Raw genomic sequence first — 72,089 nt, forward strand, 5'->3', positions numbered from 1 at the left:
AAATAGAAAGAATGACGTCTAGAGAAACATGCGGTAACTTATGACGCTTAACAGATCGTCCTGGTCACCCCAACGACCTACACTTCCCTGACTACTCTCATCACCAAAATGGTCAGCCATTGCTACAACAATAGAATGGGGAAACTAGTAAATTGGTCAACGGAAATCCCAAAACAAAAATCTATATCCCAAAATCGTACGCATGCTCTGATACCATAAATGTAGTGACCCGTTCCAGAATCACCTACTAATCAAAAACTAAGCATGCAATTAACCTAATAAACAATAATCAGAGATAACAGCGGAAAAAGTCAACAACTATACCGATAAACTAAACCAACCAGCTACTCAACGTCCTCCTCCTGCTCCTCCTGAGCTGTCCAACCTGAGGCCTGCCCCGTGGGAATGGGGTGTCCAAGAATAAACAAAACCGAGGACGTGAGCGATAAGAACGCCCAGTACAAAAGTATGAGTATACAGACCTATATGAAATGCACATGCTATGATCATGATACCGGGGTAGTCAAGAAACAGGAATCACAAAAGGATCTCAACAATGCTCAGTCTAGAGGCGCCAAGTGGATAGTGCCGCGCGGTCCAACCTCTGGGTCACTGCATCCACTACAAGACAGACGTGGACCTAAAATGTCCCGGACCACCGAAGCCCTCCCGACCCGTCGGCCACTGTGTACTCTCGGTGTCCATGCGTCCACAAGACAGGGCTGAGCGGCCCCAAGATATAGCTTATCTCGAAAGAGATACAGCTCAACAGTAAAGGCTATCTCAAAGGAGAATACGGCTCAACATGAAATGCAACGTGCAGTAATAAACGTGACATAATAGCATGCATCATATGACATATATCAATGCACCACATAATCATGCAACACATATATGAATGTATACTCAACCAGGATATCTCGGATAGTACTTTCGTACCTCTATCACTGCAATCCTAATCCACTGGAACCATCAGACAACAGGTCTAATCCAAGCCTTCGTCCGTCGCTAGCCCGCTGATGCCGCTAGCTCCCAACTAGAGCACAGCTCTGCTACAAGACCAGCAGCTCCCCGCTAGTGCCCAAATCTCGGAACAAGACTAGAACCTGTCAGAAACGACTGAAATGCTATGGAATTCTCTGAATTGGCGAGTCAAAATGAGGAAATCCGACCACTATTTATAGGCCATGTTCGGATCCTCCGAACACCACTTCGGAACGTCCGAACGCTACGTGTCCATTGGCTCTTGACAGCTCATGATCGGATCCTCCGATCATACACTTCGGACCGTCCGAACATGCACGTGTCCAGCTGCTCTTGACACCTCATGATCGGATCCACCGAACCCACTTCGGACCTTCCGAACTCCCACGTGTCGATCAACTCTTGACACCTCGCTTGCAGCCACTGTGCCACAAACTACCATGAAATTCTAACCCTTATTTTTCATATCTTAGACGTAGGCACTCGTGCTCACCAATGAAGTAAATAAATAGCTTATGACATTCTAGATCACTTGGGACTTGACCTCGTTTAATCATCGTACAAAACCGTAAAATAAAACCCCAAACCAAATCCTATTTATATCATAACCACAAAACAAATCCTATATTTGATATTAATATTTAAAAAATATTATAAAAGGGGTACACGTACCCCGTGTACGGGTGCGGGTAGGGGTCTGGGTAAACTCTCAAATTTCGTATTTTGAAGGAAAAAGGCACGAACCCCGTGTACAGGTCCGGGTTCGAGTCCGTGTAGGTTCTGGAAAACAGAATTCTCTACACTTGTGACTTAATCCTGTCCAAGACCAATTCCTAGGATGCTAAGGCACTGATTCAACTCAAACAAACACCCCAAAACACATACGCAACACAAACAACGCAACTCAATCATTGAACACGATATTTGACGCCAAATCAATTCCTAAGACTTCTAATTCAACCAAGTGCCTAATGGAAAGAAACGAAACACCAACAATCATCTCAACATCATTCTCAATGTACTTAAATGCAACAGCGACACCCGTTGACCCCCAACGAAGCCTGCAACAATAAAACTTCAAGAACACATCAAGAACGCATATTCAAAAAACACAGTTTGAGCAGTCCTACGAAAACGATCATAACTCACTCATTTCTTATCCAAATATTTCGAATTTACTGTCAAATCGAAGGTATCAAAAAGTTATACGTTTTATATGTTGAAAGTTGTTCCAGAAAATTCACCAAAAAGTCGAAGTATTTAAAATGACAGAAAATTTTGAGTTTTCAGATCTAAAATCGTTTCAAAATCGTTCCAACAAATCTTTGCGCAAACTTTGTACAACATACCTGAATTTTTACACATAATAAACATAAAAACAAATACTATGACGAGATTGATGCATAAACGAAAGAAGATACATGCCTTTTGATATTTAAAAATACCGAAACGATGATACTGATGCGGGGATGGTACGAGAGACGATCCAGAACGACCATGGCACGATTTTCTTGAAGAAAAGTGGCGAGACTTTCTGAAATCTTTGAAGGGAGGGGCGGCTGCTGAGTTTTCTTAAAACCTTAGGCTTTCTTGCTCTCAAAAAAATTAAATTCTGAAATGTGATTGTGTGTGTGTATTGTCGATCGGTTTTGGTGTGTGAAATGTGTGTGTGCGTGAGTTTAGGTAATAATTAGGGGATAAAAAAATTTCTTAATTAATAATTAACATGCTAATAAAAATATAATTCCCACATTAATTTTACAAAGCTCCCCTAATGAAAATAAATGCACAAGTGACACATCTTTAAAAGCCTAAAATCACTACATAAAGAAATTAGGCTTTTAAAAATGCTAAAATCTTAATAAATCATTTAAAATGCCCCAATCCTAATTAAAATAAAATACCACATTTTAAAATTGTCAAAATCGTCTTCGGTCTCTTTTCCTCGATCCCGCATAGAATAATCGCCTGAAACATGAAACTCGAGAAACATTTTAACGTGCATTAAAAAACATAAATAATGTAAATTAATGTAATTTCATAAATCATGTATCTCAAAAATCATTTAAATTTGATTAAATAATTTAACAATTAAATAAATGCATAGGTTTTAGGTGTATTGAATTTGAGCTCTACATTTCTGGTACAGGTTTGTTGAGTCTTTAGACTCACTAAGAGTGTGTGATGCAGGTGAGTTCGATATCGAGGGGACTCGAAGTGCTGAACTCTGAGTAGAAAGATGCAACGTACCATACTTTTTACTACTTAAAATTTGCGGAAGAATTAAAAATTTTCTTAAATAAATCATGAACATCCAAAGTTTTATAATATAAACTGTACGTCTCGACATTTGTTGCAACAAAAGATATAAAAATTTAAGTTTGAAAAAAGTATTTGAATGTTTTCACAAAACTAAAAATTTGGGCGCTCCTCGGGTCTAGCCTCCTGCTCAGTCCAAGCCTGCCTCTTGGTCCCCACCTTCAGTCTCCTCATATACATCCTCACCTGCATCGATCAAGTCTAGTTTGTCTAAAGACTCAACACGTATAAACTGGAAGTAATAAGTAATACGTAATAAAGCCACATGCAACTTTACAATATAACATACATACTTAAAACCTGAACTTGCATATCAAAACCTGAACATACGTACATACATACTTAGACGTGCCATCAACATAAACTTTTCTTAAACATGCTTGCATACTTGAACATACATAACTTTATCATTTTGCGTAGAGGCATGTTTCAAAGCAGGTGACCCATACATAAATACGCCTGATCAGACTAAACCACAATATTGGGCTGGCACAGAAAAATTCACTGCCACATACATGAGATCCCCATTCATAACTTAACGGGTTGATTGGTCCCCATTCATATTTTAACGCTTTCCAATCTCGATCTAAACCCGTTAATAATTTAACGGGCGGATTGGTCCCCGTTCATAATTTAACGCTTTCCAATCCTAAACATAATTCGGTCACAAGACATTTAGCATACTTCAAAAACTTAAAATATTTTCTTGCACGTCAAAAATACTTACTTGGTGTTGAGAGATTCGTTTGACTTCGATTGGGGCCGTTGCTGCAAATACTAACATGAATTCAAATTCTTAACTTGCATAACTTAGACATAAATATCATGCTTACTTACGAGCTCAATCAATTCCTTAGGAAGTTCTAAAATTCCCTGACTCGACCTTGTAAATCATTGTAATAAACCATGACGTCAAACCTCAAAGCATACTATAAAAGTTTTCCCAAAATTTGAAGGACACGGACCCGTGCCTGGGTCCGTAGGCGCAAAGGGAGTACTCGGGAAGGAGAAAGGACACGGACCTCGTGCCTAGGTCCGGCTCCGGGTCCGTGTACGTGCGTGAACTTTATCGTAAAGAAAAGGGAAGGCATGGACCCCGTGCCCTGGTTCTTGTGGGGGTCCGTGTCAGCTCGCATAAAGGACAATCAAGAAGAAACGAAGACACGGACCCCATGTCAGGATACGTGTCAGGGTCCGTGTACACGGGAACACGACTTTTGACAACAACACGATTTATACGACCATTCAATCTCCCAAGTGCCTAACGACGCGAAATGAAAAGTACCATAACAATCCCAACATCATGCTAAACATACCTAGACACAGCAACTATCACCCGTCGATCCTCAACGAAGTCTGGAACAGATAAACTTCAAGAACACATCAATATCCTAGTTTTCTGAAAATGCAGTTTGAGTAGTCCCACGAAAAACCTAATAACTCACTCAATCTTATATCAAATCGAAGGTATCGAAAATTTCTACGTTTTTCGTGTTAGAAATTTTCTCAGAATCCCGACCGAAAAATCGCAGTATTTAAAAAGACAGTAAAAACGTGATTTTAGATCTACTTATTTCGAAACTGAACCAAACCATTTCCTGCTCAAACGACAAACGTCATACATAAATTTTTACGCATAAAAATAACCCAACACATAATATGACGAGATCTATGCAGAAATAACAGAATATACGAGCCTTTTAATATTTAAAAATACAGAAACGACGATACTGATGCGGGAACAAAGCGAGGCTTGATCCGGGACTGAACATGGCTCGATTTTTCTTGCACTAAAGCACACAAAAATTTCTGGAAAAGAGAAGGGAGGGGCGACTGCCTTTTCTTTCAAGAACCCTAGGTTTGCTCTCTCTCAAAAATGAATAAAATCTGAATTGAAAATATGTGTGTGTGTGTGTGTGTTTTGAACGGTTTCAGTATGTGCAAAATTGTGTAAAACGTGTGATTAGTTAATTAGGGAATTAAATGGCTTAATTCCCAAATTAAAAATACTAATAAAAAATGCTAATAAAAAGGCTTATCCACACTAATTTTAAACAAGCTCCTTAATTAAAATAAAACACACAAAATGCTAATTTTAAAAGTTTGAAACTCTTAAATCACTAAATACATAAATTAGGCTTTTAAAAATATTAAATCTTAGTAAATCATTTAAAATTCCCCATCTTCAACAAAAAATAAAATACCACATTTAAAAATTACCAAACTCGTTACCGGTCTATATTCCTCGATCCCGCCTCGAATAATCGCCTGAAACATGAAACTCGAAACACATTTTAACGTGCATCACATGAACGTAAATAATTTAAAATAATACATTAAATAAATCGTGCACCACTAAAACTCATTTTAAAATTAAATAAATGCTTTAATAATTAAATAAATGCATGGGATATACGTGTACTGACTTTAGACACTACAATTGCTCCCCCACTTATAAAAATTTTGCCGTCAAAATTAGATCTTACCAAACAACTCCGAGTAGCGAATCCTCATGTCCGCTTCTGACTCCCAAGTGGCTTCCTCCACGGATTGATTTAGCCATCGGACTTTGAACAACTTGGTCACTTTGTTCCGAAGTCTCCGCTCCTGTCTATCTAGGATTTGGACAAGTCTTTCCTCATATGACCGGTCTGGAGTCAGCTGCAACGGCTCATAGCTCAACACATGAGAAGGATTAGCTATATACTTCCTTAGCAACGAGACGTGGAACACATTGTATACCCCGGTCAGATTCGGCAGAAGGGCAACAGGATAGGCTAGTGTCCCAACTCTGTCAAGTATCTCAAACGGTCCAATAAACCTCGGACTGAGATTGCCTGATAAACATAAAAATTGTACATTAATTAAATGTTTTATAATATAAATATATAGTTTTTGTTTTATTAAATGTTTAAATATTATATGTTTTATAATAAATTGTATAAAATATAAGTTGTTGTGTAATTATAAGTTTCTTACTATTTTTTACAGGTTCGATAAAACAAGAATAACCTTGGCGTTGCAAATGGGATTAAGATGATTCTTTGACCTGTAGAAAGTTGATTATAATATCTACAATATTGTTGACAAGCATGAGAAAAAAATCCTCTCACAAGTGGGATCAAATTAAGCAACAATTAAAGTTACCAAAGGAGTGGCAGTTTTACCATGCTCTAGTATTTTGACCATATCTCTCAAATTACTTGGTCAAATATTCTGAAAAAAATACCACAACTAGACAACTCAATTATCCACATGTTTCATTTTATGTGAAGAAGCAAATTCGGAGAAGAAGATTTTCAAAAGTGATGTGCAATATAATATTAATTTCTTGGAACACCAATGAAGACTTATGTGTAAAAAATAATATTTTATTTGTGGTTGTCTCCTCAAATTTGGCTATAAATAGGGGTGCATTGTAATGTATTGGGATATCCCTCATTCTATGAGCAAACCTTTGAGTTCATAATATTTCTCTCTATATTTTTCTTTTATTTCTTCATTTAAATATAATTAGCATGTTAATTTCATATTCAAAGTTTTACACTTTGAATGATGAATAGCTAACTTCCTAAAGTTGAGATGATAAGGTGAAGCTCTTGGTATGATAATAAGGTTATTAAAAGGTAAGAATCTATGTTTTATATTATTTAATCATTATTTATTGTTTATGTTATATTTATTTCTTTAAGTATTTTTATACCCTACTTATAAGTGGGAGTTTTGATTTATTGTTCCTATATGTTACACTAAATTCTTGGAACCATTTAAATGTTAGTTTGATATTACCAACCATTTAAAGTGGATGCCTTGATTTATTATATATAAATATATCATAATAATATTTTCTTGGTACCATTTAAATGTTAGTTTGGTTTTATCAACCATTTAAAGTGGGAACCTTGATTTAGTGCTTACAAATATATATATATATAGCACAATAAATACTTGATCACATTTATAAGTTTTGGTGTATATTATATATTTATGAGATAATAATTTATAACATAATATAAATATGATTATTTAATATATTATAACCATTTTATTAAGTGGATTTCAATATTGTTCGTTAATGTTAACTTTATTAAAATACCAAGAGTGGATCCTTTAATCTCAACTACTTAAATTAAAATTTGAACAATTAAAATTTACCCATTAAATATTCATACAATTAAAATTAAAAAGAAACAAAAACAAAAACAAAACAAAAAGACATTGTAGTGGACTTATAATTACCTTAGCTTCCCTTTGGATACGATATTCGGACTCACCGAATTATATTACTTGTGGACAACCTGCTCTTGGGAGTGCAACAATCAAAGTCGCAACAAGTTTTTGGCGCCGTTGCCGGGGAAGTATAATTTAATTTTAAGTCTATTTAATTTTGTTTATAGTTTATTTTTCTTTATTTGAATTTTTATTGCTTTTGTGTGTTTTTATTCTTTTGCATTTGCATCTGCACTTAATGTTCATGAAAAAGGTAAATTTCCTTCACAACCTCTGCCTAATCCCAAGGATCATCATTCACAAACTGGAACTTCTGGAACTCAACCGATGGATCAGGTAAAATCTGTTATTACCCTTCGAAGTGGTAAGGTTGTGGAAAAATCCATTCTTGAACCTTGTGAAGATGATGATAAATCAACTTCAAAGGGTAAGGAAGTGGAACCCATAACTTCCGAAGAGGAGGTTCAACAGACAGTGTCACCACCATTCCCTCATGCATTGAAAAATACAAAAAAATCAAATTTGAATTCTGATATATATGATATTTTTAAACAAGTAAAAGTTAATATTCCTTTATTAGATGCAATAAAACAGGTACCATCATATGCCAAATTTTTGAAAGACTTGTGCACTGTGAAAAGAAAATTGAATGTGAAAAAGAAAGCATTTTTAGCAGAACAAGTAAGTGCAATCATTCAAAATAATAATGCTTTGAAATACAAAGACCATGGTTGTCCTACTATTTCTTGTATTATTGGAGAACGAAAGATTAAAAAAGCCTTGCTTGATCTTGGAGCTAGTGTGAATTTACTTCCATATTCAGTTTATCAAGAAATCAATCTAGGCGAGTTAAAACCTACTTCTGTAACACTTTTACTTGCCGATAGATCTGTTAAAGTGCCAAGAGGTATGGTAGAAGACGTGTAGGTCCAAGTTGATAACTTTGTATATCCTCTCGATTTCATAGTTTTAGATACACAACCTATCGAAACTTGTAATGCAATTCCTGTAATTTTGGGTCGTCCATTTTTAGCAACTTCTAATGCTCTTATAAATTGCAGGAATGGAATAATGAAGTTGTCATTTGGTAACATGACCTTGGAGCTCAATATTTTCAATCTTTGTAAGCAACCACATGACAAAGGAGATGAAAGTGAAGATGAAAATCTTATTGAAACTCTTGTGGAAGAAAACATTCAAGAAGGGAGTACTCGTGATCAATTAGATATTTGTTCAATTGAAACTGTTAAAGAAATATTGAAATTGATCTTGATGATTTTATCAGGTATCACTCGTTAACAGGATCAGAGAAACAATTTGATACAAAATATGAGAACAAAGACGAACCACCAATATTGGAGTTAAAACCCTTGCCAGAAGAATTGAAGTATGCATTTCTTGGAGAAGATGAAACATATCCAGTGGTAATTTCTTCCAAACTAGAAAGTGATCAAGAAGGTAAATTAGTTGATATGCTTAAAAGACATAAAAATGCAATTGGTTGGACACTAAAAGATCTTAAGGGCATTAATCCACTAATTTTCACACACAAAATTCACTTAGAAGAAAATGCAAAAACATCTCAACAACCACAAAGGAGATTAAATCCACACATGAAAGATGTTGTGAAAACTGAAGTTCTCAAACTACTTGATGTTGGGATTATCTACCCTATTTCTGATAGTAAGTGGGTAAGCCCAACAAAAGTAGTTCCGAAAAAATCTGGCATCACAGTGATAAAAAATGAAAAAGGTGAATTGTTAACAAGTCGAGTCCCATCTAGTTGGCGGATGTGTATTGATTATAGAAAATTAAATGACGCCACTAGAAAAGATCATTTTCCATTATCATTTTTGGATCAAATTTTAGAAAGAGTAGCAGGTCATCCATACTACTGTTTTCTTGATGGATATTCAGGTTATTATCAAATTCCCATTGCACTCGAAGATCAAGATAAAACTACATTCACATGTCCTTTTGGAACATTTGCATTTAGAAGGATGCCATTTGGATTATGCAATGCCCCAGCAACATTTCAAAGATGTATGCTAAGCATTTTTTGCGACATGGTTGAAAATTGTTTGGAAATTTTCATGGATGATTTAACTGTCTTTGGAATACATTTGATAATTGTCTTGAAAATTTGGTAAATGTTTTAAAAAGATGCGAGGAAAAAGGTCTTATTTTAAATTGGGAAAAATGTCATTACATGATTACTTCTGGGATTGTTCTGGGACATGTCGTGTCATCTCATGGAATTGAAGTTGATAAAGCCAAAGTGGATGTCATTGCAAATTTACCCCCTCCAAAAACCATTAAAGAAATTCGATCATTTTTTGGACATGCTGGATTTTATAGGAGGTTTATAAAGGACTTTAGTTTAATCTCTAAACCCATTTGTAACCTCTTAACAAAAGACAGTGCATTTGAGTGGACTCAAGAATGTCAAAATGCTTTTGATAAAATCATTCAACATTTAACATCAGCTCCTATCATGCAACCTCCTGATTGGTCTTTACCATTTGAAATCATGTGTGATGCGAGTGATTATGCAGTCGGTGCAGTACTGGGTCAGAGAAGAAACGGTAAGCCTTATGTGATATATTATGCAAGTAGAACTTTAAACAATGCTCAATGAATTACTCCACAACTGAAAAAGAACTACTTGCTGTAATATTTGCATTAGATAAATTTCGTTCTTATTTGATTGGATCAACGACTATTGTGTTTACTGATCATTCTACTATTAGATATTTGTTGACGAAACAGGATGCAAAGCCACGACTGATACGATGGATTTTGTTGCTCCAAGAATTTGACATTGTGATCAAAGATAAAAAAGGAACCGAGAATGTTGTAGCCGATCATTTATCGAGACTAGTAACAGGATCATCTTGTGAAATGACACCAATTAAAGATAATTTTCTGATGAACATCTATTTTCAGTTACTACTACACCTTGGTTTGCTAACATAGTAAATTTTCTTGTGACAGGAAAAATGCCACCGCAATGGAGTTCCCAAGATAAGAGAAAATTTTTGAATGAGGTAAAAAACTTTTATTGGGATGATCCGTATCTGTTCAAGTACTGTCCAGATCAAATTTTTCGACGTTGCATACCCGACAATGAGGTAAGTAGTGTCATTAAATTTTGTCATTCAGAAGCATGCGGAGGACATTTTTCTGCAAAGAAAACGGCTGCAAAAATCTTGCAGTGTGGATTTTATTGGCCCACTTTGTTTAAAGACACCCACGAAATCTGCAAGATCTGTGAAAATTGTCAAAAATTGGGTGTGATTTCAAAAAGAAACATGATGCCTTTGAATCCTATCATTGAAATCGAAATTTTTGACTGTTGGGGAATTGATTTTATGGGACCTTTTCCACCGTCGTTTGGATACTTGTATATTTTAGTTGCAGTTGATTACGTTTCCAAATGGATAGAGGCAATTCCATGTCGAACAAATGATCATAAAATCGTCATCAAATTTTTGAAAGAAAATATTTTTATTAGATTCGGAATTCCTCGAGCTATGATAAGTGATGGGGGAACTCACTTTGTTAATAAACCATTTGCTTCATTAATGAAAAAATATGGTATTACTCACAAAGTAACAACTCCTTATCATCCTCAAACAAATGGACAAGTTGAATTAGCTAATAGGGAGATAAAGCAAATTTTGGAAAAAACTGTTAACTCAAATAGAAAAGATTGGTCTCTGCGACTTAATGATGCACTTTGGGCATATCGAACAGCTTTTAAAACATCATTGAATATGTCTCCCTATAGGTTGGTTTATGGAAAACATTGTCATTTGCCTGTGGAATTGGAACATAAAGCTTATTGGGCGATCAAAACTTTAAATTCAAGCATGGATGATGCCAACAAATTGCGTAAATTGCAACTTAATGAACTTGATGAACTCAGAAATGATGCGTATGAGAATTCAAGGATTTATAAAGCAAAAATCAAATCATTTCATGATAAAACAATTCTTAGAAAATCTTTTGATATTGGTAAAAAAGTTTTGCTTTATAATTCTCGACTTCACATATTCCCAGGAAAATTACGATCAAGATGGACAGGCCCATATGTTGTAAAGCATGTGTATCCTTATGGAGCTGTGGATATTGAAAATCCTAAAAATGGTGATGTTTTTAAAGTGAATGGACAAAGGCTTAAACCATTTTTGTAAAATGAAATCTTTGAAGAAGAGTTTATTTCCCTTTCTGATCCTTAAATTTTTATGTTGCATTTAATTTTGTTTGTTTTTATTTCAGGTTTCCTTAATCTTTTTATTTTCCCGGTTAAATGGCGGATAACGGTACTCCGTGACTCTCATAGTCGGTTAAATCAGTTTCCCACAATTGCTGATACAAAAATAAAAAAAAATCATTTCTTTTCTTTTCAAAATGGATGAAATTCTCTCAAAAATTTGTAAATATTTTCCCTCTGTTTCTGAAAATGTTCTAAGAAAAATTTATGCAGGAAGGTGTGAAAGATTGAGATTGCTAATGCAAAAAGGAATTCCAGAAGATATTCGTCTTGTAATAGAAGCTAAGGTCCGATTAGGAGGAGAAGTTCCACAATCATTGCTCATTCGGTATTTGCCTGGATTAGGAAAAAGCACTTATGCGAAAAAACGAAGGGCCAAAAGTTTAGGGGTTTGTCATAAGTGTGCGAGATAGACTTGTGACAAACGATGCAGATCTTTGGGATGTGTTTCCAATAACAGAGAAGATAAAATTTGTTTCATTAAGAATGGGCTGAATAAGGAGTCTTTAGATAACATCTTATTGACTCTTGAGACGCATTCTAGTGGACATGTGCATATTGAACTTCTCCGTTTATGGAAACAATTCCAAGATGAGCGTCATAGTCTTGGGAATCCGACTAAAAAAGACCCTGTTTGCCAATTTATAAGAAAATTGGATGGGAAGCATATCCTCGACTCATAGAAGGCGTTGAAGCCGTTTCTGGACGTAAAACCAGAGGAAAATTGTGTGCCACAATCACACTACTGTTTATATGCATGTGTGTCATTATTGTTTTTACTATTTATTCTGTTTACAGCTGTGACCCATAGTTTTGTCATGATAACATATTACCCCTATAAAATCTCTCATCTTTCTCTCTATTTTCGCAGAAAAAAAAAAGAGAGTAAAAACATGGCTGGATCCTCTGCACAAACATTGAAAAATATTTGTGTATTTTGTGGGTCGAGTCCTGGAAAAAATGAAGTGTTTGTAGAAGCAGCGAATAATCTTGGAAAGATATTGGCTGAGAAAAAAATTTACTTGGTATATGGGGGAGGTAATATTGGGTTAATGGGATCTGTTTCAACATCTTCTCATCTTGGAGGTAGTCAGGTTTTGGGTATTATTCCTACAGCTTTAGCTGAAGGAAATATTACAGGTGTTACGATTGGGGAAGAATTAAAAGTTTCTTCTATGTATGAAAGAATCACCAAAATGATTGAAAATTCTGATGCTTTTATCGCACTACCAGGTGGTTTTGGTACATTAGAAGAAATTTTTCACACTGTTTCTTGGTCACAACTTAATATCCATAATAAACCTGTGGGCTTGTTAAATATCAATAATTATTATGACAGTTTGTTGACATTTCTTGATAAAGCTGTGGAACAGAATTTCATTTCAGAAAATTCATGACGGATACTCATCTGTGCTTCGACTGCCGATCAATTAATTGATGATTTGGAAGCTTTTGTTCATAAGCCTGATCCGATGATAACAAAGATCAATTGGTCGCAATCAAGCAGTAAGAAAAGGAAGTTGGATCATTGATTCAAAAGTCGTGGATTGGTTTGCGTTTGTTTCAGTTTGTTATCTTCAATAAAATTTCAGGTGATATCTCTTTCATTATGTACTCTTTATTAATAGCTATTTTGACATTAGGGACAATGTCATATTCTGATTGGGGGGAGAACACATTTTAAAAAAAAAACAAATTTTTTTAAAAAAATTAAATATTATTTTAAAATAAAACCATGTTTATTGTTTGTACCTTAGTAATTTTTGCAAAAATGTCATACATTACATATTTGAAAGATTTAAATTAGAACATGCATTAATCTATTTAAGAATGTTTAAATTTTTATTTGAAAAAAGGTCATTTTTAATATTCTGATCAATATAAAAATATGATTTATGAAATCTTTTTGAGTGATTAACCATTGTGATAAAATTAGGTATTAAAGTATATGGCCCAAGATATACCTTATAAGAGTGCCTAAAATTTTTGAACTCACACATATTTTGTGAGTGAGTGGAGAGGATTGAGAAAACAGCTTGCGAGCCTTTATTGATCATTGGAGAGACTATCAATTGTTTAGATCTTGAGTTCTTATTTTGAAAAAAAAAATTGATATTTCCTGAAATAAAAAAAAAAGCGAAGAGAAAAAAAGAAAGAAAGATGTTGAACATTTATGTAATTTAAGTTATATGCTGCGACCCATTTTTCTCTCATAAAAATACAAATAAAAAAAAAGAAAGAGAGAGAGAAATACATTGTACAAATTAAATAAATATGTGGTCAAGAAGCATAAACTTAGTTTGATTCCATGATGTAAAAAAAAAAAATCAGGAAAAAAATATATATATATTATAAGAAAAACTGGATTTTAAATCAATGTATTTCCTATCTTTTGATTAGTTTGGCTCGTTTGTCTGTCTGCATTCTGTAAACCATTTTTCTGAGCATTTATCTGTATTCCAACTCCATGAGAGAAATCGTTGCCATAAATTGAAACATTTATTAACCTGTGAGGATATGGAGTTGAGACTCTTACTAGGAATTTCTGAAGGCCGTGTACATTTAACTACCTGAAATAAGGTTTGAATTAATCATCTCAAATTATTTCATAAATTAAAATTATGATGATCTTGATATAACTTTGACAGTTTTCAAATTTAATTTAAACACTTAGATAGTTCTGATTACATTTCTATTTAAATTAATCAATATGTTTTGTATTGCTATTAAGGCTTAAATTGCCAGGGACTAGCAATAAGCTGGTTGGGAGGTGTGATAAACATAAAAATTGTACATTAATTAAATGTTTTATAATATAAATATATAGTTTTTGTTTTATTAAATGTTTAAATATTATATGTTTTATAATAAATTGTATAAAATATAAGTTGTTGTGTAATTATAAGTTTTTTACTATTTTTTACAGGTTCGATAAAACAAGAATAACCTTGGCGTTGCAAATGGGATTAAGATGATTCTTTGACCTGTAGAAAGTTGATTATAATATCTACAATATTGTTGACAAGCATGAGAAAAAAATCCTCTCACAAGTGGGATCAAATTAAGCAACAATTAAAGTTACCAAAGGAGTGGCAGTTTTACCATGCTCTAGTATTTTGACCATATCTCTCAAATTACTTGGTCAAATATTCTGAAAAAAATACCACAACTAGACAACTCAATTATCCACATGTTTCATTTTATGTGAAGAAGCAAATTCGGAGAAGAAGATTTTCAAAAGTGATGTGTAATATAATATTAATTTCTTGGAACACCAATGAAGACTTATGTGTAAAAAATAATATTTTATTTGTGGTTGTCTCCCCAAATTTGGCTATAAATAGGGGTGCATTGTAATGTATTGAGATATCCCTCATTCTATGAACAAACCTTTGAGTTCATAATATTTCTCTCTATATTTTTCTTTTATTTCTTCATTTAAATATAATTAGCATGTTAATTTCATATTCAAAGTTTTACACTTTGAATGATGAATAGCTAACTTCCTAAAGTTGAGATGATAAGGTGAAGCTCTTGGCATGATAATAAGGTTATTAAAAGGTAAGAATCTATGTTTTATATTATTTAATCATTATTTATGTTTATGTTATATTTATTTCTTTAAGTATTTTTATACCCTACTTATAAGTGGGAGTTTTGATTTATTGTTCCTATATGTTACACTAAATTCTTGGAACCATTTAAATGTTAGTTTGGTATTACCAACCATTTAAAGTGGATGCCTTGATTTATTATATATAAATATATCATAATAATATTTTCTTGGTACCATTTAAATGTTAGTTTGGTTTTACCAACCATTTAAAGTGGGAACCTTTATTTAGTGTTTACAAATATATATATATAGCACAATAAATACTTGATCACATTTATAAGTTTTGGTGTATATTATATATTTATGAGGTAATAATTTATAACATAATATAAATATGATTATTTAATATATTGGAACCATTTTATTAAGTGGATTTCAATATTGTTCGTTAATGTTAACTTTATTAAAATACCAAAAGTGGATCCTTTAATCTCAACTACTTAAATTAAAATTTGAACAATTAAAATTTACCCATTAAATATTCAAACAATTAAAATTAAAAAGAAACAAAAACAAAAACAAAACAAAAAGACATTGTAGTGGACTTGTAATTACCTTAGCTTCCCTTTGGATACGATATTCGGACTCACCGAATTATATTACTTGTGGACAACCTGCTCTTGGGAGTGCAACAATCAAAGTCGCAACATTGCCTCTCTTCCAAAATCCCATAACACCCTTCATAGGTGCTATCTTGACAAAAACGTGATCACTAACGGCAAACTCTAGATCTCTTCTTCTCTTATCAGCATAGTTCTTTTAACGGCTCTGGGCGGTCTTCATTCTTTCTTGAATCTTGACCACCACATCTGCGGTTTGCTGAATTATCTCTGAACCAAGTTCTGCTCTTTCACCGACTTCATCCCAATGAATCGGCGATCTGCACTTCCTTCCATACAAACGCCTCATAGGGAGCCATACCAATGGATGATTGAAAGCTGTTGTTGTAGGTAAACTCTACTACAGGTATATTTGATTCCCAAGTCCCTTGGAAATCGATCATACAGGCTCGCAATAAATCCTCCAAAATTTGAATCCCTCGCTCAGACTGGTCATTTGTCTGCGGGTGAAAAGCTGTACTTAAAAGCAGCTTCGGCCCCATGGCTGCATGTAAGCTCTTCCAAAAGGACGATGTAAACCTTGGGTCCATGTCGGACACAATAGAAACCTTGATCGCATGCATTCGAACTATCTCCTTGATATAGAGCTCCACATACTGTGTCACAGAGAAGGTCGTCTTCACTGGCAAGAAGTGTGCCGACTTAGTTAGTCGATCCACTATAACCCAAATAGAATTAAATCCTCTGACTGACCTCGGTAACCCAACTACAAAGTCCATGACGATATTCTCCCATTTCCACTCTAGGATGGGGAGTGGCTTAAGTGTTCCTGCTGGCCTCTGATGCTCTGCCTTCACCTGCTGGCAAGTGAGGCATTTAGACACAAATCTGCAGATATCTCGCTTCATGCCTGGCCACCAGTACAAAATCTGCAAGTCTTTGTACATTTTGGTCCCTCATGGGTGAATGGAATACGGAGATGCATGTGCCTCTGTCAGAATATCCTCTCTGACTGAATCAACACTAGGCACCCACATTCTACCTCTGTATCTCACCAAACCATCTGAAACTGTGTAGAGTATACTGTCCTTGGCTTCATCCTTCAGCCTCCATTTCTGCAACTGCTCGTCTGAAGGCTTGCCCGCACGAATACGGTCTAGCAAAAAAGATTGGACTGTCAGATTAGACAGCCATGGAGATCTGCCCTTGAGATAAACTTCTAAATCAAACCTCTGAATCTCAGACTGAAGAGGTCTCTGTACTGAAAAATGTGCTACAACTGCCACTTTCCTGCTCAAGACGTCTGCGACAACATTAGCCTTTCTCGGATGGTATCTAATCTCGTAGTCGTAGTCTTGTACCAACTCTAACCATCGTCTCTGTCTCTTGTTCAGTTCCTTCTGCGTGAAGAAATACTTGAGACTTTTGTGATCGGTAAATATCTGACACTTCTCGCCATACAAGTAGTGTCTCCAAATTTTCAACGCAAAGACAACAGCGACTAGTTCAAGTTCATGAGTCGGGTAGTTCTTCTCATGCACTTTCAACTGTCTGGAAGCATAAGCTATAACCCGACCGTGCTGCATCAACACTGTGCCTAACCCGAGCTTATATGCATCGGTGTATAGCTCAAAATCACCTTTCCCTGTTGGCATGGCTAACACTGGTGCTGAAATAAGGGCTTGCTTCAAAGTATCGAAGCTCTTTTGGCACTTGCCACTCCACATGAACTTAGCATTCTTCTTGGTCAGTGAAGTGAGTGGCACTGCTATGGACGAAAACCCTTGAATAAACTTACGGTAGTAACCGGCTAAACCCAGAAAACTTGAGATTTCTGATGCATTCTTCGGCTCAACCCATTCCTTAACAGCTGCTACCTTGGCTGGATCCACCTCAATTCCACTGCTAGATAATATATGCCCCAAAAAGATACTTTCTCCAACCAAAATTCACACTTACTGAACTTCGCAAATAACTTGCGACTCTGCAAGACCTGTAAAACGTTCCTCAAGTGCTGGTTGTGCTCCTCATGATTCTTCGAGTAAATGAGAATATCGTCAATGAACACTATGACAAGTTGGTCTAAGTAAGGCTGGAATACTCGGTTCATGAGATCCATGAAAATCACTGGAGCTTTCGTCAGACCAAACGGCATCACCAAGAACTCGTAATGCCCATATCTGGTTCTGAAGGCTGTCTTGTGAACATCTGAATCTTTCACATTCAACCGGTGATACCCTGATCGAAGATCTATCTTAGAGAACACTAAAGCTCCCTACAACTGATCGAACAAGTCTTCGATCCTAGGAAGTGGGTACTTGTTCTTTATCGTTACCTTGCTCAACTCCCGGTAATCGATGCACAGCCTCATACTCCCATCCTTATTGTTTACAAAAAGTACTGGTGCGCCCCACGGTGAGAAACTGGGGCGGAAGAATTCCTTGCCGAGAAGCTCCTGAATCTGCTGCTTGAGTTCTAACATTTCAGCTGAAGCTATTCGGTACGGTGCCTTAGAGATTGGCGATGTGCCTGACATGAGCTCAATTTCAAACTCCAGCTCTCTCTCTAGTGGAAGACCAGTGAAGTCGTCAGGAAAGACGTATGGGAAGTCTCTGACTACTGGCACATCTGATACCGACAGAGTGGGCACGTCAGGTGCAGAAATAACGCTGGCCAAGAAGGCCTGACACCCCTTAGAAATAAGTCTCCGAGCATGCATGCAATAGATCATGCGAGGGAAACTTCTCCATCTGGTTGGTTCAAACAGAAACTGCTCCATGTCCACCGGCCTAACCAAAATGGGTCTCTTCTGAAAATCAATCAAGACTCTGTTACTCGTCAGCCAGTCCATTCCCAGAATGATATCAAACTTTGTCATTGGTAAGACGATCAAGTCTGCTTACACTAGGTGGCCGTGTAATTCCAGATCGATGTCTCTGACCACACTAGTAGCTGATAATTCTTCCCCTGATGGGACTGTCACTGAATAGCTCGCGTCGAGTCCAATAGACTTGACGTCTAGATGACTAGCGAATGTTTCTGAGATAAAGGAGTGAGTGGCTCCTGAGTCTATCAGGGCCTTCGTGGATAATCTCTTTATGAAAATATTTCCTGAGAGATGTTAGCACCACACAAAACTTAGATCTCCAAGATTCTAACATTAACCTCAAGCATAGTAGAAGTTATTATCCCAAGTTATTCAAAAAATATATCGCTAGCACACTACTAATACCAAATAAAATTCCAGCATGCAAGGCAAAAATTTAGTACTGTACTGAATTAAATATGTTACCGGTCAACAGCGTCGTGTTTGGGTTCGCCTCCTGTGCATGCCTAGCGAAAACTCTGCCCTGAGTTGGCTGTTTCCACTGTGGGCACTCTTTCAGCATGTGGTAAGTAGCTCCACATTTAAAACACTTTCCTGACCCATATATGCACTGTCCCGGATGCTGGCGGTTACACTTAGGGAACACTGGGAAATTTCCGGGCTTCTGAGGTGCCCCATGCTACTGAATCGGACCTTTGCCTCTTGGCGGTCCCCAATAAGGCTTCTTCCCCAGGCGGCCCCTGATACGGTTTCTTAAACTGGGGTCTCTGATGCTGCTGATGCTGGTGTTGCAGTGGTGCCTGATAGGGCCTCTTGCCCTGCCTGTCCAACTCGATATCCCTCTGATCCTGCTCTGCCGCCAATGCTCTAGATACGGCGATCGCATAAGTAGTAGGACCAGCAACTCGGACATCACGGCGCAAGATTGGCCGCAATCCATCCATGAAATGCCTCAGCTTACGCTGGGCATCATTAGCTATCAGAGGTACGAACTGACACCCCTTCTCAAACTTCCTGACAAAGTCTGCCACGCTGCTGTCTTCCTGTCATAGCGACATGAACTCCATGGTCACACGGGAACGTACTTATTCAGTGAAGTACTTAGAGTAGAAAACCTCCTTGAAACCATTCCAAGGCAACACTTGCAAGTTGACTGCCACTGACGCACTCTCCCACCATAGTCTGGCGTCCCATGTCAGAAGGAACATGTCACACCTGACCCTATCTGCATCGGTCAGTTCCGTAAAATCAAAGATTGCCTCGATGGACTTAATCCATCCCTCAGCTATTATCGGGTCAGTGGTACCCGAAAACTCCTTCGGATTCATCGTCCTGAATCTTTCATACACCGCCTCAGGTCGGGGCCTCGCCCCTGCATCTACTGTGGCTTGGTTCCCCACAAATTGTGCGAAGAACTGAGTCATCCCAGAAAGCATCTGATCTTGCATGTCCGGCGGTGGAGGAGGAGGAGGAGCGTCTCTCCTCTCCTCTCCTGTCTATCCTCATCCCTTGCTTCACAGTCGATCACATGTCTAGGAGGCATACTGTTCCAATAATTTACCCAACACGTAAACCACACATGCATGAACATGATATAGACAACATAAGATGCACATACTTGAACTTAAAAATATGCACATGCTGAAATCAAAACTTCGTGCTTACTACATAACATAAATTTAAAACTTTAAAACTTGCAGACTTTAGGTTTGACTTCGTGAGCTTCTTGCGACTAGAAGTAGGCATAACCCTTTAGAAGAACACGGGTCTGATACCAATTGTAACGTACCATACTTTTTACTACTTAAAATTTGCGGAAGAATTAAAAATTTTCTTAAATAAATCATGAACATCCAAAGTTTGATAAAATAAACTGTACGTCTCGACATTTGTTGCAACAAAAGATCTAAAAATTTAAGTTTGACAAAAGGATTTGAATGTTTTCACAAAACTAAAAACTTGGGCGCTCCTCGGGTCTAGCCTCCATCTAAGTCCAAGCCTGCCCCTTGGTCCCCACCTTCAGTCTCCTCATAAACATCCTCACCTGCATCGATCAAGTCTAGTGAGTCTAAAGACTCAACACGTATAAACTGGAAATAACAAGTAATACGTAATAAAACCACATGCAACTTTAAAATAGAACATACATACTTAAAACATGAACTTGCATATCAAAAACTGAACATACGTACATACATACTTAGACGTGCCATCAACATAAACTTTTCTTAAACATGTTTGCATACTTGAACATACATAACTTCATCATTTTGCATAGAGGCATGTTTCAAAGCAGGTGACCCATACATAAATATGCCTGATCAGACTAAACCACAATATTGTTCTGGCAGGGAAGAATCTACTGCCTTATACATGAGATCCCCGTTCATAATTTAACGGGCTGATTGGTCCCCGTTCATAATTTAACGCTATTCAATCTCGATCTAAACCCATTCATAATTTAACGAGCGGATTGGTCCCCGTTTATAATTTAACGCTTTCCAATCCTAAACATAATTCGGTCACAAGACATTTAGCATACCTCAAAAACTTAAAATATTTTCTTGCACGTCAAACGTACTTACTTGGCGTTGAGGGATTCGTCGGACTTCGATTGGGGCCGTTGCTGCACATACTAACATGAATTCAAATTCTTAACTTTCATAACTTAGGCGTAAATATAATGCTTACTTACGAGCTCAATCAATTCCTTAGGAAGTTCTAAAATTCACATGACTCGACCTTGTAAATCATTGTACTAAACCATGACGTCAAACCTCAAAGCATACTATAAAATTTTTTCCAAAATATAAAGGACACAGACCCCGTGCCTAGGTCCGTATAGGTGCGCAAAGGTAATACTCGGGAAGGAGAAAGGACACGTACCCCATGCCTAGGTCCGGCTCTGGGTCCGTGTACGTGCGAGAACTTTATCGTCAAGAAAAGGGAAGGCACGGACCCCGTGCCCTGCTCCGTGTTGGGGTCTGTGTCAGCTCGCAAAAAGGACAATCAAGAAGAAATGAATACACGGACCCCGTGTCAGGATCCGTGTCCGGGTCTATGTACTCTCGTTGGACGCGAACTCACGAAAATTCTGTACATGCCATGCTTATCGTCCTAGATTCGATTGTACGGACCATGAACCGACACCACAAGCCCATCCTAAGATGCATATCCTTGACTCAAGCCTATACGATTGTCCCTAAAACAGCCAGATATCACAAATAACCCAATAAACCTGGGAACACGACTTTTGACAACAACACGATTTATACGACCATTCAATCTCCCAAGTGCCATACGACACGGAACGAAAAATACCATAAGCATCCCAACATCATGCTAAACATACCTAGACGCAGCAACGATCACCCATTGATCCTTAACGAAGCCTGCAACAGATAAACTTCAAGAACGCATCAATATCCTAGTTTTCTGAAAATGCAGTTTGAGCAGTCCCACGAAAAACCTCATAACTCACTCAATTTTCATCCAAAAATTTCGAATCTTATATCAAATCGAAGGTATCGAAACGTTCTACGTTTTGTGTGTTGGAATTTTTCTCAGAATCCCGACCGAAAAACCGCAGTATTTAAAAAGGCAGTAAAAATGTGATTTTAGATCTAAAAATTATTTCAAAACTGAACCAAACCATTTCCTGCTCAAAAGACGAACGTCATACATAAATTTTTACTTTAAAAATAACACAACACATAATATGACGAGATCGATGCAGAAATAACAGAACATACGTGTCTTTTGATATTTAAAAATACCGAAACGATGATACTGATGCGGGAACGGAGCGAGGCTTGATCAAGGACGAGCGTGGCTCGATTTTTCTTGCACTAAAGCACATGAAAATTGCTGGAAAAGAGAATGGAGGGGCGGCCGTCTTTTCTTTCAAGAACCCTAGGTTAGCTCTCTCTCAGAAATGGATAAAATCTGAATTTAAAATATGTGTGTGTGTTGAACGGTTTCGGTGTGTGTAAAACGTCTGATTAGTTAATTAGGGAATTAAATGGCTTAATTGCCCATTTAAAAATATTAATTAAAAATTCTAATAAAAGGCTAATCACTATTTTTAAAGAAGCTCCTTAATTAAAATAAAACACACAAAATGCTAATTTAAAAAGTGTTAAGCTCTTAAATCACTAAATACATAAATTAGGCTTTTAAAAATATTAAATCTTAGTAAATGATTTAAAATGCCCCTTCTTCAACAAAAAAATAAAATAACACATTTAAAAATTACCAAACTCGTGACCAGTCTCTATTCCTTGATCCCGCCTCGAATAATCGTCTGAAACATGAAACTCGAAACACATTTTAACGTACATCACATGAACGTAAATAATTTAAAATAATGCATTAAATAAATTGTGCACCACTAAGACTCATTTTAAAATTAAATAAATGCTTTAATAATTAAATAAATGCATGGGTTATACATGTACTGACTTTGGGCACTACAACAGACCTGGTGGACGACACGACCCGAGGACCTCGTGTTTTTCCGCACATTTATGATTTTATGATATTTAGAGGATATGAGTATTTTTATACGTTGTTTTCAATGTTGGATGTTAGGATTTTTACTCACTTATTTCTCGTTATATTTTATTGGTAATTACTTACGGCTATTTTTAAATGATATTTTTAGTAGGACTGTATGCATGCAATTTATTCAAATGATTATTTTCAAAATGTGAGATTTATAAAAAAATATAGATATTTCCGTATTTCTAAAATAGTGGACGTTACGTATCGAATCTAATATGCAACCCTAGATGAACCAATGTTTTAGATTCGGTCAGGATATATGATATTTAGGGACCATACTATATTTTAATAATATATTGTTGGTTCCTGCAGGCACTATAAATGATACCTAGGGAATCATGGAGTGATGCTACTAGACGCTCTTACCATGATTAGATGGGTTTAAATAGAAATTATTTTTGACAAATGATCAAATGTTGGTGCATGGAATGGGGCAAATTAGGGTAAACCGAATAAAAAAATGTCCCGAATCACAAGGAGTTGAGAACCCACGACTAACTGTATCCCTGAACCATTGAAGGTTACACAAGCACTGGATCGTTTGTTCCCATTGAGACAATAAATTCAAGGAGTTTAATTTATATAAAATTATGGGATAGCAAATTCAAGGATTTGAATTTTTGATAATTAAAATTTGGAGAGAATAAATTCAATGAATTGAATTTATGAAATTCAGAGTTTAAAATATTAAACTCAAATATTGAGTTTATCAAAGATTAAATTAAATCTAGTAGAAAGTAAGTATAATGGGCTTCTAGGAGTACAAATATAACATACTAGATAATAAAAGTTCTTAATGAAATTTAATATATTAATTAATTAAACTAGTTGGGCTAGTCAAATTAATTAACTAAGTTATATTTTATGTCAAATCAACTTCAAAGGAAGTTCGATGAGGCAGTGAATACTGCTGACATTCACCTTCATTTGAAAGAATTTGAATTGTGTACAAACTCGCTTAGAGAGACATGTTACTGCTAAAGAACTCGTGGCTACACGCCTGCTAGATGGAACTTGAGTCCATGACCATGATGTCAGGATGATTGTGTTCAATGAGAAGTTGGTGGGACTCGACGTAGTTGTTATTAGTGAGCTCTTGACTAATATTCTTTTATTGTCACTGCCTCCCTCGTTCGATGGATTCATGATCAATTTTAATATGAATAATCTTGAGGTCACCCTTAAAGAGTTGGTCAACATATTTAGTACTTATGAGGCCATAATCAAGAATGAAAAGCATATTCTTCTAGTGGGCTCGTCGTCCGGTACGAAAAAAAGAGCCTAAAATAGACGGAAGAAGCGTTCTACCCCACCGAAAAAGAACAATCCTAACAAGAAACATACAAAAAACCCACTTCAGGGCCCACAAAGCTCGACAATTCGGAACATATATGTTTCCATTGCAAAAACATGGACATTGGAGGTAACTGTACGAAGAATCTTGCCCAGAAACATTCTGGCCATTGGAAGTTTTACATTGAAGTAAATGTCTCAATTAATTCTTCTTCTTAGGTATTGGAAACCGAATGTGGTTCTCATATATACAATGATATGCAAGTGATGAAAAGAAGCAAGAGACTTAGAGATGGTGACACATTTCTAAGATTGGGGAATGGAGTAAGGGTTGCTGCAACTGCGATTGGAGAAGTTAATTTGATTTTAAAAAATAATTTTAAGATACTTTTGAGAGACATTTTATATGTTCTGAATTAGTTAAAATCATTATTTCTCTTTCTTTGTTTGATAGTATGATTATTCTTGTGTTTTTGCTAAAGGTTTTTGCAACAAGAATGAATGTTTGATAGGAACCGAAAAATTAATGAACGATCTTTATAACTTAAAATTAAAAGTTATTTCATTGTACAATATACATGCACGTATGAAAACAACAAAAAAAAAAGAAAATTAGATTATCCAAATCCTGTACAAATATGGCACGCTAGATTAGGTCATATTTTCCGAAGAAGGATTCACAAACTAGTGGGAGGAGGCATGCATGCCTTATCAGACATAAATTTTCTACCTGCTTGTAAATCTTGTCTAAAATTAAAAATGACTAAGACCCCCTTTAATGAAAATGTGTTACATGCACATGGTATACTTGATCTGATCCACAAAGATGTTTGTGTCCCGCTAAGTGTTAGCACAAAATATGGGCAAACCTACTTCATTACATTTACTGATGATTATTCAAGGTATGTGTATGTCTATTTGATGAGACACAAATCTGAAGGATTTGAAAAGTTCAATGAATTTAAATCAGATGTAGAAAAAAAATTTAAAGGAGTATTAAAACACTTCGATCTGATCGAGGTAGAGAATAATTGAGTAATAAATTCTTGGATTATCTAAAAGTGAATGAGATTTTGTCATAGTGGACTCCACCAAAAACGACAAATTGAATGGAGTTACTGAAATTCGTAATAGAACTTTGATGGACATGGTTCGGTCTATGATGTGATTCTCGGAATCACATACATCGTTTCGGGGCTTTTCCTTTGAAATTGCGGCAATGTTGTTGAATAATATCCATACAAAAGCATTTGATAAAACACCATATGTTATATGGATGGGAAAATCTCCCAAATATGCTTTCTTGAGAATATGAGGATGTCCTGTTTATGTCAAGCTAATAGTGAGAGACAAATTAGATTGTCGATCCATTTTGTGATACTTTGTGGGATATCCAAATAATTCTGTTGGATACTATTTCTCCCATCCCAAGAAGCAGAAGTGTTTGTTTCAAGAAATGACACCTTTCTAGGGAACAAATTTCTATTAGATAGAAAAGGTAAAATGATAAAACTTGATGGAATTCAAGATACTTCCTCAACAGTAGATGTTGAACCTAATCCCCAACAACAAGTAGTTGAAGTACACACACTTTGAAGGCCTGATAGGATTATTAAACCACCTGCTAGATATACGCTTCTTCATGAACAAATCCATGATGATATTTTTGATGGATGTGATCCAATGAACTTCAAAGAAGAAATATATATTTCTGATTCATCCAAATGGCTTGAAGCCATGCAGTCTGAAATGGACTCTATGTATTCAAACTAAGTTTGGATATTAATGGATCTACCTGAGGGAATCGTTCCAATACGATGCAAATGGATCTACAAAAGAAAGCTTGGGGTGGATGGAAAGGTATTGACCTTCAAGGCAAGCTGGTTGCAAATGGTTATACTCAAAGAAAAGGAATTGACAATGATGAAACTTTTTCAACACTTACTATGTTTAAATCCATTAGAATATTACTAGCCATAGTATCATGGTATGACTATAAAATATGGCAACTGGATGTAAATACAACATTTCTCAATTGAGACATTAAAGAAGATATTTATATGTCACTACATGAGGGGTACACATCAGTAGAAAGTGAGCATAAGGTATGAAAACTTCAAATATTAATATATGGTCTCAAACAGGCGTCAAGGTGTTGAATCCTCATATTTGATAGTACTATCAAGGAATTTGGTTTTGCTAAGAATCCTGAGGAACCATGTGTAATGCCAGAGATTTTGATTCTGTTGATCTGAGATTATTGATTTTGAACTGATATGATTATAGACGCATCATTTCGAGACCAGATTGGGTGAAGCATGTGATTTATGTATATTTTGTACAGAATTGTTGGCGCCTAAGCGGTAGAAAAGTGCCGCTCGAGTGTCAATGCATCACAAGATGGAATTTTGGACAGAAAGTCTGGCACCCGAGCGGTAGTTTGTGACCGTCCGAGCGCCAGTGCATAAAGTTAAGTGTTCGGGAAGAACATTCCGCGCCCGAGCAGTAATTCTCGACCGCCCGAGCGCCGACCGAAGTTCAAGAAAAGTAGACACCTTGCTTTGACATGGAACTGGATATATATATACATATATATTTCATTCCTCAGAAAAGAAACAAAGGAAAGGAACGAGAAAAGCTTCAGGAAAGTTAGCAAAAAATCCTTACGCCTTTATATTTCGATCCGTCCGTCTGATTTTCAATCCGACTACGGTACCGTGTTTCTATCGATGAGAGCTTCAACTGGACGTAATTTTTATTGATTTATACTATGATTTGAAATTATGATGTGGAAAGAATCGGATGTGATTCATATATGTTGTTCTTACGATATCAGACATCGTATAAATGAAATCGGATTGAAGAACGAATACCGTATGAAATTGTTATGAATTTCTGATTGGATATGATTGAGATTTGATATCAGATTGGTGTTGTTATTGATTATGAGTTGTGGTAATTGATATCTGTTGATATTATATTGACGGGGATATTCAAATTGTTCCGTTATGATGTTGATTTTGAGTTAGATTCAGATTGATCAGATTTGGTATTGATTTGAGCAGTATATTGATATTGTTCTTTTTGGTATTGTCATTGCCAGATTTAGTATTGACACACTTCGAATTCTAGATGGGAACGTTATGAGAACTGCAACCAAAGAAAGGTATAAGTCAATGCCGAACCGGGAGAATGACTCGAGTGTGATATACTTGAGTTTCCATAAATCACATACTTATTATTATTGTGTGCACTGATTTGAATTGATATGCCTGTTCTATTGATTTATAGAAAGCGTGTATTAGACGATTGGTCTTGTGGCAGAAGGGGCAGATGGTGATGGAATCGTCACTGGCCCATTGCACATTGTCACAGAATAGTGATTGGCGGAGGTGCCAAAGTCTTTGATGGATAGGTCAAGACACTAGATGTTTGGTTTATATTGATGTTTGATTAGAAGTGGATTTACTTCTATTACTGAGATTTGATATAATATGCCAACGTCTGGAAACCGGGATCCCTAGACTAGGAATGAGTCTAGTCTGAGAGATAGAGTCATGAGTTGATTAACAGATTTATATTGAATTATGTTTTCAGATTTTGATACATATCACTGATATATATTTCATGCTTTATATTGATTATATGATTGCATGTATCGTTGACTTATACTGGGATGTATTTCTCACCGGAGTTATCCGACTGTTGCGTGTTTGTATGTGTGCATGGCAACATGTGGGACATGATCAGGGTCGATGAGATGAAGAGAGATCATGACTAGAGTGGAGACTACGAACTTGGATTTTAGATAGGGTTGGAACACATGATATGTAGTCGTTAAACCTTAGTTTTAAATGATTGTATATGGTACAATACTTGTACTTTGATTTCGATGTATATATTCAAATGAATCCCATTACGTTCCGCATTTGACACTTGTATTTAAAAAAAATAAGAATTTAGACCCTATTTATTTATAATTGATTTAATTATTCCCGCATACGATTAAGAAATGAATTAGCGTCCGGGTCCCCACAACAGGTGGTATTAGTGCGATAGATCTTTTAGACTGGGATAGGAGCTAGTGAGCGGGGTAGAATGAGTTTTCTTTCCTTGCTTTTGATTGCTAGCATGTTCTACTGCTTTATAATGCTTGTTTATATATTTACCTGATTTGAGTTGGAAACATGTGTTATTGAGAATGGATCAGAACCGATTCTTGATCAGCAGTAAGATGATCGGAGGAGGACTGAAATAGATTTGTTCTATTTGGTTGCTAACCCTTTTGATAATCAAATATGCCTATTCGAAGAATACCAGAACAGGGTAGCACTTCGATTCCTCCAATGGATGTGACAGCAACACCGGTGGAAACGTTGCTGAAGAGATTTCAGTCGTTCCATCCACCGACTCTGAAAGGTACTGAGACTTCAGTGGATTGTGAGAGTTGGCTAGATGACATTGAGATGCTGTTTGAATCCTTGTATTACACCGATGAGAGGAGAGTGAAACTGATCGGGCACCAGTTGCATGATGTTACAAAGAACTGGTGGATTACGACGAAGAGAGCATTAGAGCATCGAGGTACGACTATTACCTGGAATGTCTTTAGAACCGAATTTTATCAGAGATTCTTTCCACTGTCGTATAGAAAGGACAAGAGAGCAGAGTTTGCAAATTTGAGACAGGGCCAGCTGAACATTGAGGAGTATGTGGCCAAGTTCTCTACTTTGTTGAGATTTGCGCCACATGTGGCTGAAAAATGACGAAGCTGTTGTTGATCAGTTTATTAATGGTCTGAATCCGGAAATATTTACATTGGTGAATACGGAGCGACCAAACAATTTTACTGATGCCTTGAATAGAGCCAAGGGAGCCGAAACCGGTCTGATGAGACAGAAAGGAGCTTCGTTTGTGCCTTCAGCACCGAGACCACAACAATCACCTCCCCGATTTGAAAGTGGCAGTAGCAGTGGAGAAAGAAATATTTCCTGAAAGCCAGAGGGAAGCAATTTAAGATATCTGGAAGCACTTCATCCAGTTCTAGTGACTCGAACGGATCGGTCAGGGCCAGAGTTATACATGATCCTACTACAGCACTTGTGGAGGGAAACATGCCAAAGAGCAGTGCCGAGGAGTGTTTGACTAGTTGTCGTATTTGTAGACAGCAGTGACATTTTTCTAGAGTTTGTGCCCAGAGAGATTCTCAGAGATCACATGGTGCCGAATCATCTGGATCAGTAGCTCAGAGTGGTAGACGACCACCATCTGCAGTTCACTCTTTCTAGCCAGCACCAGCCCAGTCACAACCGAGACCCGGAGGAAGCCAGACAGTTAGCCACCCTCCTAGACAGCAGGCCAGAGTGTTCGTCTTGACTGAAGAACAGGCTCAGGATGCACCAGATGATGTTGTTACAGGTAACTGTTTTATTTCTGGTTATCCTGCATATGTATTGATAGATACTGGTGCATCGGATTCATATTTGAGTGATTTGCATTGCTGCATTCATTGCCCATTGAGTCATTATCTATTGTAGTGTCTGTCTCTTCTCCTTTGGGGACAGGTTTGATATCAGTGAAGTCTGTGAAACATTGTATGTTACAGTATGATGGGCATGAGATTGAGTTAGACTGTATTGTGCTTGGGTTGTCTGATTTTGACTGTATTATCGGCATAGATATGTTGACCAAGTACAGAGCTACTATTGATTGTTTCCACAATATTGTGAGATTCAGACCTGAGATGGCTGATGAGTGGAAATTCTACGGTAAAGGTTCTCGAGCCAGAATTCATTTGATATCTGCTATGAATATGACTCGAATATTGCAGAAAGGAGCGGAGGGATTCCTTGTCTATTCAGTTGATTTACTGAAACCGAGTCCATCATTGGTTGATTTGCCAGTGGTTTGTGAGTTTGCTGATGTCTTCCCAGATGAGATTCCTCGATTACCTCCGATTCGAGAGATACACTTCAGCATTGAGTTGATGCAAGGTACAGTTCCAATTTCTAGAGCTCCATACAGGCACTGATAGATTGAAAGAGTTGAAAGAACAGTTGGAGGATTTACTGGCCAAGGGGTATATCAGACCGAGAGTGTCTCCTTGGGGTGCTCCAGTATTGTTTGTGAGAAAGAAAGACGGTTCAATGAGACTCTACATTGACTATCGGCAACTGAACAAAGCAACGGTAAAGAACAAATAACCCTTGCCTCGCATTGATGATTTGATTGATGAGTTGTAGGGTTCTTCTGTATATTCCAAGATCGATCTGAGATCTGGATATCATCAGCTGAGATAGTGTTTTCAACAAATAGAAGAACACAAAAGTGAAAGAAAAATTTGAGAGAATTTTGCTTGAAGTTTCGGCCATGTGAGATGCTTGAATGGAGGAGTGAAGTCTAATCTTGGTTGTGGGAAAAGTTGGGACCAAAAAGTTGCATGCTTTCCAATTTTTTAATCAAAAGTATTCACAACCTCTTCACCTCCCAAGCATGCAAACCCTAAAGGGCTTGTAACAAATTACAAGGGCCCATGGACATTTTATATTTAATTGTCTCAAACATTTTGAGCCCAATTGTATTTTACTTGATTTTATTCAAGCCCACTAGTTTAAATAATTATCTCCATTTGGGCTCTACAAGGCCCAATGATATTTAGTTAATTCAACACTTGAATTAATTTAATTTAGTCCACAATAATGTCTATGAAAATCACAATTTTCAAATACATTATTCACTTGGCCAAATTTTAATCTAGGAACACTTCCATAAATTAAAATTTATATTTCTCTCATAGAAGTCATACTTCTATTTTTCTTTACGCTTATAAACACATTTATAAGCCGTTCAACACATTGAATTATTTTACTTCTCATCGGGATTTACAAAGCTAGTACTTGTGTGGCACTCAATGGTTCATTGATACGACTAGCCGTGGGTGCACATCTCCATGTGATTAGGACTAAACATGTCCTTATATGAGCATACCCCAATTGCTCCATTCTTATTTATCAACCCCATGATAATAAGAATGTCAGAACTCAAGTCTGATATTACCCAACCAATCATGTTAAACGCCTAGCAGCATCGCTTACATGATTCCCTAGGTATCAAATGATAGTGCCTGCAAGAACCATTCAATTATGGTGTAACGCCCCAAATTTGACGACTGTCCTCACTGTATCAAGACGGATCTTTCCAGCGTGCTTATGTCCTCACTCACACGCACCCTGGGAAACTTCCCAGGAGGTCACCCATCCCAAAATTTCCCCAAGTCAAGCACGCTTAACTTTGGAGTTCTTATGTGATGAGCTACCGAAAAGAAGATGCACCTTCGTGATATGAGTAGTACCAATCAAATCTTTTAAGCCCTCTTCAACTGTTCAGTCCATTACATTGCACAGTCTCGGAATCCCTCTCATTCCCGTGTGGGTCGGTTCATTCATGTTCCCTCCACCTAGAAGCCTGCCAGGAGCCGCTCATTGTCCGTGCAACTGATGGCACCGGCGATCACCCCCCGCCCTCTTCGGCCCCGGGCCTCACATGCCCACCAGCTTCCGCTTGGTTCGTCCTCGAACCACACCGTACTAAGAGAGGTCGGCTCTGATACCAACTGAAACGTCCTGCCCTTTTTATTGCTTTAAAAGTACTAGATTTTTTTTTTCAAACCTCACTTAGCATCGGCTGAATTGGTTACACAAGCATAAAATATTTTTGACATCATTTTAAAATAAATCAACCAACTAACATTTGAAAATCCAAAGGAAAATATTTTAAAGAATAAAATCGTCAAACATTTTACCAACCTAAAAACTTTATTTGAAAAGTATAGCCCATACTTGTGAGGCCCGGGGCCGAAGAGGGCGGGGGGTGATCGCCGGTGCCATCAGTTGCACGGACAATGAGCGGCTCCTGGCAGGCTTCTAGGTGGAGGGAACATGAAAGAACCGACCCACACGGGAATGAGAGGGATTCCGAGACTGTGCAATGTAATGGACTGAACTGTTGAAGAGAGCTTAAAAGATTTGATTGGTACTACTCATATGACGAAGGTGCATATTCTTTTCGGTAGCTCATCACAAAAGAACTCCAAAGTTAAGCGTGCTTGACTTGGGGAAATTTTGGGATGGGTGACCTCCTGGGAAGTTTCCCAGGGTGCGTGTGAGTGAGGACATAAGCACGCTGGAAAGACCCGTCTTGATACAGTGAGAACATTCGTCAAATCTGGGGCGTTACAGTTGGTATCAGAGCAATGGTTCTGTAAAGGGTTGTGCCACCATCAGCACCGGAAATATCAGTCCTCAAGCCTCAAAGTTGTAAGTTTTTACATGCTTTATATGATTTTATGATGTTACTGCATAAGTACATGAATTATATGTTTACGTAACATGTTTAGTAGCTTCATGGTAATATATGATTTATATGCATTAGAATTTTTTATACGTGATACGATATGAAATAAGAAATTATTTTTTTCAAATCATGTTGGCTTCGTGGTGGAATTTGGACGATGTTGATTTTTGGGTGTTATTATCGACGTTCTATTTTTGGGCTATAAGTTAATAGTGAATTTTATGAATTTTTTTGGGACACGTAGATTTTCTAAGAAAATATTTATGATTCATGGTTATTAGTCGAATTAAATTTTGGGAATTAGACGTAAGGAATAATGATTTATGGATTTGCAACGATTTGGGAGTAAGAAAATGTATAAATTGGGATTTTAAGTTTTGATGAAAGGTAAGATTGATTATGAGAATTAATTTTGGGTTAATAAGTTTAAAATTTTTGAAATTATGTTATGGGAAACCAATAGAAGGAAATTAAGAATGCCAAGAACTTATGGGTTAATCGTAGGATTTTCGAAATTAAGGACCAATTAAGATAATTTTGAGGAAATTAAGAATTTATTTTGCAAATATTAAGGAATTTGGGGACTAGTTTTGCAATAAGCGATAATTAAATGGTTTAAATAATAAGAATTTTGAGAATTTAGACTTTTAAGAATATTTGGAATATTGGGATATCATGGTTTTAGTATTATAAGGAATTGGAATCAAGGGTTTTTAAAGATGAATCAATATTAGACTTTAAAAATCTAAGCGTCAGCGGATTCATTTAGGATTTTAAGATTGAAATATGATAAGTTGATGAACATTTTGGGTATAAAATAAGGAAAATAATATAGGATAAGTATGGTCATCCATATTTTTATATTGGGAATTTTAAGAAAAGCTGAAATCCGAGGTTATAATAGTATAACATTAAGTCGCCATGGGTCTTTTTAAGTTGTGATTTGTAAAATAAGGATTTAGAAGAAAAATTTAATTGAGATACTAGAACTAAGTCTAAACTTTGGGTTATCTAGGTTAAGCGAATTTCGAGGACGAAATTCAATTTAAGGGGGAAAGATTGTAACGTCCCGAAAATTTAAAGGTCCACGCGAACCATATGCATGTAATTATTAAATTCCTTTGTATTTTTATTAAATGTTTTAATTGCATTATTTAATTATATTGTCAATATTCGCATGTTTAAAATATATTTTTCTACATGATTGCATTAAAATGTATTTTTAAAGGTTATTCGAGCTGCGATCGAGGAACGGAGACCGAGGGCTGAAAAAAATGTTTTAATAAGTAATTGTTTTTAATTATTTAAAATATGGATGATGCTTTTTTTTATTATTATTTTTAAAAAATAAGGGGTTTTGAGGTGATTTTATACGCCGGGACGTAAATTTTATCGGTATTGGTTTTTCAACAAAATACGAACTTTTTGGCAACCCGACTATTAAATTCACAAATTTATTTTAGTAAAACTATTTTAATATTTTAATTAAATCCTAATTAAGACTAATGGGCTTAAACTTATGCTTAATGGGCCTAAGCTTAATTAAGGAGATAATTAACTATTTAATATGTTAAACATATACCCCCAACCCTACACATGTACACGCCACACACTCAATCAAATTCAGAATTCTCTCCACCAATTCACAACACACACCACACGGAATAGTGAAGGGAAAAATCGGGAGTTTGAAGAAAAATTCAATCTAGGCTCTCCTCGCCGCCGTTCTTCGTCGCCAACGTTTATTCGTGCGTTTAATACGAAAAGGCACGCCTATTCTTTCCTTCAAACCATCAACACATCATATTATTTGTTTTATGCATGAATTTTTCTGAAAAACGTAGCATCATGTTAAAAATCTCGTAACTTCATGTACATGGGTCCTAAATTGGTGTTTTGAATTCCCAAAATCATGTTCTATATGTTTAAGAGGGCTGCCATGATATAGGTATTGATCAAGCATTGTTTTACATGAATTTAAAGCCTTAAATCATCACCAAAAACCCTGCACAACGAAGGAAAAGAAAAAAAAAACGTAAGCTTTGCATGGGGCTGTCATGTGTGATCTAAGGGTGCGGTTGTTGGTTCTTCACGGTTCGGCTGGGCTGTGGCTCGGTCCAAGGGCTAGCCAGGGCCATGGGGGAGTCAGGGGTAGAGTCCTAGCCATGCTAGGACTCGAGCTAAGGGGCTTGGGAGGAGTCCTTGACAGCAAGGACTCCTACCCGAGAGATGCTTGGGAGGGGAGCGCAGGTTCTGTGTTACGCAGGCTTGTGGGTGTTAGAGTAGATGCCCTGCAAGCCAACGGTTGGCTAGGGAATTTATTGACTCAAGTGAAATGAACAATCTTTATTTTAATATAATTTAACTTTTTATGGTCTTGTTATACTTTATCTGTATACCCATGCAAACAGCATAGATAAAGTCCTTGATTATGCTTTAATACAAATGAATCGTAATTCGATGTTGAAACTCATTTGTAAACACTACATATTCTAAATTCGTTCCTAGTCGATTCAGCCGCCTAAAACAGGGATAGAGGCCGCTTGAGCTCGAGACTAGCATCTGTGATGTTGTGTACTGCGTTTCTTGATAAGGGCATAGTGATGTCCAAACATGCAGATGGGTAGTCATATGATGATTATACCGAACAACCCTCCCTCGGACTTTCCAAGTGGTTATCATTCATCGAGAGGATAAGTCCGTGGTTATGATTGTACACCATTAGTCCTTACGACCCGGGACAACAATGAGGCTCTATATGCTAGGGCTGTGCTTTGACTCGTTTACCGGCTCCAGGAGAGTCATCAGGTGGCGAGGTTGGGTACAGTTGCGACACATATAGGAGCCAGTGCATTGTAGTCGGGGATTCACCGCTCACCTACGGGTGTGGATATCCTGTGTGATCTGATGAAATAATAGTGCACGGAATCTCTGGCCAGAGTATGAGATGTACGTTGGAGAAGGAGTTCTCCAATAGTACACGCGATGCCACTATTATAGTTATCACATAGTTATCGAATTAATATGCAGCCCTCGATGAACCAATGGTTGTAGATTCGATCGGGATATATGAGATGAAGGGACCTTACTGTACGTTAATCATAATCTACTGGTTCTTGCAGGCACTATCAGTGATACCTAGGGGATCATGGGGCGATGCTACTAGACGCTCTTACCATGATCCGATGGGTGCAATCAGAAATGAGTTCTGACATTCTTGATCAAGGCGTTGATGAAAAGAATGGGGCTAACTAGGGTAAGCCCGAATAAAGGATTATGTCCTGAATCACAAAGAGTTGTGAACCCACAGCTAGCTGTATCCCTGAACCATTGAGGGTCACACAAGCAGTGGATCGTTTGTTCCCGTTGAGAGAATAAATTCAAGGAGTTGAATTTATATTATGATATAGTAAATTCAAGGAGTTGAATTTATGATAATTAAATTTTGAGAAAATAAATTCAAGGAGTTGAATTTATGAGATAGTAAATTCAAGGAGTTGAATTTATGAATTTATAAAATTTGATAATTTAATTTATTAAACTCAAATGTTGGGTTTATTAAATATTAAATTTTGGAGGTGATGAAATTCAAGGAATTGAATTTATAATATATTTAATTTATTAAACTCAAAAGTTGAGTTTATTAAAAATTAAATTAAATATAGTGAGAAATATGTTTAATGGGCTTGTAGGAGTACAAGTCCAACATACTAAATAATTAAAGTTCTTAATGGACTTTGATTTATTAATTAAACTAGTTGGACTAGCCCAATTAATTAATCAAGCCCATTAATGTTAATTATGATAATCAGGTCATGAAAATTTCTTTTTAAGAAAATTTTGACCTAAAAGATAAAGCCTCCACCAATCTCCAATAGTGATTCACGTGAATGGCATGAAAATATTTTGTAGAATCTTTAATTGAATTAATTATCTAATTAATTTAGTAAATTAAAGATTAGACACAATCATAAGGATTTTGCTCCTTGTTTTACATGAAGGAGATTACAAAATATTTTAAATAAGTTTTGGGGTCTTCCTATGGTGATACACGAGACTTGCCACTCTTTAAGAAAAGAGATCTCTCAAAATATTTTTCTCCACGCAAAAAGTTCTTCTAAATTTCTAGTGCAATTTAGAAGATGAACAATCTATTCAGTCGTGGACCTAATTAGAAGAATCGAAGAAAGTTCGTAGGGATTCATCAAGAGCTAATCTGTTCATACCGGATTAGTTGGAGCCAAGTGATTTAATTCACAAAGGTATAACTCTAACGCCCTATGAATGTTTTTGTTAAAACCATACGAGCGCCCAAACAAATATATTTTGATTGTCAAAATAAAATAAAAATTTTAAAACTTCCGCTGCGTTTGGGCGTGTAGAAAACCGAGATCTAACAGTGGTATCAGAGCCAGGTTTTCTGAATCGTATGATTTAAATCATATTGAATAATTTATCCTAACCACACAAGAAAATTTTTCAGAAAATTGATGCACCATAAAATTTATTTTTCCAGAAATTAAAAAAAAAAAAAAAATCGGGGCTGCCCGGAACTGTTCCGGGCAGTGCACTGTGCGCGCCTGCGTGCACAGGGCCGCGCGCGCAGCTGGCGCGCGCACACGCTGTGCGGAGCGTCCGCACAGCGCGCGCGCGGCGTGCCGCCGCGCCGCGCCCCTGTGCGCGCCTGTGCGCACAGTGCCCTTGCGGCTGCCCGAAACGTTCGGGCAGCAGGGGCGGCTGCCCGGGATTGTCTCGGGAAGCGTTCTGGATGATGGGCTTGAATTGTTTGGGCCTAGGGTGCAATTTTTTGATTTTTCAAACTTTTGGGTAAAATTGATATTTTTGAAAATTGGTTCAATTTTTTTTTTGGAAAATTAATTTTTGAAATATTAATAATTTTCTTGTGAAATAAATAATTAGAATATGATTTTAATTATTTATGGTAAAATTGAGTTTTTACAAGAAATCAATTATTATTGATTTAATTGGAAATTAAATAAATGAGTTTATTTAATTTATTAAATTCTTTAATAATTGTGGTGGTTAGTAATATAATTATTAGATATATGATTTATCAATTAATTAAATTGTTTAATTAAATTGATGTTAATATTTGATATTAAATGCATGAAGGATGATCGAGAGCCTTGACCAATGTGTTAGGTGTATGTTAGGATATTTTACTGTTTTATTCGTTTTTTAATATTTGATACTATTAAAGTGGGCCTGGTTTATGGCCCGTTCCCACCCCATGAGATGTATCTCTTATGTGCCATGGCTATTTAAATGTAATATTAGAAATAGTGGGAGATCAAGACTGAAAGATGGTGGGCCCGATGATCAAGACGAAGACATGTAAAATATTGGAAGCTCTTGTAATAGTTGCATTTGCATCCCTGCATTCACCTAGGTTGGACCTGGATCCATGTATGGCTCACATGGATCTAATAGTGTTGGCGATCGATCATCCTTATTTATTGTTGAATGTCATATTATGATATATATGCGATATATAGTAGTATGCATGTATGTATATTATTAGATAATATAGTTGCATGAATCCGGCAAACATACAAACTCGTGGCACGTGATTTTTAATTAAATTGATGAGACAATTTTAAAATTAAAATCCCTCATTTTGAATATGATTCAAAATTTATATCAAACCGAATAAGTAAAAATTAAAAGAGTTTAATTTTTTCTTGCCTTCCATCAACCGTGGTTGCATGTTGATCGCTACCCGCGGACAGTGTCTGGCTCATATTATTGGGGAGGCCTGTACGCCGGAAAGCTGTGACTTCCACCGGACATATGATGTGAATTGAGTGGAACTCCCATGACTTCGGCTCATATTATTGGGGGAACTCATGGCGACCGTCTACTACAATTCAACATTGATGGGTTGGTTTGACACGCGAAAATAAACGACGTCATATTATTGGGTCCTTATTAAACGTGAGGCAAAACACGCGGAGGTTGCATAGGGATGCAATTGGACTCTACCTTTTAGAAATTATAATTGGCTGATATTATTCGGGATTATAATAGGCTAATTGGACTCTACGTGCCCACTAAGGAAATACGATTTCCCTTTTTTATCAGAGGGTGGTGGAAATGTCAAAATAGTGGGAGGGAGATTTATAAAATAAAATCCATATTTTATATCTTAAAATTATTTTAAAATAATCAGCAACAATTATTCTATTTTCATATCAGTACATTTTCGATTTCGTCACGTAAGACATTTCTGTTATTAACAAGCTAACCTGAATCTAATTTTCAAGACTGGTTGGGAAACTTGTTCTGAATTCGGAGAAAATGGCATACACACTAATGTCAGTCCTGCTGAACTGACAAAGCATGCAAGATGGTAGGACCATAGTATACAAGCTAAAGTGTAACATGCTCGCTTCTTTGTCAAATGAACTGTAGAGACAGTTTGAGGAAGTGTTGAATGCTGCTGACATTCGAATGCACGTGCAAGAGTTGCATGGCGCATGAAACTATGCACACCACTTTCAAGGAGCTCATGACTACACGCATGCAAGACAGGGCTTTGGCCCATGAACATGGTGTACGTATGACTGGGCTTATTAAGAATGTGATGGGTCTGGAATATGTGATTCCTAACGAGTTTCTAGATAACATCAATTTGTTATATTTCTCTTCCTCATTTGACGGGGTTATGGTGAATTGAATAAGATAGATGATAGCCTTGAAGAGCTATTCGATACGCTTATAACTTATGAGTTCACCATAAAACAGGGAATTGTTGTTTTTCTAATGGGCCTCTCGTCAGATGAAAAATAGCCCACAAGGTAAGGGAAAGAAATGTTCCGCCCCTCACAAGAAAAACAATCCCAATAAGAGGCAAACTCTGAAAGACACTTAAAAGGCCTACAAAGCCCGATAAGTTAGAACATATTTATTTCGCTGCAAGAAGTCCGGACATAAGAAATTATATGTGCCAGAAATGTTCTGGAAATGATAAGTGAATGTCCAAGTAAACATTATTTCAACAACAAACAAAAGAAAGTTAGATGATCCAAATCCCACACAAATATGGCACGCTAGACTAGGTCATATTTCCAAAGAATGATGCACAAACTAGTGGGAGAAGGCATGTTTGACTTGTCAAACATAAATTCTCTACCTACTTGTAAATCCTGTCTAAAAGGAAAAACGACTAAGACTCCATTCGATGGAAACGTGGAACGTGCGCATGGTCTACTAGATTTGATCCACACAGACGTTTGTGGCCCGCTAAGTGTTAGCACAAAATATGGGCAATCATACTTCACTATCCTTACTGATGACCATTCGAGGTATGGGTATGTTTATTTGATGAAACACAAATCTGAAGCATTTGAAAAGTTCAAAGAGTTCAGATCTGAAGTATAAAATCAGCTGGAAAGAAGTATTAAGGCATTTCGATGTGATCGAAGTGGAGAATACTTGAGTGCTGATTTTTTGGGATTATCTAAAAGAGAATGTGATTCCATGGACATGGTTCGATCAATGATGAGATTCCACCAGCAACACCACAATTGAATTTATGATAATTAAATTTTGAGAAAATAAATTTATGATATAGTAAATTCAAATTCATAATTTTGAATTATGATATAGTAAATTCAAGGAGTTGAATTTATGATAATTAAATTTTGAGAAAATAAATTCAAATTCAAATTCAAGGAGTTGAATTTATGATATAATAAATTCAAATTCATAATTTTGAATTATGATATAGTAAATTCAAGGAGTTGAATTTATGATAATTAAATTTTGAGAAAAATAAATTCAAGGAGTTGAATTTATGAGATAGTAAATTCAAGGAGTTGAATTTATGAATTTATAAAATTTGATAATTTAATTTATTAAACTCAAATGTTGGGTTTATTAAATATTAAATTTTCGAGGTGATGAAATTCAAGGAATTGAATTTATAATATATTTAATTTATTAAACTCAAAAGTTGAGTTTATTAAAAATTAAATTAAATATAGTGGGAAGTATGTTTAATGGGCTTGTAGGAGTAAAAGTCCAACATACTAAATAATTAAAGTTCTTAATGGACTTTGATTTATTAATTAAACTAGTTGGACTAGCCTAATTAATTAATCAAGCCCATTAATGTTAATTATGATAATCAGGTCATGAAAATTTCTTTTTAAGAAAATTTTAACCTAAAAGATAAAGCCTCCACCAATCTCCAATAGTGATTCACGTGAATGACATGAAAATATTTTGTAGAATCTTTAATTGAATTAATTATCTAATTAATTTAGTAAATTAAAGATTAGACACAATCATAAGGATTTTGCTCCTTGTTTTACGTGAAGGAGATTACAAAATATTTTAAATAAGTTTTGGGGTCTTCTTATGGTGATACACGAGACTTGCCACTCTTTAAGAAAAGAGATATCTGAAAATATTTTTCTCCACGCAAAAGTTCTTCTAAATTTCTAGTGCAATTTAGAAGATGAACAATCTATTCAGTCGTGGACCTAATTAGAAGAATCGAAGAAAGTTCGTAGGGATTCATCAAGAGCTAATCTATTCATACCGGATTAGTTGGAGCCAAGTGATTTAATTCACAAAGGTATAACTCTAACGCCCTATGAATGTTTTTGTTAAAACCATACGAGCGCCCAAACAAATATATTTTGATTGTCAAAATAAAATAAAAATTTTAAAACTTCCGCTGCGTTTGGGCGTGTAGAAAACCGAGATCCAACAGTGGGCTCGGTCCAGGGGGCCTGGGATAGGTTTGAGTGAGTCATTAGGGTCCTATGAGGGTGCTTAATGGCCTGGGCAGGGGCTGTTGCGGCTTGGTTGGTGGCTGGTTCAAGAAAACGTGAGGGAAGCACTTTGGAGGCAGCATGTGCACAGCTGGGTTTTCTTATTCGGTGCTTCGCTACTGGGTGTTGGAGCTTGGGGTTGGTCTGGGTATGGTCTGGGCATGGTCCAGGGTCAGTTAGGGTCAGGGTGGCTCGGTGGTTAAGGGTTGGGAGGAGTCCTAGACTAGATAGGAGTCTCTTTTGTTCAAGGACACTACACACACATGTGCAGAAATATGGGTCGAGTTCCAGGAGCTTTTTGAGCGGGTTAGGGTCATGTTTTGGGGCTGGGCTTGCTCAGTAGGGTACCTAGGTGTGTTGGCTAGGTTTTGATTCAAGGTGGCTCGGGCGTGGCTCGAGTAAATTAGGAGATGGCTCGGTGTGTTCATCGAAAGGTCAAAAACGAGATTAATTAAGCCAAAATTGATTCCATGGGCCCACGGGGGTGGCTCATGACTTGGAAGGGTAGAATAAATCTTAAAAATGCTATGTTTAAAATTTGGGATCAAAATAACGAGTTTTGGATTTATTCGGGATTTAATCGCCGCACGAAACGCTAATTAACGAGTTAATTAATAAGGCTAGTTTTATGCCTTATAAAATTATGAAAAACTAGGTTTAAGCTTAAATAATTATTATAAGTCTTAGTTTTTTATTTGGGAATTTTATATTAAGGTTTGGTTTAATTCGGGATTAAAACGCATTAATACGTCACATTTAAAGAATAAATTTAAAAGTTCTCGATTTAAGCTAAATAAAAATATGAGAAAATTCATGTAGGCTTAAATAATTATTTGGGACATGTTAGAGTCAATGAAATTAAGAAAATGTCAAAAACGAGAAATTATACGTCCAGGGGTAAAACGGTAATTTTACACCTAGAAATTAGTAAACGTCGTGGCAGTGTCCTAAATGCTATTTTTTATGCTAATATGATTATTTTCCATGATTATGGATGTTTATGAATTTTTAGATGTTATTATGTCAATTTTAAATGTTTCTGAATTTTTAAGATGTTAAAATGTTCATTTTAAATGTTTACGGATTTTTAATATGTTAAAATGTTTATTTTAAAACGTTTATGTTTTTTTATGAATTTTATATGTTAAAACGTTTATTTTTAAATGTCTATGATTTTTATGATTTAAAAATGGGCATTTAAAAGACATGTTGCATGCTTGGTTTCAAAAATAAAACGATATGTATATACATGATTTTTAGTAAGTGATGATAACATGTTGAAGGATGTGAAGGGATTGTGACTACTACATATTGGAGATATCGTGAGGGTTATGGTCCCAGTGGGAGTCCGACGATCGTGTTTCCTGGGATACGGATACGAATACGAATACGTGTTACGAATACGAATATGTTAATACGTAGGCCAAGGCCCAGTTGACTGGTGAGAGTGTTGCTGGTGTCCCCGCCGCCCAGTACTGTGGTTTTCTTTAGATGGATCCATCGCCCAATACGTTTAAGAATACGAGTCACAATCACGATCTGAATTCAACAAACACGAACATGAACATGAATACGAATACGAATATGGATACGAATATGGATATGCATATGAATATGGATACGAATATGAATATGAATATGAATATGGATACGAATATGAATATGAATATGTTTATGTTTTTATGAAAATGTTTTTATGCATCATGAAAATGTTTACAAAACGTTTATGCTTAAAGTTCATGCATCTTCATGAAAACAATATTTTAAATACAAGTATTTTTCACTGTTATATGTTAATTGTATTACGTATTACTCGTTATCAAGAATATGACGTGTTGAGTCTTTAGACTCACTAGGTATGATTTGATGCAGGTGATATTGATTATGATTATGATAATGGAGGTTTGATGGTTGACTTTGCTGGACTGAAGGTGCACATAACCCGAGGACCGACGCTAGTTTTCCGCACTAGTTATGATTACGATTTTAAATGATGTTAAAGATATTTTTATGACTTTTATTTATGTTATGAGAGATTTTTGAGAGGTTATAGTATGGGCTATACTTTTCAAATAAAGTTTTTAGGTTGGTAAAATGTTTGACGATTTTATTCTTTAAAATATTTTCCTTTGGATTTTTAAATGTTAGTTGGTTGTTTTATTTTAAAATGATGTCAAAAATATTTTATGCTTGTGTAACCAATTCGGCCGATGCTAAGTGAGGTTTGAAAAAAAAAATCTAGTACTTTTAAAGCAATAAAAAGGGCAGGACGTTTCATATGGTTAGCGTACAGTACGGTCCCTTCAACTCATATATCCCGACCGATTCGACAACTATTGGTTTATCGAGAGTTGTCAATGAATCGATACTATGTGTCATGTCGTAGTTGCATCGACGGTGTAATCTATGAAACCCCTTTCATAATTACCACCATACTCTGATCAGAGATTTCAAACTACATATACATGAAAACACATAGGATATCAATACGTAAGCAGGTGAATCCCCGACTACAATGCATCGACTCCTATATGTTTCGACAAAACACCCAACCTTGCCACCTGATGACCCCATGAGAGTCGGTAAACAAGTCAAAGTATAATTCTAGCACATAGAGTCTCAATGTTGTCCCAGGTCATAAGGACTAATGGTGTACAACCATAAACCAGGACTTTTCCACTCGATAAGTGAGAACCACTTGGAAAGTCCTTTTATGGAGGGTTGTTCAGTGCACTCTCTACAAGGAGCACCTATCTGCATGTTCGGACATCACAATGTCCCCTACCAATGAAACATGGTACTCACATCGTAGATACTAGTCTCTAACTCGAGCGGCCTATATCCTTCTTAATGGCGGCTGAATCGACTAGGAACCGTTTAGAATATACAGTATTGCAAATACGAGTTTCATGATACTCATCATATGAGCATCTCATATTCTTTCTACTATTTGTATATTCAAGGGCTTTATCTATGCAACTAGCATGGGTATACAGATAAAGAAGTGCCAAAACGATAAATTCAAATATTTTTAAAATAAAGACTGTTTATACATAGAATTTAATCATGAACCCTCGGCCAACACTTGGCTCGACGGGCACCTACTCTAACAATCTCCCGCTTGCACTAGAGCCAATTACCAATATGCTTCAAACCCATCGATTCGCGAATGCTTCTCGAATAATGGTCCAGGTAAAGGCTTAGTAAGCGGATCAGCAACATTATCTGCGGAGCCGACTTTGTCAATCGTGACATCTCCTCTTTCCACGGTCTCTCTGAGGATGTGGTACTTTCTCAATACGTGTTTGGACTTCTGATGAGACCTCGGCTCCTTTGCTTGAGCAATGGCTCCCGTGTTGTCACAAAACACCGGGACAGGAGCAACTCCATTAGGAATGACGCCCAACTCTTGGACGAAATTCCTTATCCAAACAGCCTCCTTTGCTGCAGCTGATGCAAGCAATATATTCTGCCTCAGTGGTGGAATCCGCAGTACTGTCTTGCTTGGAACTCTTCGAGTCATGAATATGAATCCAGAGGTTGACTTCGAGTCATCGACATCGCTTTGAAATCTAGAGTCGGTATAGCCTTCCAATTTCAGTTTTCCACCCCCATAGACCAAAAACAATTTATTGGTCCTTCTCAAATACTTGAGGATGTCTTTCACAGCTTTCCAGTATGGAAGACCAGGGTTGGATTGATATCTACTCACTACACTTAGTGCAAAAGCCACGTCAGGACGTGTAGATATCATCCCATACATGATGCTACCAATCGCAGATGCATAAGGAATGCTGGTCATCGCCGCTATCTCTGCATCAGTCTTGGGAGACATAGACTTGGATAGGGACACGCCATGACACATTGGTAGATGTCCTCTCTTGGACTCATCCATCGAGAACCGCTTCACGATGGTATCAATGTATGTGGACTAGGTGAGACCAAGCAATCTTTTTGATCTATCTCTATAGATCTGTATTCCTAATACAAAAGATGCTTCATCCAAGTCCTGCATCGAGAACTTACTCGCTAACCATATCTTAGTTGATTGCAACATTCCTACATCATTCCCAATGAGTAGAATGTCATCAACATACAACACTAGGAATGTCACAGCACTCCCACTAACCTTCTTATACACACAGGGTTACTCAGGATTCTTAGTAAAACCAAACTCTTTGATTGTACTATCAAATCTGAGGTTCCAACTCCTAGATGTCTGCTTTAGAGCATAAATAGATCTTTGAAGTTTGCATACCATATGCTCACTTCTGATAGATGTAAACCCTTCGGGTTGAGACATGTAAATCTCTTCCTTAATATCCCCATTAAGAAAGGCTGTCTTAACATCCATCTGTCATATCTCATAGTAATACCATGCAGCTATGGCTAGCAAAATCCTTATGGACTTGAACATTGCGACTGGGGAAAAGGTTTCCTCAAAGTCAACTCCTTGTCTTTGAGTATATCCTTTTGCCACCAATCGCGCCTTGAAGGTCAATACCTTCCCATCCGCCCCAAGTTTCCTCTTGCAAATCCATTTACACCCTATGGGAAAAATTCCCTTAGGTGGATCCACGAGATTCCACACTTGGTTCGAATGCATGGAATTCATCTCAGATTCCATCGCTTCAAGCCACTTGGATGAATCGGCATCAGATAACGCTTCCTTGAAGGTCCTTGGATCACATCCATGGTTAGGCTCATCATGGCCCTCTTCAAGAAGCAGACCATACCTCATAGGTGGTCTCGAGACTCTCTCGGATCTTCTAGGAGCTTGTATCTCCTCACTTAGCTCATTGGGTGTGGGTTCTACAACTGTGGGTGTCTCTCGAACCTCTTCGAGTTCTATCATCTCGCCTTTTCTATCCAATAGAAATTCCTTTTCCAAAAAGGCTGCATTCCTAGAAACATACACCTTTGTTTCTTGGGGATGATAGAAATAATATCCAACGGAATTCCTTGGATATCCTACAAAGTAGCATAAAATGGATCGACTATCCAATTTATCTCCCACTGCCTACTTCACATAAGCAGGACGCCCCCATATTCTAAGATAAGAATACTTGGGAGGCTTACCCATCCATATCTCATATGGAGTCTTGTCAACTGCCTTTGTATTGACATTGTTCAACAACAGTGCCGCTGTTTCAAGCGCATATCCCCAAAAGGATGGCGGCAACTCCGTGAACCCCATCATAGACCGAACCATGTCCATCAAAGTCCGGTTACGACGCTCCGAAACACCATTCAACTGCGGTGTAGCGGGCGGAGTCCACTGCGAGAAAATCCCATTCTCCCTAAGATACTCTTGGAACTCGGCACTCAAGTACTCACCACCTCGATCCTATCGAAGTGTCTTGATGCTTCGTCCCAATTGCTTCTCTACTTCACTTCTGAATTCTTTGAACCTTTCAAAGGCTTCAGACTTGTATTTCATCAAATACACATACCCATACCTCGAAAAGTCATCGGTAAAGGTGATGAAGTAGGCATGTCCATGCTTAGTGGTGATGCTAAGCGGACCGCACACATCGGTATGGATCAAATCCAATAAACCTTTGGCTCGCTCCACATGGCCCTTAAAGGGAATCTTGGTCATCTTCCCTTTTAGACAGGATTCACAAGTCGTGAGAGCATTAATATCAGACATATCAAACATGCCAACTCCCACTAACTTGTTCATCCTTCTTAGGGAAATATGTCCTAATCGAGCATGCCATAATTGTGCCATATTAAGAGTATCTTGTTTGCGCTTGTTTGTTGTTTTTATTGTTTGGACATTGTTAAGTGGAATATCTTTCAATTTTAAGTTATAGAGATCATTTTCAAGTTCTCCGGTACCAAGTAAACATTCATTCTTGTAAATGTTGCAAACACCTTTGCTAAATAAACAAGAAAATCCATCTTTGTCCAACATAGAAATGAAAATAATGTTTTTCACCAAGTCTGGTACAAGTAAAACATCTCTTAACAACAACTTAAAATCATTGTTCAAAATTAAAGAAACATCTCCAACAGCTTTGGCAGCAACTCTTGCCCCATTGCCCATCCTCAAGAAGGTCTCACCTTCCCTGAGCCGTCTACTTCTTCCCATCACCTGCAAATCATTACAGAGATGTGAGCCACATCCGGTATCCAATACCCAAGAAGTAGAGTTAATTGAAATGTTTACTTCAATATAGAAAATACCATTTCCAGAACTCTTCTGGGCAAGATATTCCCTGCAGTTACGCCTCATTCCAGGCTTCTTGCAGTGATGACAGATGTCAACAGTCTTATCAGCCTTCACTGGTGTGGCTGCCACAGCGGGACTTGGAGTCTGCCTCTTCAAGGGCACGCTCTTCTTGGGACGCTGGAAAGAACGCTTCTTTCCCTTCCCAGGTGGACCGGTCTTCGTACCAGATGAAGAGCCCACATAAAGAACCGGCTTCTCTTTCTTGATAGTGGACTCAAAAGTCACAAGCATGTTCACCAACTCCTCAAGGGTCGGCTCCATCTTGTTCATATTGAAATTCACCACAAAAGGATCAAACGAGCTAGGCAGGGACAACAGCAACACGTCGGTGGTCAACTCCGAAGGCAAGATCAAATCCATGCCAACGAGCTTGTCCACGAGCCCAATCAACTTTAGGCCATGCTCATGGACCGAGGCCCCATCTCGCATGCGTAAAGTGATGAGCTCCTTGACTGTGGCATGCCTAAGAGGCCGAGTCTGCTCACCAAAGAGCTCCTTGAGGTGCATATGAATGTCAGCAGCATTCTTTGCATCCTCGAAACTGCCTCTGCAGCTCATCGTTCATAGAAGCCTGCATATAACACCTAGCCTTCAAGTCATGGTCACACCAATCCTTGTAGGTCTGCAATTCCTCAGGAGTGCAGCTAGTCGGAGCCTCAGCAGGGGGCGACTCAGTCAGTGTATATGCAATTTTCTCCGAGTTCAAGACGATCTTTAGATTTCTTAGCCAAGTGATATAGTTAGGTCCGGTTAGAACGTGTTTTTCGAGAATGGCAGAAAGAGGATTGCGAATTGAAGACATTGTCAAATTTTGTATTGAAAAGTAAAACAGATAAATGTTAATGACTATTTTAAAATATTTAATAAGATATAAAGTTTGGACTTTAACTTTATAAATTTTCGCTCCCACTGTTTTGACATTTTCACTACCCTCTAGTGAAAACGGGAAACTCCTTTCCTCAGTAGGTACGTAAGGTCCAATTAGCGAATTATGATCCCGAATAATATCAGCCAATCATAATTCCTAAAAGGTAGTTTCCAATTGCATCGCCATGCAACCCTCTACGTAAACGTTTGTCTCACGTTTGATTAGGACCCAATAATATGACGTCGTTCATCTTTACGTGTCAAGCCTAACCCATCGATATTGAACCTTAATGGACGGTCGCCATGAGTTCCCTCAATAATATGAGCCGAAATCATGGGAGTTCCACGTAGTTCACATCACCATGTCAATGGATGCCACAGCTTTCCGACACCCAAAGCTCCCCAATAATATGAGCCGAGCCCCGAGTACGGGTAGCGTTCATGTCGATGGAAGACAAGGAAATTATAAACAAATTTATAATTCCCCTTTTTGGACTTGATATTAATTTTGAATCTTATTCAAAATGAGGGTTTTTAATTTTGAAAGGTCTCATCATTAATTTTATTTTAAAAGCTCGCCATGTTTGATCGTATGTTTGCCGGATTTATGCAACTTTGTTATTATAATAATAATCGCACATACTCATTATTTATAACATATCATGTATATATTATAAACAGTAAACAAACAAGGATGATCAATCGCCCCAATACTAATGGCCCGTGTGAGCTAAACACGGGCCTAGGTCCATTCCTAGGGTAAATGCACGGGATGCAATGCAACTATTACATTAGCTTCCAATATTTACATGTCTTCGATCTTCATAATCATCATGACCACCATCTTCCAATCTTGATCATCCACTATTCTAATATTTACAAATAAATATCCATGGCACATAGGGATACATCTCATGGGGGTGGGAACGGGCCATAAACCAAGCCCACTTTATAAATTGATAATTATTACAATCATTCAACACAAAATATCCTAGCATACACCTAGCAAATTGGGCTTGGGCTTTTGATCATCCTTCATGCATAATATCACATATCATACACCATCAATTATTATAACAATAATTAATTGATCCAATATTATATATCTTGATCCAATCACTAACCGCCACAATTATAAATTAAATTAACAAAGTATACAAACACCTTTGTCTACTTTCAAATTAATTTATTTATAATCGAATTTCTTGTAAATCACAATTTACTATAAATAATTAAAGTCCTACTTCAATTATTTATTTTATGAGAAAATATATGCAACAATTGTAAATTTAAACTTAAGGGCCTAAAACTCATTTTTCACCTAAAATACTTTGGCCCATCTAAATTTCACAAAATATGTTAGCCATCCAATGGCCCAACAACTCAAGGCCCATGACACTAAGATTGTCCAAAAAATTTTTGGAAACCCTAGTCGTCATCCCCGTCGCCGGATTCCGGCAACACCCAAATTTTTTTTTATTTTTAAAAACTGGAAGTTTCGGGCAGCCTTCATTTGCTGCCCGAAATTCTCGGGCAGCCCGAGATTCAGAAATTTTTTTTTTGTTTCAAAAAATTTCGGCCTTCATGTATACCTTGCAAAAATATTTCTCAAACGGTTAGAAATCGATCTCAACATAATATTACGTAAATATTACACAAAAACCGTAACCTTAGCTCGGATACCACTTGTAAGCGGACCGGTTACGGTGGCCGGAAGCGCAACGGAAGTCAAAAATTTTTAATTTTAAGCTCAAATTTTCGGCCACCATGTTTGTGTGCAACATTTACATTCAAACACCATAAACATTCATAGGGTGTTTTAGAATTTTACCTATCAACCTCTTGAGGTTGATGAATGGCACCAACTAAAGTGTAAACACTTTAGCTCTTGAGTGGATGAATATCTACAAGCTCACCTCCTTTCCTTCAAGAATTAGGCCCACCACTAGCTAGGTAAATCCCTTCTTGTTTTGCACTAGAAAAACAAGAAGATTTTTCAAAGAGAAGATAGTGTTTTCAACAAATTGAAGAACACAAAAGTGAAAGAAAAATTTGAGAGAATTTTGCTTGAAGTTTCGGCCAAGTGAGATGCTTGAATGGAGGAGTGAAGTCTAGTCTTGGTTGGGGGAAAAGTTGGGACCAAAAAGTTGCATGCTTTCCAATTTTTTAATCAAAAGTATTCACAACCTCTTCACCTCCCAAGCATGCAAACCCTAAAGGGCTTGTCACAAATTACAAGGGCCCATGGACAATTTATATTTAATTGTCTCAAACATTTTGAGCCCAATTGTATTTACTTGATTTTATTCAAGCCCACTAGTTTAAATAATTATCTCCATTTGGGCTCTACAAGGCCCAATGATATTTAATTAATTCAACACTTGAATTAATTTAATTATTTGGACTCTACTAGGTCCACTAGTGTTTAATTAATTCAACACTTGAATTAATTTAATTTAGTCCACAATAATGTCTATGAAAATCACAATTTTCAAATATATTATTCACTTGGCCAAATTTTAATCTAGGAACACTTCCATAAATTAAAATTTATATTTCTCTCATAGAAGTCATACTTCTATTTTTCTTTACGCTTATAAACACATTTATAAGTCATTCAACACATTGAACTATTTTACTTCACATCGGGATTTACAAAGCTAGTACTTGTGTGGCCCTCAATGGTTCATTGATACGACTAGCCGTGGGTTCACATCTCTATGTGATTAGGACTAAACATGTCCTTATATGAGCATACCCCAATTGCTCCATTCTTATTTATCAACCCCATTGATAATAAGAACGTCAGAACTCAAGTCTGATATTACCCAACCAATCATGTTAAACGCCGAGCAGCATCGCTTACATGATTCCCTAGGTATCAAATGATAGTGCCTGCAAGAACCATTCAATTATAATTAGCGTACAGTACGGTCCCTTCAACTCATATATCCCGACCGATTCGACAACTATTGGTTTATCGAGAGTTGTCAATGAATCGATACTATGTGTCATGTCGTAGTTGCATCGATGGTGTAATTTATAAAACCCTTTCATAATTACCACCATACTCTGATCAGAGATTTCAAACTACATATACATGAAAACACATAGGATATCCATACCCGAAGGTAAGTGGTGAATCCCCGACTACAATGCATCGACTCCTATATGTTTCGACAGAACACCCAACCTTGCCACCTGATGACCCCATGAGAGTCGGTAAACAAGTCAAAGTGTAATTCTAGCACATAGAGTCTCAATGTTGTCCTGGGTCATAAGGACTAATGGTGTACAACCATAAACCAGGACTTTTCCACTCGATAAGTGAGAACCACTTGGAAAGTCCTTTTATGGAGGGTTGTTCAGTGCACTCTCTACAAAGAGCGCCTATCTGCATGTTTGGACATCACAATGTCCCCTACCAATGAAACATGGTACTCACATCGCAGATACTAGTCTCTAACTCGAGCGGCCTTTATCCTTCTTAATGGCGGCTGAATCGACTAGGAACCGTTTAGAATATACAGTATTGCGAATACGAGTTTCATGATACTCATCATATGAGCATCTCATATTCTTTCTACTATTTGTATATTCAAGGGCTTTATCTATGCAACTAGTATGGGTATACAGATAAAAAAGTGCCAAAACGATAAATTCAAATATTATTAAAATAAAGACTGTTTATACATAGAGTTTAATCATGAACCCTCGGCCAACACTTGGCTCGACGGACACCTACTCTAACATTTCCAAGCCTATTACTCAGTTGACGCAGAAAAATGCTCCGTTTGTATGGTTTTAAGACTAGTGAGTCCAGTTTACTTGAGCTGAAGAAAAGCTGATCAGTGCACCGATATTGACTATTCCATCGGGTACTGGTGATTTTGTGGTTTATTGTGATGCATCTCACCGAGGATTAGGTTGTATTCTGATGCAGCGAGGACATGTTTTTGCTTATGCCTCGAGACAGTTGAAGCCACATGAGACTCGTTACCCAATTCATGATCTTGAATTGGCTGACATTGTATTTTCCTTGAAGATATGGCGACACTACCTTTACGGTGAGAAGTTTGAGATTTATTCTGATCACAAGAGCCTGAAATATCTGTTTTCACAGTCCGAGTTGAATATGAGGCAGCGAAGATGGCTTGATTTGCTTAAAGACTTCGATTGTGAAATCAAGTACTATCCGGGTAAATGCAATGCAGCAGCAAATGCACTAAGTCGAAAGGTATGTTCTTTATCCTTATCGAAGATTGGTGTTTGGAAATTGATTGAAGATTGTTGTTTGTCTAGATTAGCCTTTGAATAAGATTGTCAGTCTCTGAGATTATGTGCTATTCGAGTTGAATCAGAACTGATATTGAGAATCAAAGAAGCACAGAAAGTTGATCAGAATGTACAGAATTTGATTGCTATGGTCAGAGCAGGACATTAATCGGAATATCAGGTTCATGACAGTGTTTTGTATGTGAATAACCGTATTGTTGTACCGAATGTTTCAGATTTGAGACAGCGGATACTGGCAGAAGCGCACAGCAGTCGTTTCAGCATTCATCCTGGTGGCAGGAAGATGTACAATGATTTGAAGAAACAATACTGGTGGAAACAGATGAAGATGATATTGCTACATTTGTATCCAAATGTCTGAATTGCCAAAAGGTGAAAGCTGAGAGGAAGAAACCAGGAGTACTGTTACAGAGTTTGTCTATTTCTGAATGGAAATGGGATCACATTTCCATGGATTTTGTGGCGAAGCTACCGAGATCCTCCCGAGGTTGTGATGCGATTTGGGTCGTGATTGATAGATTGACCAAATCAGCATGTTTTATTCCATATAAACTGACGTACAGACATGACCAAATGGCCGATATTTATGTCAGAGAAGTGGTCAGATTGCATGGAGTGCCGAAGTCGATTGTATCAGACCGTGATCCTCGGTTTACTTCACACTTCTGGCAGAGTTTACAGCAGGCTCTAGGTATAAATTACATTTGAGTACCGCATATCATCCACAGACTGACGGACAGTCAGAGCGGACTATTCAGACATCGGAGGATATGGTGAGCGCAGTAATGCTTGATTTTGGCACTGGTTGGCAAGATTCATTGCCACTTTGTGAGTTCTCGTACAACAATAGCTATCAGACGAATATTGAGATGGCTCCTTTCGAGGCGTTGTACGGAAAGAAATGCAGATCCCCTCTGTATTGGGATGATATCTCTGAGGTTCCTGAGATTGGACTAGACATGATCTGAGATATGACTGAGAATGTAAAGCTGATACAGAAAATAATGAAGGCAGCTCAAGGCCGACATGCCAAATATGCAAATGTTTGACGTAGACCATTGGTATTTGAGGCAGGAGACCGAGTATTCTTGAAGATTTCATCTTTCAGAGGAGTTGTCAGATTGGGCAAGAAAGGGAAACTGTCTCCACGATACATCGGCCCTTACGAGATTCTCGAAAAGATAGGAGATCGTGCCTATCGACTCGCATTACCGCCTTCTCTATCTGGGATACATGATGTCTTTCATGTATCATTATTACTGAAATACTTGCATGATGCTTCACACGTTATTCAGCCAGCCGAGGCAGAACTTGACGAGACGTTGAGCTATTTTGAAAAGCCGATCCAGATTCTCGATCGCAAGGAAAAACTGTTAGAGTAGGTGCCCGTCGAGCCAAGTGTTGGCCGAGTGTTCACAATGAAACTCTATGTATAAGCAATCTTTATTTTAATAATATTTGAAATTATTTTTTTGGCAAATCTTTATCTGTATACCCATGCTAGTTGCATAGATAAAGCCCTTGAACATACAAATAGTAGAAATATTATGAGATGCTCATATGATGAGTATCATGAAACAAATATTTGGAATACTGTATATTCTAAACAGTTCCTAGTCGATTCAGCCGCCGCTAAGAAGGATATAGGCCGCTAGAGTTCGAGACTAGTATCTGCGATGTGAGTACCATGTTTCATTGATAGGGGACATTGTGATGTCCGCGCATGTAGATAGGTGCTCCTGGTAGAGTGAACTGAACAACCCTCCTTAAAGGACTTTCCAAGTGGTTCTCACTTATCGAGTGGAAACGTCCTAGTTTATGGTTGTACACCATTAGTCCTTACTACCCGGGACAACATTGAGACTCTATGTGCTAGAATAACACTTTGACTTGTTTACCGACTCTCCATGGGTTCATCAGGTGGCAAGGTTGGGTGTTCTGTCGAAACATATAGGAGTCGATGCATTGTAGTCGGGGATTCACCGCTTACCTTCGGGTATGGATATCCTATGTGTATGTAGTATGAAATCTCTGATCAGAGTATGGTGGTAATTATGAAAGGGGTTTCATAGATTACACCATCGATGCAACTACAACATGACACATAGTATCGATTCATTGACAACTCTCGATAAACCAATGGTTGTCGAACCGATCGGGATATACAAGTTGAAGGGACCGTACTGTACGCTAACCATAATTTAATGGTTCTTGCAGGCACTATCATTTGATACCTAGGGAATCATGTAAGCGATGCTGCTAGGCGTTTAATATGATTGGTTGGGTACTATCAGACTTGAGTTCTGACATTCTTGTTATCAAGGAGTTGATAAATAAGAATGGAGCAATTGGGGTATGCTCATATATGGACATGTTTAGTCCGAATCACATGGAGATGTAAACCCACGGCTAGTTGTATCAATGAACCATTGAGGGCCATACAAGTACTAGCTTTCTAGATCCTGTTGAGAAGTAAAATAGTTCAAAGTGTTGAACGGCTTATAAATGAGTCTATAAGCGTAAAGAAAAATAGAAGTATGACTTCTATGAGAGAAATGTAGCTTTTAATTTATGAATGTGTTCCTAAATTAAAAGTAGGCCGAGTGAATAATGTATTTGAAAATTGTGATTTTCATAAACATTTTTATGGACTAAATTAAATTAATTCAAGTGTTGAATTAATTAAACACTACTGGGCCTAGTAGAGTCCAAATAATTAAATTAATTCAAGTGTTGAATTAATTAAATAACATTGGACCTTGTAGAGCCCAATTGGAAATAATTATTTAACTAGTGGGCTTGAGTAAAATCAAGTAAACTATAAATGGCCTCAAATATGTTTGGGACATTTAAATAAAAGTCCATGGGCCTTGTAATTGTTACAAGCCCACTTGATATGCATGCTTGGAAGGTGAAGGGTTGGGGAATACATTTTATTAAAAAATTGGCATGGCATGCAAAATGTTGTCTCTACTTTTTCAACACCCAAGAAAAGTCTCCCCCCCTCCCATACACACATGTTGGCCGAAAATTTGGGGAGCAATTATCTCGAAAATTTTTCTCTCCATTTTTCTTCTTCAAATGTTGAGGAAATAAAATTCTTCTCTTTGAAAAATCCTCTTAGTTTTCTAGTGCAAATTAAGAGGGGATTTACCTAGTTGGTGGTGGGCCTAATTTTGGAGGTTGGAAGCTTGAAGATTTGTCATCCATTCAAGAGCCAAGTTGTTTACAACTTGGTTGGTGCCATCATCAATCTCTTGAGATTGATAGGTAACTATTTCTAAACACGTTATGTATGACATTTTGGTGTTTTATTATATTTGCTACACACAATTCAAGGTCGCCGAAATTTTCTTATAAAATTTAAAATTTTTAACTTCCGTTGCGCATACGGTAAACGTAACCGATTCCCTTTCAAGTGGTATCAGAGCTATGGTTACGATTTTGTGTAGCATTTACAAGATATTATATTAAGATTGATTTCAAACCGCATGAGAATGAAATTTGCAACAAAAATCAAGGCATGACAAAGGGGTATTTCGGGCAGCATGTTGCTGCCCGTGTCGGGCAGCTCGGGCTGCCAGAGGAGCTGCGCTGGTTTATGGCCCTCCCACCCAGAGAGTACCCTATTGTCGGATATTTATTTGTAATTAGTAATGGATGATCAAGATGAAGATGGTGGCCATGATGATTATGAAGATCGAAGACATGTAAATATTGAGTTGTAATAGTCATTGATCACATATTTCCCAAATTGACTAGGCCCGTGTTTTGTCACAAGGCATTTTTTGGGCATTATCTCCTTTACTGTTTTGAATATATGCTGTAAATAAATAATGAGTTGTGCTTTATGATAAACAAAGTGTGCATGATCCGGCAAATAAATTAATTTCAAAGGCATTAAATAATTTATAGATCAATCTATGAAAAATGTGATAATTAATTGATGGTGTATGATATGTGATATTATGCATGAAAGATGATCAAAAGCCCAAGCCCAATTTGCTAGGTGTATGCTAGGATATTTTGTGTTGAATGATTGTAATATATTTGTCAAATTGTATAAAAAGTGGGCTGGGTTTAATGGCCCGTTTCCCACCCCATCCCGAGTTTGATCCCTATTGTCAATTGATATTTATTTGTACAAGATATAGTATGTGGATAGAAAAATGATGGGAAGATTGGTTGGCCAATGATGATTATGCAAGACAAAGACATGTAAATTTTGAAGAGCTATGTATAATATGTTGATACACTATGCATCACATGCATTTTCCCTATGATTGTGGACACTAGGCCCCTGATTTCAGCTCACAGGCACCATTAGTATTGGGGGGGAGTTGATTAACCACTTCGTTTTGTTTACTGTTTATAAATATATGCATGATATGTTGTTAATAAGGATAGATTAGTTGCTCGATTACTATAGAATTATGAGCTGCAGAGGCGTTTTGAGGATGCAAAGAGTGTTGCTGAAATTCATTTGCATCTCAAGGAGCTCTTTGGTGAGCAAACATGGCCTCTTAGGCATGCTACCGTCAAGGAGCTGATCACTTTGCGCATGCGAGATGGGGCCTCGGTCCATGAGCATGGCCTGAAGTTGATTGGGCTCGTTGGCATGGATCTGATCTTGCCTTCGGAGTTGACCACCGACATGTTGCTCTTATCGCTGCCTAGCTCATTTGATCCTTTTGTGGTGAATTTCAACATGAGCAAGCTAGAGCCGACCCTTGAGGAGTTGGTGAGCATGTTTGTGACCTTTGAGTCCACCATCAAGAAAGAGAAGCGGGTTCTTTATGTGTGTTCTTTATCTGGTACGAAGATTGATCCACATGGGAAGGGAAAGAAGCGTTCTTTCCAACGTCCCAAGAAGAACGTGCCCTTGATGAGGCAATCTCCGAATCCCGTTGTGGCAGCCATACCAGTTAAGGCTGACAAGACTGTTGATGAATACCATCAGTGCAAGAAGCCTGGACATTGGAGGCGTAACTGCAGAGAATATCTTACCCAGAAAGGTTCTGGAACTGGTATGTTCTATATTGAAGTAAACATTTCAGTTAACTCTACTTCTTGGGTATTGGATATCGGTTGTGGCTCACATCTCTGTAATGAGTTATAGGTGATGGAAGAAGTAGGAGGTTTAGGGAAGGTGAGACCTTCTTGAGGGTGGGCAATAGAGCAAGAGTTTCTGCCAAGGCCATAGGAGATGTTTAATTGCTTTTGAACAATGATTTTAAGTTAATTTTAAGAGATGTTTTGTTTGTACCTGAATTGGTGAAAAACATTGTTTCCATTTCTGTGTTGATAAAGATGGATATTCTTGTTTCTTTTGCAAAGGTGTTTGCAATATTTACAAGAATGAATGTTTGATTGGTACTGGTGAACTTGAAAACGATCTCTATAACTTAACATTGAAAGATATTCCACTAAATGTCCATTTAAAGGCAGACACCATATGAGATATGGATGGGTAAGCCACCCAAATATTCTTATCTTAGAATATGGGGGTGCCCTGCTTTTGTGAAGCAGGTAGTGGGAGATAAAGTGGATAGTCGAACCATTTTATGTTTCTTTGTGGGATATCCAAAGAATTTTGTTGGATATTATTTCTATCATCCCCAAGAAACAAAGGTGTTTGTTTCTAGGAATGCAACTTTTTTGGAAAAGGAATTTTCTATTGGATAGAAAAGAGGAGATGATAGAACTCGAAGAGGTTCGAGAGACACCCACAATTATAGAACCCACACCCGAAGAGCCAAGATAGGAGATACAAGCTCCTAGAAGATCCGAGAGAGTCTCGAGACCACCTATGAGGTATGGTCTGCTTCTTGAAAAGGGCCATGATGATCCTATCCATGGATGTGATCCAAGGGACCTTCAAGGAAGCATTATCTGATGCCGATTCATCCAAGTGGCTTGAAGCAATGGAATCTGAGATGAATTCCATGCATTCGAACAAAGTGTGGAATCTCGAGAATCCACCTGAGGGAATTGTTCCCATAGGGTGTAAATGGATTTACAAGAGGAAACTTGGGGCGGATGGGAAGGTCTTGACCTTCAAGGCGCGATTGGTGGCAAAAGTATATACTCAAAGACAAGGAGTTGACTTTGAGGAAACCTTTTCTCCAGTTGCAATTTTCAAGTGTATAAGGATATTGCTAGCCATAGCTGCATGGTATGACTATGAGATATGGCATATGGATGTCAAGACAGCCTTTCTTAATGGGGATATTAAGGAACTGAAGGGTTTACATCTGTCGGAAGTGAGCATATGGTATGCAAACTTCAGAGATCTGTTTATGGTCTAAAACAGGCTTCTAGGAGTTGGAACCATCCGATTCGACAATACAATCAAAGAGTTTGGTTTTACTAAGAATCGTGAGGAACCCTATGTGTATGAGAAGGTCAGTGGGAGTGTTGTGACATTCCTGGTGCTGTATGCTGATGACATTCTACTCATTGAGAATGATGTAGGAATGTTGCAATCAACTAAAATATGGTTAGCAAGTAAGTTCTCGATACAGGACTTGGGTGAAGCATCTTTTGTATTGAGAATAGAGATCTATAGAGATAGATCAAGAAGATTGCTTGGTCTTACCCAGTCCACATACATTGATACCATCGTGAAGCGGTTCTCGATGGATGAGTCCAAGAGAGGACATCTACCAATATGTCATGGCGTGTCCCTATCCAAGTCTGTCTCCCAAGACTAATGCAGAGATAGCGGCGATGACAAGCATTCCTTATGCATCTACGATTGGTAGCATAATTTATGGGATGATATCTACACGTCCTGACGTGGCTTTCGCACTAAGTGTAGTGAGTAGATATCAATCGAACCCTGGTCTTCCACACTAGATAGCTGTGAAAGACATCCTCAAGTAGTTGAGAAGGACCAATAAATTGTTCTTGGTCTATGGGGTGGAGAACTGAAATTGGAAGGCTATACCGACTCTAGCTTCCAAAGCGATATCGATGACTCAAAGTCAACCTATGGGTTTGTATTCATGCTCAATGGTGCTGCTGTCTCTTGGAAGAGTTCCAAGCAAGAAAATACTGCGGATTCCAGCACAGATGCCGAATACATTGCTGCATCAGATGCAGCAAGGGAGGCTGTTTGGATAAGGAATTTCGTCTAAAAGTTGGACGTCATTCCTAATGGAGTTGCTCCTCTCCCGATGTTTTATGACAACACGGGAGCTTTAGCTCAAGCAAAGGAGCCAAGGTCTCATCAGAAGTCCAAACATGTATTGAGAAAGTACCACATCCTCCGAGAGATTGTGGAAAGAGGAGAAGTGTCGATTGACATAGTCGGCTCCGCAGATAAAGTTGCTGATCCACTAGCTAAGCTTTTACCTGGACCATTATTCGAGATGCATCGCGAATCAATGGGTTTGAAGCATATGGGTAGTTGGCTCTAGTGCAAGTGGGAGATTGTTAGAGTAGGTGTCCGTCGAGCCAAGTGTTGGCCGAGTGTTGACAATGAAACTCTATGTATAAGCAATCTTTATTTTAATACTATTTGAAATTATTGTTTTGGCAAATCTTTATCTGTATATCCAAGCTAGTTGCATAGATAAAGCCCTTGAATATACAAATAGTAGAAAGAATATGAGATGCTCGTATGATGAGTATCATGAAACTCATATTTGGAATACTGTATATTCTAAACAGTTCCTAGTCGATTCAGCCGCCACTAAGAAGGATATAGGCCGCTAGAGTTCGAGACTAGTATCTGCGATGTGAGTACCATGTTTCATTGGTAGGGGACATTGTGATGTCCGAGCATGCAGATAGGTGCTCCTGGTAGAGTGAACTGAACAACCCTCCATAAAGGACTTTCCAAGTAGTTCTCACTTATCGAGTGGAAACGTCCTAGTTTATGGTTGTACACCATTAGTCCTTATGACCCGGGACAACATTGAGACTCTATGTGCTAGAATAACACTTTGACTTGTTTACCGACTCTCATGGGGTCATCAGGTGGCAAGGTTGGGTGTTCTGTCGAAACATATAGGAGTCGATGCATTGTAGTCGGGGATTCACCGCTTACCTTCGGGTATGGATATCCTATGTGTATGTAGTATGAAATCTCTGATCAGAATATGGTGTTAATTATGAAAGGGTTTCATAGATTACACCATCGATACAACTACAACATGACACATAGTATCGATTCATTGACATCTCTCGATAAACCAATGGTTGTCGAATCGATCGAGATATATGAGTTGAAGGGACCGTACTGTACGCTAACCATAATTGAATGTTCTTGCAGGCATTATCATTTGATACCTAGGGAATCATGTAAGCGATGCTATAGGCGTTTAACATGATTGGTTGTTACTATCAGACTTGAGTTCTGACATTCTTGTTATCAAGGAGTTGATAAATAAGAATGGAGCAATTGGGGTATGCTCATATAAGGACATGTTTAGTCCGAATCACATGGAGATGTGAACCCACGGTTAGTTGTATAATTGAACCATTGAGGGCCACACAAGTACTAGCTTTCTAGATCCCGTTAAGAAGCAAAATAGTTCAAAGTGTTGAACGGCTTATAAATGAGTTTATAAGCGTAAAGAAAAATAGAAGTATGACTTCTATGAGAGAAATATAGCTTTTAATTTATGAATGTGTTCCTAAATTAAAATTAGGCCGAGTGAATAATGTATTTGAAAATTGTGATTTTCATAAAATTATTATGGACTAAATTAAATTAATTCAAGTTTTGAATTAATTAAACACTAGTGGGCCTAATAGAGTCCAAATAATTAAATTAATTCAAGTGTTGAATTAATTAAATAACATTGGGCCTTGTAGAGCCCAATTGGAAATAATTATTTACCTAGTGGGCTTGAGTAAAATCAAGTAACTATAAATGGCCTAAAATATGTTTGGGACATTTAAATAAAAGTCCATGGGCCTTGTAATAGTTACAAGACCAATTGATATGCATGCTTGGGAGGTAAAGGGTTGGAGAATACTTTTTATTAAAAAATTAGCATGGCATGTAAAATGTTGTCTCTAGTTTTTCAACACCCAAGAAAAGTCTTCCCCCCTCCCACACACACATGTTGGCCGAAAATTAGGGGAGCAATTCTCTCAAAAAAATTTCTCTCCATTTTTCTTCTTCAAGTGTTGGGGAAAGAAAATTCTTCTCTTTGAAAAATCCTCTTAGTTTTCTAGTGCAAATTAAGAGGGGATTTACCTAGTTGGTGGTGAGCCTAATTTTGGAGGTTGGAAGCTTGAAGATTTGTCATCCATTCAAGAGCCAAGTTGTTTACAACTTGGTTGGTGCCATCATCAATCTCTTGAGATTGATAGGTAACTATTTCTAAACAGCCTATGTATGATATTTTGGTGTTTTATTGTATTTGCTACACACAATGCAAGGTGGCCGAAATTTTCTTGTAGAATTTTAAATTTTTAACTTCCGTTGCGCATACGATCACCGTAACCGATCCCCTTCCAAAAACAGCTCAGAACGAAGACAATTCCGCTTGTGAAAGTTCAATGGAGTCGTCATGCCATCGAGGAAGCTACCTGGGAAGCCGAGTCAGACATGAGACAGAGATTTCCGGAGTTGTTTCACTGATGTGAGTTTCTATTTAGCTTTTGTTATACCTTCTTATTGATATGATTTGATTAATTGTGATTTCGAGGACGAAATCGTATCTTAAGGGGGGAGAAATGTAATGCCCGAGATTTTGATTCTATTGATCTGAGATTATTGATTTTGAACTGATATGATTATAGACGGATCATTTCGAGACCAGATTGGGTGAAGCATGTGATTTATGTATATTTTGTACTGAACTGTTGTCGCCCGAGCGGTAGTAAAGGGCCGCCCGAGGGCCAATGCATCACAAGATGGAATTTTGGACAGAAAGTGTGGAGACCCAGACGCTAATCATCTTCTTAATCATCTTTGGGGACTTAATTATCAATTAAGCTAAACAGGGTCTAAAAATTTTTTCTTTTTGAAATGCCAGTGCGGAAGGTAATGGAATCATGCTATTATACAAATCAGTAAAATAATAAAAATATTGTACAACATTCATCTAGTTCAACTAAGGTTCAACTACTATAATCAAGTAATGAAACCTATCTATATCCAAGTCCGGAATCACCATTCTAATCTCGATCTCTCATCATCTTCTCGACCCCGATCCTGTCCCACCTGTTGTCATGCACACATACAAACAAGACAACAGCCGGATAACTCCGGTGAGAATAAATCCCAGTATAAACAATGTATACATGCAATTAACTGAATTAACATAAAAGCATGCATTATATCTTTTCACATGTATCTAAAATCAAACAACATGTATCAATATTAATCTGTAAATAAAACATGAATCGTAATCTACGAAACATAAATCAATACAGGTCTGTAAATCAAATCTAGTCTCAATATCTAAGACTCAACTCATCTCTCATTCTAATCTAGGGATCCTAGTGAATAGGAATGTAACAAATCTCCCACCTATCTCTTACATTCGCGGTGGTTGAAATTGATACGTTCCTATTTACGGACTTGGCCCGCGCTGTATCGAATATCTATGATAAGAGCGACTCTACTCATAATCACATCGATACGACCAAACGTCCGGTGTCTTGGAGTATCTACCAAGACTATGCCTAGTCTGACAATGTGCAATGGGTCAGTGACGTCTCTGTCATAGTCTGGCCCCTCTGTCAGTGACTCTTATTCAATAGCTCTCTGCTTTCTACTTTCTCTCTCAGTAGAATAAACATAATCATTAAAACATAAAGGTATAAAAACAATACCATACAAGTATGTGGTTTAGGGAAACTCGGGTAGAATCTAACTCAAGTCGATCTCCCAATAAACATCAATTTATACCTTTCTCTTCGCGATCTGATGAAGACGAACTCTCGTATCCCAATCTGTCCATATCCAAATCTGATAATGACAATAATATAAATACCATATAAGTATATAACTCAATTCGCGACCTGTTCTGATCAATACTCCAATTGGTATACAATCTGATAATGTCAAACGACTATTATAACAATGAATCTCAATCAACATCAAGTCTGATCAATCTAAATCAACTGATGTTTCGACGGCAAAAATATCATAAGAATTCACTAAGTAAATATCATAACACTTCTCCAAATCTTTCTGACAAATCAATCTCGCATTACTGGCTATATAATATCCGTATATGCCAATCTACAGCTCATAACATATCAGTACAATTAGTTATTATCAAATCTATGAATCCCAAATCAAGGGGATATATTCAATCTTCAGCTTCAATACCAAGCATCATCATCCGATGTTGGTTTATTAAATTTGTTCATCCTAAGTTATCTTCATTTTTTCTGAATATTCTTCAAAGAAACTTTGTAGTATTCACTCTTACAATACTCATCTGTAATTATCTCATTACCTAGTTGAAAATTTAATAGATATTATCGTACAATACGTCACACAGTGATGATCTGTCATATCAACTAGTGTTAACATCCAGCACTATAGCTCTACCAAAATCTTTCAATATCTGGATAATACACTCTGACTGTCTGTCAATCTGTAAAAATATATGAGAGAGAGCTCATGATATATTCTGCCACAAGTACAAACTCAATTAAAATCACAATCTGATATAATCTAATTCAACATTCTAGTCAATCTGACTATTCCTTTTATATCGATCTGTCATCTGGTTCTGTTTGTACATCATCTAGTACAAATTAATAGATATAGATTGAAAATCTGTCAATCATAATCATATCATATCACAATCTAAACAAAATGACGATAATTTCATTATAAAATCCATAAAAATGTACTCCCATTTCTAATTCAGAATATACAAATCTTGTGATAAATCTTCTGATTTCTATCTGTCTTCATTTATTGGCGATTCAGACATGTCAGTACAAATTCTGCCAACATTTCAGTACAAATTCCACTATAACTGATTTAATCTGTCTATATCAAAACTGTCTGTCCGAATATTATCCCTTCTCAGTCATCAAAATGAAACTGAATCCACTACGTTGCGTTTCTGACACTATCTGTCATTTCAGATTCGAACTATTCGGTACCAACAAATCAGTTAATAATATAAATTTAAAGAAAAATACCTACCTGGTATTCGGTTCTGACTATCGATATCAAATTCTGTTATACAATTCTGAAAAATTTGACATCACAAGATAATCATTTTCATATAATAAGAATCACATATATGTTACTCTAATCGATGCTCTGCTCTGATTATCGAAATCAAGTTCTGAACATTCTGATCACATTTCTGAACTGCTTTAAGTCTCGAAATCAACTCTGATTCGGTTTGAACTGTATATACTCTCAACGGTTCTGTAACGCCTCCGAAAATTTTAAGGTCCACACGAACCACGTGCATTGAATTATTAAATTCTCCTGTATTTTAATTAAATGTTTTAATTGCATAAATTAATTATGTTTTGCATATATGTATGTTTAAATTATATTTTCTACATGGTTGCACAAAAATGTATTTTTAAAGGTTATTCAAGTTGCGATCGAGGAACGGGGACCGAGGGCTGAAAAACGTAAAATGTTTTTATTAAATGATTTTTTTTAATTATTTAAAATATGGTTGATGCTTTTTCTTATTTTTGAAAATATGGGGTTTTTGCAGTGATTTTATACGTCGGGACGTAAATTTTATCGGTGTTGGTTTTTCAACAAAAAATGCGAACGTTTTCACAACCCGGCTAATAAATTCACAAATTATTTGAAAAAAAAACCTTGATAATATTTTATTAAATCCTAATTAAACACTAATGGGCTAATTGGGCCTAATTAATTGATTAATGAGCTTAACTAATAATTAGTGCTTGATTAGTATATAAGCTACTAAAAACCCTACCATGCAACATATATTCTCGGCCACTCAATTTTAAAAAGATAAAACTCTCCCCACCCCTCCTAAACTACACGACACACACAGCACCTTATTTGGAGGAAAACTTCGGTAGAAAGCTAAGGAAGGTGATAGCCGCGGTTCTCGCCAGTTCTTCGCAATCGTCAACAAATTTTCGATCGTAAATTACGCAAAGGCACGCCATACATCTCTTTTCTCATCTATCACATCGTATTATTTTTTTAATATCGTGTGCATGAAAAACATGAAGTTTTTTTGTGATTATTTTCGGATTATTGTGCATACCTGTATTTAAATCATGAATTTTGATCCAAAAATCAAGTATAATTTGTGGTAAGGGGCTGCCATGGCTAGGGTATGGATTAAGGGTGTTTTACAAAAGTTTTAAGAGTCCTAATCACCCAAAAACGCTGCACAAACATGAAAGTTAAAGGCTGGAATCCAAGGGAAATATGTACAGAGAGGGCCGATGGTTTATTGGGTTCCTTCAAAGTGCAAAGTTCGGTGGTTTTGCATGGGGGCAAGGTGGCTCGTCCAGGGCTGGGTCAGGGTCAGGGTGTTAGAGTAGATGCCCTGCAAGCCAACGGTTGGCTAGGGAATTTATTGACTCAAGTGTAATAAACAATCTTTATTTTAATATAATTTATTTTTTAATGGTTTCGTTATACTTTATCAGTATACCAATGCAAGCAGCATAGATAAAGTCCTTGATTATGCTTTAATACAAATGAATCGTAATTCGATGTTGAAACTCATTTGTAAACACTGCATATTCTAAATTCGTTCCTAGTCGATTCAGCCGCCTAAAACAGGGATAAAGGCCGCTTGAGCTCGAGACTAGCATCTGTGATGTTGTGTACTGCGTTTCTTGGTAAGGGCATAGAGATGTCCAAACATGCAGATGGGTAGTCATATGATGATTATACCGAACAACCCTCCCTCGGACTTTCCAAGTGGTTATCATTCATCGAGAGGATAAATCTGTGGTTATGATTGTACATCATTAGTCCTTACGATCCGGAACAACACTGAGGCTCTATATGCTAGGGCTGTGCTTTGACTCGTTTACCGGCTCCAGGAGAGTCATCAGGTGGCGAGGTTGGGTACAGTTACGACACATATAGGAGCCAGTGCATTGTAGTCGGGGATTCACTGCTCACCTATGGGTGTGGATATCCTATGTGATCTGATGAAATAATAGTGCATGGAATCTCTGGCCAGAGTATGAGATGTACGTTAGAGAAGGAGTTCTCAAATAGTACACGCGATGCCACTATTATAGTTATCACATAGTTATCGAATTAATACGCAACCCTCGATGAACCAATGGTTGCAGATTCGATCGAGATATATGAGCTGAAGAGACCGTACTGTACGTTAATCATAATCTACTGGTTCTTGCAGGCACTATCAGTGATACCTAGGGGATCATGGGACGATGCTACTAGACGCTCTTATCATGATCCGACGGGTGCAATCAGAAATGAGTTCTGACATTCTTGATCAAGGTGTTGATGAAAAGAATGGGGCTAACTAGGTTAAGCCTGGATAAAGGATTATGTCCTGAATCACAAAGAGTTGTGAACCCACGGCTAGCTGTATCCCTGAACCATTGAGGGTCACACAAGCACTGGATCGTTTGTTCCCGTTGAAAGAATAAATTCAAGTAGTTGAATTTATACATTATTATAGTAAATTCAAGGAGTTGAATTTATGATGATTAAATTTTGAGAAAATACATTCAAGGGGTTGAATTTATGAGATAGTAAATTCAAGAAGTTGAATTTATGAAATATTGAGAGAATAAATTCAAGGAGTTGAATTTATAACGTTTGAGAATTTAATTTATTAAACTCAAAAGTTGAGTTTATTAAATATGAAATTTTGGAGGTGATAAAATTCAAGAAGTTGAATTCACAATTTAAATTTAAATGTTGAATTTATAATTAATTTAATTTATTAAACTCAAAGGTTGGGTTTATTAAATATTAAATTAAATATGATGGGAGATATGTTTAATGGGCTTGTAGGAGTACAAGCCCAACATATTAAATGATTAAAGTTCTTAATGGACTTTAATATAATTAATTAAACTAGTTTGACTAGTCCATTTAATTAACAAAACTCATTAAATTTAATTTAGGAACCTAAATCCATAATTATGGAATTTAGGTTAAAAACTCTTTTTAGAATATAAAAGGGTAGCCTCCACTATCTCAAAGAAAATAGGATTTTCGAGATTTTCCATGATTTTAGATGCATTTAGAATCTTTAATTAACTTGATTAATGGGATAAATTAAGTTAAGAAAAGATTAGAAAAGATAATAATGATTTTTTTATTATTATGATAATGCATGGATTTCGGTGGAAATAATAGATATTGCAAAAGATATAATACTCAAAAGGATTCAAGGCTTTTGTAATATAGTTTTCGAAAATACAACTTTCGGCTCTTCCAAAAATCCCAAAAAGCTTCTCTCGAAATTTCTCTCTTTGTGACAAGAAGAAACTTTCGGCTCTTTGAATGAATTTTCGGTTCTTCCAAAAGAATTCAAGAGCCGTCTCTCAAATAATTCTCTCTTCGAAAAGATCTTCTACAATTTCTAGTGCAATTTGGAAGAGGATCAAACAATTCAGTCGTGGACCTGATTAGACGACACGAAAGGAGTCTTTTGAAGAAAGTTAGTAGGGATTCATCAAGAGCCAGATCTGTTATACCGGATCGGTTGGTGTCCAGTGATTAATTCACCAAAGGTATAACGATTCTAACACCCTATATATGTTTGATTATGAAAATCATACGAGCGCCCAAATAAAATATATTTTGATCGTCAAAATAAAATAAAAACTTTAAACTTCCGCTGTGTTTGGACGCGTAGAAAACCGAGATCCAACAGTGGTATCAGAGCCATGTTCTCTATATCGTATGATTTTAAATCATATAGAATAATTTATTTCTAACCACACAAGAAAATTTTTCAGAAAATTTAGCACCAAGAATTATTATTATTTTTTTTAAATTGGTTCAATTTTTTATTTTGGAAAATTGATTTTTAGAAAATTAATAATTTTCTTGTGAAATAAATAATTAGAATATGATTTTAATTATTTATGGTAAAATGAGTTTTACAAGCAATCAATTATTATTGATTTAATTAGAAATTAAATAAAAGAGTTTATTTAATTTATTAAATCTTTAATAATTGTGGTGGTTAGTGATAAAATTATTAGATATATGATTTATCAATTAATTAAATTGTTTAATTAAATTGATGTTAATATTTGATATTAAATGCATGAAGGATGATCGAGAGCCTTGACCAATGTGTTAGGTTTATGTTAGGATATTTTACTGTTTTATTCGTTTTTTAATATTTGATATTATTAAAGTGGGCCTGGTTTATGGCCCGTTCCCACCCCATGAGATGTATCCCTTATGTGCCATGGCTATTTAAATGTAATTATTAGAAATAGTGGGATATCAAGACTGGAAGATGGTGGACCCGATGAACGAGATGAAGACATGTAAAATATTGGAAGCTCTTGTAATAGTTGTATTTGCATCCCTGCATTCACCTAGGTTTTGGACCTGGATCCATGTTTGGCTCACATGGATCTGTTAGTGTTGGCGATCGATCATCCTTATTTATTGTTGAATGTCATATTATGTTATATGCGATATATAGTAGTATGCATGTATGTATATTATTAGATAATATAGTTGCATGAATCCGGCAAACATACAAACTCGTGGCACACGATTTTAAAATTAAAATGATGAGACAATTTTAAAAATTAAAATCCCTCATTTTGAATATGATTCAAAATTTATATAAAACCGTAAAAGTAAAAATTAAAAGAGTTTAATTTTTCCTTGCCTTCCATCAACCGTGGTTGCATGTTGATCGCTACCCGCGGACAGTGTCTGGCTCATATTATTGGGGAGGCCTGGACGCCGGAAAGCTGTGACTTCCACTGGACATATGATGTGAATTGAGTGGAACTCCCATGACTTCGGCTCATATTATTGGGGGAACTCATGGTGACCGTCTACTACAATTCAATATTGATGGGTTGGTTTGACACGCGAAAATAAACGGCGTCATATTATTGGGTCCTTATTAAACGTGAGGCAAAACACGCGGAGGTTGCATAGGGATGCAATTGGATTCTACCTTTTAGAAATTATAATTGGCTGATATTATTCGGGATTATAATTGGCTAATTGGACTCTACGTGCCCACTAAGGAAATACGATTTCCCATTTTCATTAGAGGGTGGTGAAAATGTCAAAATAGTGGGAGGGAGATTTATAAAATAAAAATCCATATTTTATATCTTAAAATTATTTTTAAAATAATCAGCAACTATTATTCTGTTTCCATATCAGTATATTTTCGATTTCGTCACGTAATAATTTTTGTTATTAACAAGCTAACCGAATCTAATTTTCAAGACTGGTTGGGAAATTGTTCTGAATTCGGAGAAAATGACATACACACTAATGACAGTCTTGTTGAACTGACAAAGCATGCAAGATGGTAGGACCATAGTGTGCAAGCTAAAGTGTGATGTGCTCGCTTCTATGTCAAATGAACTGTAAGGACAGTTTGAGGATATGTTGAATGTTGCTGACATTCGAATAAACATGCAAGAGTTGCATGGTACATGAAACTCGTACAGTGATGCACACCAATTTCAAGGAGCTCATGACTACACGTATGCAAGATGGAGCTTTGGCACATGAGCATAGTGTACGTATGACTGGGCTTATTGAGGATGTGGTGGGCCTGGAATATATGATTCCTAACGAGTTACTAGGTAACATGAATATGTTATCTTTCTCTTCCTAATTTGACGGGGTTATGGTGAACTTCAATTTGAATAAGATAGATGATAGCCTTGATGAGCTAGTCAATACGCTTATAACTTATGAGATCACCATAAAACATGAAATTATTGTTTTTTCTTATGGACATCTCGTCAGACGAAAATGGCCCACAAGGTAAGGGAAAGAAATGTTCTGCCCCTCATAAGAAAAACAATCCCAATAAGAAGCAAACTCTGAAAGACACTTAAAAGGCCTACAAAGCTCGATAAGTTAGAACATATTTATTTCACTGCAAGAAGTCCGGACATAAGAAATTATATGCGCCAGAAATGTTCTGGAAATGATAAGTGAATGTCGAAGTAAACATTATATCAACAACAAACAAAAGAAAGTTAGATGATCCAAATCCCGCACAAATATGACACGCTATACTAGGTCATATTTTCCAAAGAAGGATGCACGAGCTAGTGGGAGAAAGCATGTTTGACTTGTCAGACATAAATTCTCTACATACTTGTAAGTCCTGTCTAAAAGGAAAATTGACCAAGACACCATTCGATGGAAACGTGGAACGTGCACATGGTCTACTGGATTTGATCCATATAGACGTTTGTGGCTCGCTAAGTGTTAGCACAAAATATGGGCAATCCTTCTTCGTTATCCTTACTGATGACCATTCGAGGTATGGGTACGTTTATTTGATGAAACACAAATCTGAATCATTTAAAAGTTCAAAGAATTCAGATCTGAAGTAGAAAATCAACTAGAAAGAAGTATTAAGGCACTTCGATCTGATCGAGGTGGAGAATACTTGAGTGCTGAATTTTGGGTTATCTAAAAGAGAATGTGATTCTCACAGTAGACTCCACCAGCAACACCACAATTGAATGGTGTTTCTGAATATTGTAAGCGAACCTTGTTGGACATGGTTCGATCGATGATGGGATTCACTGAATTGCCTACATCGTTTTGGGGCTTTGCGCTTGAAACTGCGGCAATGTTGTTGAATAATGTCTATACTAGAGCAGTAGATAAAACACCATATGAGATATGGATGGGAAAAACACCCAAATATTCTTACATGAGAATATGGGGATGTCCTGCTTACGTGAAGCAGACAG

The sequence above is a fragment of the Primulina eburnea genome, chromosome 1 (assembly GCF_022965805.1).
Source record: "Primulina eburnea isolate SZY01 chromosome 1, ASM2296580v1, whole genome shotgun sequence".
NCBI classification, from domain to species: Eukaryota; Viridiplantae; Streptophyta; class Magnoliopsida; order Lamiales; family Gesneriaceae; genus Primulina; species Primulina eburnea.